General features: G+C 37.6%; 1 protein-coding gene across 1 annotated transcript; it reads left to right on the forward strand.

The window, feature by feature from the left end:
• The first annotated feature begins 27,292 nt into the window (after positions 1–27,292).
• Positions 27,293–27,805, forward strand: LOC128290566 (secreted RxLR effector protein 161-like). Its single transcript, XM_053026269.1, has one exon. It carries the CDS (start codon positions 27,293–27,295, stop codon positions 27,803–27,805), a length of 513 nt encoding a protein of 170 aa, XP_052882229.1.
• The last annotated feature ends 44,284 nt before the right edge of the window (positions 27,806–72,089 follow it).

A 72,089-nucleotide genomic window follows, 5' to 3' on the forward strand; every position in this document is an offset into this window, starting at 1 on the left:
TCTTTATCCCAACATCGTGAGTTGTATATTTTGATCTGATCAAACAAACATCATGAATTGGTTGTTCTATAAAGGCGATGTTGGATATACCACAATCTATGTTGAGGATATAGTTGATCAAGATAGGATAAGTCCCTCCTACATAATGGGAGTAATATCTCAGGCCACTTGATTTAGTGAGGCTAGAAATGCATGGCCATGCTCAAATAAGTTGATATGAGATGTCATACTTATTTGTGTATCATAGTCTACTTAAGGTATCAAGAAACATGGGATGGACTATGCAAGTGTGACTATTCCATGACTTGTGTCCATTCCAAAGATATAGGACTTAAGGATTAATGCATGAAAGGTTAATCACAAAAGGTTATGTCGAATCATGACTTCTTGTAACTTAGGTAGCATTGATGCATTTCTAGATGCCACTCATTGTTTGCAATATTAGAATCGTTCTAATATTACTGCTAACGTTACAAGAACCTACAGGGTCACACCCTATGGTTGAAATGAACGAGGTAAAACATAATTGGTATATTGCTTGGTTGTCACATGAATTAAATTAATTATAGAATTAATTTAATTGGGCAATCAAATTGTTGAACATACTATATGTACAAGGATGTTGTACACATAATCGTAACATAATTTTATTGATATATGAATTTAGTTCAGATATAAGTTTAAATAAATATAATTTATCAAATCTTTATTATAATTAATGTAATTATAATTTTTCGCTAAACATTATTATATTTATTTGAATGATAATTATTATGTTCGGATTAATTTTAATGAATTAAAATTGTTATAAATATATACCAATTAAGAGGAGTTATATATAGCAAGGGTAAAAACCCTAAAAGGATATATAAAAACTAGCAGAAAATATGCAATGTGGTCTAGCAGCCGTTTAGCAAAATACTCTCTGAAAATAGTTTTCTGGGATTTCTACTATTCATTATCAATCGGGTGGACTACGTAGAGGCCGATATCAGAAAAGGTTGCGCTTGGTTCGATAGTGGTTCAGCATTCCTGTTGCCTAGGCGTCGTTGTCTACTCAGATTGAAGTTTCAGAGCCACTTGTGTAATACGGACTCGGGCTTAAATACTTGGATGATGCAATTGTATGAGATGCATGTTTCAATTTTATTATGTTATTCCTGTTTAAATCGTTTAAATAAAATCTGATAATTATTCCTTTCGATAAGTGATTAAATGTTAATCATGATGTTATGGCCTATTTGGTTTTATGTTTTTACTGTTAACTTTAAGAAATCTGTGATGAAGCAGGGGTGGCATTTACAATTTCCAGTAACAGATTACTGGCCAGTGGAACAAAGGTTGTTCCGATATGACACCTCAAGGATTAAAATCCTAAAAACACGATTCTTTTGATAAAAGTTATCAAATCGTGAGGTTTCATTTGACTGGGGTTCACGGTTCGTACCGCGGGGCTCCGCCCCGCACCTCTGGTCCATACCGTGGGGGCTTCACCTTCAAAAGGTTGAAAGGTTTTGTAATAAATAAACTTAATGGGCCATAAAAGGTTGAAAGGATATTTTATAATTCACTTAGTAAAACTTTGTATAAAGTATGCTATTTTTTGAAATGCACGGTGTTTGAAATGTATAGTTATAGCCCGATGACCCATTTGATAAAAGGTTGTAATTTTATAAATATGGCTTGTGTGTCGTGCCTTACTACTATTCTTTTGTATTTCTCTTCTCATCTTACTCCCTCGTATGTAAAACGAGTTTCTGAATTTTGTAATTTGTAAAAGTTGCTGTGGACTAGACGAGAAGGAAGATGGGCCGACCAGTGTGGATCGACATCTTGTGAAACGGCTTACACCTTTAGGTTCCCTTTTGGTTCTCCCATTGGCTTGGGTTGAACCACCATAGTTTATGGGCTATAACTATTGCATTTGTTTATTGCTTTACTTATTCATGTATGAGATGCTATGGATGTCTAAAGCATGCAAATTTGATAATAATAAACCCCATTAATTGATGAGATCAATTAAAAGATTCAATGGACTAAAGTAGACCATAATTGGTGAGATGTAACACTCTAATAAAATCCCTCTATTAAAATACTAATTCAACATGGTCTTCCAATTTATGCCCTCGTTAAGGCCTCGATCAATACTATGTAGGTTTTGCCAAAATGAAGTACTAGTATTTATCTTTGTTGAACGCGAAGAATAAACAAGTGATATTCGCCGGTTAAAAATTGGTTAATGACTTAACTAGGTTACTCTAATAGGATTAGAAACCTAGAGGCAAGTAATTTGGATAAATTATAAGATGATTAGAATAAGAGTTGTTCACCAAATTGTAGGAGTTACATATGATGTAATTAGCAAGTGTTGCTTACCTAAATAACCATAATCTTGAGAGTAAAGCCAAAGCTGACTTAAGATGAGGTGAAATATGGATCCTTAACCCACTAGAAATACTTTCAAGACAGTCTTTCCGAAATTAATATATGAGGGTTATTAATTTCGAAATAAAATAGTGGGAACATCATTTAATAAAGTTCTTTTAATGATTAATATAAACTTGGTAAATTTATTCACACGCATATTTTATTGTTGTAGATATATTATGGCTGCAAACACTAATACACTCTCATTACGATCGGTCCTTGATAAGGACAAATTGAATGGTTTGAATTTTCTTGACTGGTTCCGTAACTTGAGGATTGTCCTCAAACAAGAATAGAAATTATATGTCATTGAAAAACCACTTCCTGAGGAACCACCGGCTAATGCCTCGAGGGTTGATAAAGATGCTTACAAGAAGCATCTAGATGAAATGGTAGACGTTGGATGTCTTATGCTTGCCACTATGAATCTTGAGCTTCAAAAGCAACATGAGGATATGGTTGCTTATGATATGATCGAGCACCTGAAAGAACTATATCAAGGGCAAGCAAGGCAAGAGAGGTTCGATATCTCTAAGGCCCTATTCCAATGTAAGCTGGCTGAAGGAAGCCTAGTAGGACCTCATGTTCTTAAGATGATTGGTTATATTGAAAGCCTATCTAAGCTTGGGTTTCCATTGAGCCAAGAGTTGGCCACTGATGTTATTCTGCAATCGTTGTCGGATAGTTACAGCCAGTTTGTCCTCAATTTCAATATGAATAAAATTGACAAGACTCTACCATAGTTGCTCAGTATGTTACGAACTACTGAAGGCAACATGAAAAAGGTTGGACCCAAGCCCATACTGATGGTCCGTAACAACAAGGGCAAGGGAAAGGCTAAAGTCCCGACAAAGCCCAAAGGCAAAGGTAAGCCCAATCTTGGAAAGGGAAAGGCTACACTGAAACCTAAAGGTGGGGTGTCTAAGGAAGGAAACTGTTTTCATTGTGGTGTGACTGGACATTAGAAGCGGAACTGCTGTGACAGCCTTAAAACGACCCTAGTCGGAATGTGGTTTCGGGACCACAAAACCGAGGCATAAAAATAATTTGATATTTATTTTGATGCCTATAATATGTGTTAACTCATGTGTGACATTCTTGATGCTTTAATTTAGAGTTATAAATGTGAATTTCACTAGAAAGGACCTAGTAGTAAACTTTGAAAGTAAGATAGGGAAATGTGTGATGACTAATTAAAGCATGCATGCAAAACAATGGCCTTGCATGTCAAATATCCCTCTTTTTACAAGTGATGGCCGGCCATGACAAAGAACTATGGGCAAAACATGTCATAGACATGTTTTGTTGGTGCATCATGGGTGAAAAAAATAAATTAATGAGCATGGGTAATAAAGAAATAGAAAAAAAGAAAAAAAAATGGTCTCATGCATGCCCATTGCCGTGAGTTGTGGAGAAAGAAAGAAGAATTTTTGTTCATCATTTTTCATTTCCTTTGGGCTGAAAATTCTAAGGAAGAAGGAAGGAATTTTGCTTCATGCTTGGTTTGGAAGAGGATTAGGAAGAGGTTTGGCTATACTTGCATCAAGATTAAGGTATGTTTGAGGTTGTGCCATGAGATTCATGCATGTTTTTAGTTGATAGCTAGATGCTCTTGTTAGCCCATGGTTCAAACCTTTGTTATATCATGGGGATGGTATTTGGCCAAGGTGGATTTTGTGTTAATGCCATTGCATGTTAAATATGAAGCTTGCTAATGATATATGTGATGGTGGATTGATGGCTCTTGGACTTTCTTTTTAGTATTTTTGAGTAAGACATTAAGTTCTTTGTTTAATCATGACCAAAATTATGGTGTTGTGATGTATTCGGCCATGGTACATCCAAAAGTGTGATTTATGCTCATTGCATGGAAAGTAAGATTTGTGTTTTGAAATTATGTTCATGTTTAGTTACAATCAACTTGAGATTCGGCTCTAGCATATATATATGTATATATGTTTGTACATCATGTATTGGTATGACATATATACTATTTCAAGGTGTATATTTGCTTGTGATGATGTTTCGGTTATGAAGTAAATGAGAGATGTGTATTGAGCTACGATATGTAATGCGTTAGTTAGTAAAATGTATGCTGTTTTTGTGTGGTATTAAGTGTATAATTGGCCTCAACATGGACATGCATATTCGGCAACATGAGGGGAAATTGGTGTGCATGCATTCGGTTAGAGGCAAGCATATTGATGCCTATTCTTGGCTTAGAAAATTCGGCTAAGAGGAATTTTAACTAATGTGTTGAGTTCGATTCATGATTTCGTACACATGCGACTTTGATGCATAATGAGATTTTAATAAGTTAAATTTGTGTGAATTAGCTCAAGAGCTTAGAGGACCACAGTTGGATAAGGGAAAGGAAAAAGTGGTCGAATAGCCATTGAAATCGTTCGACGACATCCTAGGTAAGTTTTTGAGTAATAGAGCTTAAATTCTGAATTGATTAGATCATGTTTAAAGCAAATTAAAATCATGCTCTTTGTGTGTGGCTATTGAGCCGAAATTGCAAGTGTGAAAAGTGCCTTGTGGTTGAGTTTTGCTAATGAAAATGAAATACGAATTTGTCATAATTTATTGATAATTGTGCTCGGTTATTCGAATGATGTCCGGGCTAAGTCCCGAAGGCTTTGTGCTAAGTGACTATATCCGGACTAGGATCCGAAGGCATTGGTGCGAGTTAATAAGTCCGGGCTAAGACCCGAAGGCATTCGTGCGAGTTGTTATATCCGGGCTAAGACCCGAAGGCAATTGTGCAAGTTACCAAATCCGGGTTAAGACCTGAAGGTAATTGTGCTTGTGGTTATATCCGGTTAAATCCCGAAGGTATGTGACTCGGAAATGAGCAATCTTGCTGTCAAAATTTCAGTTTATACACTTGTGAAAATTCCAGCAATGAGGTATGTTCGTATGTGCTTGAATTAGTTGAGTCCTTACAAATAAGTATTCGCTCAGTTGATAAACGAGCTACCGGCCTTTGGCTAAGTTGTTCTTTTGTGTATGAACATAAGGGTCGGTAATGTGAAGTAAGTATGATTATGAGAATGTGTATTAATAAAGTGATTCATTTAGTTATGTAAATGTAATACTTTAGTCAAAGCTGATTTCATTACTTGAGACTTACTAAGCATTAAAATGCTTACCCCGTTGCTTTGGCTCTCTGTTTTATAGATTTTGCTCGTTAGCTATCGGATTCGGGATCATTGAAGTCGAAGTCATCCACACTATCAAAGCCCCCATTTTGGTACAATTTTGGTTGAACTTTGAAATGGCATGTATAGGACTACCCTTTTGTTGTAGGTCATGTACCTTTCGGTTTTGTGTAAACTTGGATAGCCATGCGAAAATGGCTTATATCGTTTTAGCATAGTACTATAATCGTTTGTATGTTGATCATTATGAGGTATGGAATTGTTTTGAAACGATTAGCCATTGGAATGGTTAATCATAATCACACTTTGTGCTATGTATGCAAAAAGGGCCAACTGAATCATGGAAATCATGAAATAGGTAAGGCCTACCTTAAAGGCAGACGCTGACAGCAGCAGTGATGTGGATGTGAAAAATCACTAAAAATAGTAGGAATGGTATTAAACAGTGAATAAATTATGTAAATGAACTTTGATGAATCTGCTTTCATATGGAAGAAACAAAACGGTCATATGAGTTATATGTTAAGAGATATTAAAGTTCTCGTGAAACAGGGCCAGAACGGTTTCTGGATCCCTTGTTCCGAATTTGGAAATTCATTTTAAATTAACCAGAGATAATTAGGAGTCATGCCATATATGTATAGATTCTTCTATGAGTCTAGTTTCTATAGAAACAAACGGCATCAGTATTAAAGCCCTGTACAAGGAGATATTCAATTCGTAACGCACGAAGGTCAGTGTAGTCAAACCCTGGAATAGGGGAGAATTTAACTAATAAACTGTACTAATTGGCTCGACCAAAAATTCTAGAAAAAAATCTGTAGATGGACATATGAGTCTAGTTTCAGGGAAAAATTACAAAACAAATTTTCGAGCTAGTGACACAGTGACCAGCTAGTCTGGAAATTTCTAAATGGACTGTGAAAATAGTTAAGTCTGTGTGCACCTTGTGTCCGATTCCGTAATGAGACTTCAGTGCACGGGTGTTACTATTTTATTGGTATCGAGCTACGGTTTAGTCGATTCTAGGACTACCGTAATACGTTTGGGTCTAGCTATACATGCCATTATGTGATTAATTGATAGTGTGGTGATTTACGCGTTTGAATTTGTGTTTAATTATAGTAATGGATCCCGATCCCAACCGAAGCGATAGCGATGATGTGGAGAGTGTGGCGCTGCTCCCAAGACAAGGGGCAATGGCGGACTCTCAACCTATTGCTAGCAATCCAAATGATGAGGCTAGGCAAGCTTTCTATAGCGTGATGAATGATTGGTTCAACCAATACATTCGAACTAACACGGCTGTTCCACAACCTCCATTCCCGACTCATACGACCCCCGCACCTACAATGCCTCCGGTAACTGACTAAATAAGGTCGAATAAGCCCCCAGTTAACAGAATCCGAAAACATGGGGCTACTGCTACGGATAGCGACGATGCCGAGCAAGCTAAATTTTGGTTGGACAACACTATCCGGGTACTCGATAAGCTATCTTGTACACCCGATGAATGCCTAAAGTGTACTATCTCCTTGCTACGTGATTCTGCCTACTATTGGTGGTGTACTCTGACTTTTGTTGTGCCCGAGAGCAAGTAACTTGGGAGTTTTTCCAAACTGAGTTTCGGAAAAAGTATATCAGTCAGAGATTTATGGATCAAAAACGGAAGGAATTTCTCGAACTTAAACAAGGTTCCATGTCGCCATCGACTATGAACGAAAATTTGTGAGGCTCGGTAGACGTGCGGGAATGCATTTCTTCAGAAGCTGTGATGTGTAAACGCTTCGAAGATGGACTGAATGATGATATAAAGCTGTATGTTGGCATTTTGTGACTCTTGTCGAGCGAGCGTGCAAAGCCGAGGAGCTCGAGATGGAGAAAAGAAAAGTGAAGTGGGAGCAAGGGAGTTTCAGAAGAGGTCTTGGGAAGCCCTTCCCACATCATCAAAGAAATTTAGAGATGGCTTAGGCGGTCTAGAGACACTTCGGGCTTTTCTAGACGAGATCGCGATCGACCCCTGTGACCACACGAGTCACTTCGATCGCCAGTGGTGGAAATGATCGTCGAGAGAGAACGGAGTGCCAGTATTGTGGCAAATGGCATTCTGGAAGTTGTAGATTCCGTGACCACTCTGTTACAAGTGCGGATCAGTTGACCACTTCATTAAAGATTGCCCGAGGTTGTCCGAGCAGAATGTAGATCGAGTGGGAAACCGGTGCTACCACTGCTCGAGGTAAACCGTCTAGAAATACGGGCAATGCTAGTGGTGGTCAGAGAGGATCTAGAGATGTTACGACCAGATCCAAGGCTCGCGCTCCTGCTAGGGCTTATGCTATACGCGCACGCGAGGATGCTTCCTCTCCAGATGTTATTACCGGTACTTTCACTCTCTTTGATACTAATGTGATTGCTTTGATTGACCTGGTTCTACTCATTCTTATATATGCGAAACCTTAGCATCAAAGAAGACTTTACCTATTGAGTCTCTTGAGTTCGTAATTCGGTGTCAAATCCCTTGGGTCGTTATTCGTCTTGATCGACAAAGTGTGTAAGAAATGTCCCTAGTAATTCGAGGTTCCTGTTTTTCGGCGGACTTGATGCTTTTGCCGTTCGATGAATTTGATGTTATTCTTGGGTTAGATTGGTTGACCGTGCATGATGCGGTTGTGAATTGCAAAAGCAAGACTATTGATTTGAGGTGCGCAAATAACGAGATGATCCGAGTTGAGTCTACAGACTTAAAGGGGTTGCCAGCTGTAATATCATCAATGTTGGCCCAAAAATATGTAAGAAAGGGGTGCGAAGCATACCTTGCGTATGTACTTGACGATAAGGAGTTAGAAATAAAACCAGAATCTGTGCCGGTGGTTGGTGATTACCCAGATGTTTTTCCCGAAGAATTCTGGGTTTGCCACTGTTCGGGAGATAGAGTTTGGTATTGAGCTTGTACCAGGACCACACCGACTCGATAGCTCCGTATCGTATGGCACCAACGGAATTAAAGGAGTTGAAAGCTCGGTTGCAAGAGTTGGTGGATAGAGGTTTTGCTCGCCCGAGTTTTTCACCTTGGGTGCACCGGTGTTGTTTGTGAAAAGAAGGACGGAACCATGAGGTTGTGCATCGACTATCGTCGACAATAAAGTGACAATAAAGAACAAATATCCGTTATCAGCGTATCGATGATTTGTTCGATCAACTGAAGGAGCCTCGGTGTTCTCAAAATAGATTTGAGATCGGGCTATTATCGATTCTTGAATCCGAGATTCGGATATACCCAAAACCGCCTTCGAACAAGGTATGGTCACTACGAGTTCTTAGTGATGCCGTTTGGGCTCACTAATGCCCTGCGGTATTTATGGATTTGATGAATCGGATCTTGGACCGTATTTGGATCGGTTCAGTAGTTGTGTTCATTGACGACATCTTGGTCTATTCAAGAGATGAGACCGAACATGCGAGCACCGAGATTAGTGTTGCAAATTTTATGGGATAAGCGACTATATGCTAAGTTCACAAGTGTGAGTTACGTTACGAGGTTAGCTTCTTGGGCCATGTGGTATCTGCATCGGGTATTTGAGTCGACCCGAGTAAAATTTCAGCCATACTTAACTGGAAGCCTCCGAGAAATATTACTGAGGTTCGGAGCTTTTTGGGACTTGTTGGTTACTACCGACGGTTTGTAAAAGGATTCTTGATGATAGCCACACCCATGATGAAACTGCTTCAGAAAGATGTCAAGTTTGAATGGACGGAAAAGTGTCAGAAAGTTTCGACCAATTGAAAACTCATTTGACGGAAGCTCCAATACTAGTACAGCTCGAATCTGGCAAAGAGTTTGTCATCTATAGTGACGCCTCCCTACTTGGGTTAGGTTGCGTACTGATGCAAGAAGGTCGAGTTGTGGCCTATGCGTCGAGACAATTAAAGCCACATGAGAAAAATTATCCGACCCATGATCTCGAATTGGCTGCCATCGTATTCGCCTTAAAGATATGGCGACATTACTTATTTGGTGAGAAGTGCCATGTGTATTCGGATCACAAAAGTCTCAAATATTTGATGACTCAAAGAGACTTAAATCTGCGACAAAGACGTTGGCTCGAGTTGTTAAAAGATTATGAGCTTGTCATTGATTATCACCCGGGAAAGGCTAATGTGGTTGCGGACGCCTTAAGCCGGAAATCACTGGTTGGTTTACGAGCGATGAATATACACCTGTCTATTCTACCCGACAATTTGTTAGTAGCCAAATTAAAGGCCAAACCATTATTGACTCATCAAATTCGTGAAGCTCAGAAAGTTGACGATGAGTTGGTTGCAAAACGGGCTGAGTGTGTTCCAAACAAGGAATCAGAGTTTCAAATTGATGATGACGATTTTTTGAGGTTCAGAAGTCGTCTGTGTGTTCCAAAGAATTCAAAAATTATTTCGATAATTCTGAACGAAGCCCATTGTAGCCGAATGGCAATCCACCCGGGGAGTACGAAGATGTACAACGATTTGAAATGTCGGTTTTGGTGGCATGGTATGAAACGAGACATCTCCGACTCTGCTTTCAAGATGTTTAATATGTCAACAAGTGAAAGCGGAACATCAAGTGCCTTGAGGATTACTTGACCGATTACGATACCCGAATGGAAATGGGATCGAGTCACAATGGACTTTGTGTCCGATCGCCATTGTCGACAAGTAAGAAGGATGCGATTTGGGTTGTTGTTGATAGACCGACTAAGTCGGCTCACTTTATCCTGTGCATACGGATTTTTCATTGGATAAACTAGCTGAATTGTACGCGTTTCTCAGTTGTGAGATTACACGGGTACCGATTTACATTGTGTCGGATAGAGATCCGAGGTTCACCTCGCGATTTTGGAAGAAATTGCAAGAAGCTTTGGGTACCAAGTTGCATTTCAGACCGCCTTTCACCCCAAACCGATGGTCAATCCGAGCGGATAATTCGGATACTTGAGGATATGTTGAGATGTTGCATCCTCGAATTCGATGGTTCATGGGAACGGTATCTACCTTTGATTGAATTAAACACAACAATAGTTTTCAATCAAGTATTAAGATGGCGCCTTACGAGGCTTTGTGCGGGCGTAAATGCCGTACACCATTGTTTTGGACCGAGCTAGGTGAAAACAAAATTTTTGAGTGGATTTAATTAAAGATGCTGAATGAAGGTAAAGGTAATCCGTGAAAGTCCGAAGGCGCCACAGATCGTCGTAAATCGTGACGCGGATTTGAAACGAAAGGACATTGAGTATCGTGGGAGATAAAGTGTTTCTTAAAGTTTCGCCTTGGAAAAAGATACTCAGATTCGACCGTAAGGGCAAGTTGAGCCCGAGATTCATTGGGCCGTACGAAATCTCTGAACGAGTTGGCCCAGTTGCGTATCGTTTGATTTTGCCCCCTGAACTCGAAAAGATTCACAACGTCTTCCATGTTTCAATGCTTCGACGCTATAGATCTGATCCATCGCACGTAATTAGTCCATGAGAGGTTGAAATTCAAGCCGATATGAGTTATGAAGAAGAACCGATTCGTATCCTAGCTCGTGAAGTGAAAGAGTTGCGAAACAAAAGGGTTTCGCTAGTGAAAGTGTTATGGCTCAAACACGGGATAGAAGAAGCTACTTGGGAACCCGAGAACTCTATGAAAGAGCGATATCCAAATCTATTTACGGTAAGATTTTCGGGACGAAAATTTCTTAAGTGGGGAGAGTTGTGATGACCTTTAAACGACCCTAGTCGGAATGTGGTTTTGGGACCACAAAACTGAGGCATAAAAATAATTTGATATTTATTTTGATGCCTATAATATGTGTTAACTCATGTGTGACATTCTTGATGCTTTAATTTAGAGTTATAAATGTGAATTTCACTAGAAAGGACCTAGTAGTAAACTTTGAAAGTAGGATAGGGAAATGTGTGATGACTAATTAAAGCATGCATGCAAAACAATGGCCTTGCATGTCAAATATCCCTCTTTTTACAAGTGATGGCCAGCCATGACAAAGAAATATGGGCAAAACATGTCATAGACATGTTTTGTTGGTGCATCATGGGTGAAAAAAATAAATTAATGAGCATGGGTAATAAAGAAATGGAAAAAAGAAAAAAATGGTCTCATGCATGCCCATTGCCGTGAGTTATGGAGAAAGAAAGAAGAATTTTTGTTCATCATTTTTCATTTCCTTTGGGCTGAAAATTCTAAGGAAGAAGGAAGGAATTTTGCTTCATGCTTGGTTTGGAAGAGGATTAGGAAGAGGTTTGGCTATACTTGCATCAAGATTAAGGTATGTTTGAGGTAGTGCCATGAGATTCATGCATGTTTTTAGTTGATAGCTTGATGCTCTTGTTAGCCCATGGTTCAAACCTTTGTTATATCATGGGGATGGTATTTGGCCAAGGTGGATTTTGTGTTAATGCCATTGCATGTTAAATATGAAGCTTGCTAATGATATATGTGATGGTGGATTGATGGCTCTTGGACTTTCTTTTTAGTATTTTTGAGTAAGACATTAAGTTCTTTGTTTAATCATGACCAAAATTATGGTGTTGTGATGTATTCGCCATGGTACATCCAAAAGTGTGATTTATGCTCATTGCATGGAAAGTAAGATTTGTGTTTTGAAATTATGTTCGTGTTTAGTTACAATCAACTTGAGATTCGGCTCTAGCATATATATATGTATATATGTTTGTACATGATGTATTGGTATGACATATATACTATTTCAAGGTGTATATTTGCTTGTGATGATGTTTCGGTTATGAAGTAAATGAGAGATGTGTATTGAGCTACGATATGTAATGCGTTAGTTAGTAAAATTTATGCTGTTTTTGTGTGGTATTAAGTGTATAATTGGCCTCAACATGGACATGCATATTCGGCCACATGAGGGGAAATTGGTGTGCATGCATTCGATTAGAGGCAAGCATATTGATGCCTATTCTTGGCTTAGAAAATTCGGCTAAGAGGAATATTAACTAATGTGTTGAGTTCGATTCATGATTTCGTACACATGCGACTTTGATGCATAATGAGATTTTAATAAGTTAAATTTGTGTGAATTAGCTCAAGAGCTTAGAGGACCACAGTTGGATAAGGGAAAGGAAAAAGTGGTCGAATAGCCATTGAAATCGTTCGACGACATCCTAGGTAAGTTCTTGAGTAATAGAGCTTAAATTCTGAATTGATTAGATCATGTTTAAAGCAAATTAAAATCATGCTCTTTATGTGTGGCTATTGAGCCGAAATTGCAAGTGTGAAAAGTGCCTTGTGTTTGAGTTTTGCTAATGAAAATGAAATACGAATGTGTCATAATTTATTGATAATTGTGCTCGGTTATTCGAATGATGTCCGGGCTAAGTCCCGAAGGCTTTGTGCTAAGTGACTATATCCGGACTAGGATCCAAAGGCATTCGTGCGAGTTAATAAGTCCGGGCTAAGACCCGAAGGCATTCGTGCGAGTTGTTATATCCGGGCTAAGACCCGAAGGCAATTGTGCAAGTTACCAAATCTGGGTTAAGACTCGAAGGCAATTGTGCTTGTGGTTATATCCGGTTAAATCCCGAAGGTACGTGACTCGGAAATGAGCAATCTTGCTGTCAAAATTTCAGTTTATACACTTGTGAAAATTCCAAAGAACGAGGTATGTTCGTATGTGCTTGAATTAGTTGAGTCCTTACAAATAAGTATTCGCCGGTTGATAAACGAGCTACCGGCCTTTGGCTAAGTTGTTCTTTTGTGTATGAACATAAGGGTCGGTAATGTGAAGTAAGTATGATTATGAGAATGTGTATTAATAAAGTGATTCATTTAGTTATGTAAATGTAATACTTTAGTCAAAGCTGATTTCATTACTTGAGACTTACTAAGCATTAAAATGCTTACCCGCTGCTTTGGCTCTCTATTTTATAGATTTTGCTCGTTAGCTATCGGATTCGGGATCATTGAAGCAAGTCATCCACACTATCAAAGCCCCCATTTTGGTACAATTTTGGTTGAACTTTGAAATGGCATGTATAGGACTACCCTTTTGTTGTAGGTCATGTACCTTTCGTTTTGTGTAAACTTGGATAGCCATGCGAAAATGGCTTATATATCGTTTTAGCATAGTACTATAATCGTTTGTATGTTGATCATTATGAGGTATGGAATTGTTTTGAAACGATTAGCCATTGGAATGGTTAATCATAATCACACTTTGTGCTATGTATGCAAAAAGGGCCAATTGAATCATGGAAATCATGAAATAGGTAAGGCCTACCTTAAAGGCGACAATGACAAAGCAGATGATGTGGATGTGAAAAATCACTAAAAATAGTAGGAATGGTATTAAATGGTGAATAATGAACTTTGATGAATCTACTTTCATATGGAAGAAACGAAACGGTCATATGAGTTATATGTTAAGAGATATTAAAGTTCTCGTGAAACAGGGCCAGAACAGTTTCTGGATCCCCTGTTCCGACTTTGAAAATTCATTGTAAATTAACAAAATATAATTAGGAGTTATGCCATATATGTATAGATTCCTCTCTGAGTCTAGTTTCTATAGAAACAAACGGCATCAGTATTAAAGCCCTGTACAAGGATATATTCAATTCGTAACGCACGAAGGTCAGTGTAGTCAAACCCTGGAATAGGGGAGACTTTAACTAATAAACTGTACTAATTGGCTTGACCAAAAATTCTAGAAAAACATCTGTAGATGGGCATATGAGTATAGTTTCAGGGAAAAATTATGAAACAAATTTTCGAGCTTTGAAACTCAAGATATGATTTTTAAGGCAACAGTGATGCAGTGACCAGCTAGTCTGGAAATTTCTAAATGGACTGTGAAAATAGTTAAGTCTGTGTGCACCTTGTGTCCGATTCCGGTAACGGACTCAGGTACGGGGTGTTACAACTGCCCTGTCTATCTTGAGGAAATCAAGAAGGCCAAAGCAAGCGGAGCGTCTGCTTCAGGTATTTATGTTATTGATATTAATCTATCAACTACTACTACGGGGTATTAGATCTTGGTTGTGGTTCTCATATTTGTACTTACATGCAGGGGACTACAAAGGAGTAGGACTTTGGCTAGAGGAGATGTGGACCTGCGAGTTGGAAATGGAACAAGAGTTGCTGCATTAGCTGTGGGAACATATACTTTATCTTTGCCTAGTGGACTTGGTTTAATTTTAGAGGATTGTTATTTTGTGCCCAGTTTGACTAAAAACATTATTTCAATTTCTTGTTTAGACAAAATTGGTTTTGAGATAATAATTAAGAATAACTGTTGTTCCTTTTATCTCAATAATGTTTTCTATGGTTCGGCACAATTGATTAATGGCATATATATTTTAGATCAAATGAATCCCATTTACAACATAAATACTAAAAGATCTAAAATAAATGACTCAAATCAAACTTATCTTTGGCATTGTCGTTTGGGCCACATAAGTGAGAAACGCATATCCAAACTCCATAAAGATGGTCTCTTTGATTCATTTGTTTTTGAACAATTTGAAGTATGTGAATCTTGCTTATTAGGAAAAATGACTAAATCTCCTTTTACTGGTAAAAGTGAACGAGCTAGTGATTTATTGGGCTTAATACATTCAGATGTATGTGGACCAATAAATACACAAGCCAGAGGTGGATTTCACTATTTCATTACTTTCACTGATGATTTCAGTAGATATGGGTATGTTTATCTCATGCGCCATAAATCTGAGGCCCTTGAAAAGTTCAAGGAAGTAAAAAATGAAGTACAAAATCAACTAGGCAAAACTATTAAGACACTTCGATCTGATCGAGGTGGAGAGTATTTGAGCCTAGAGTTTGATGATCTTTTGAAGGAATGTGGGATTGTCTCACAACTTACTCCTCCTGGTACTCCTCAATGGAGTGGAGTTTCTGAGAGAAGAAATCGAACTCTATTAGACATGGTTCGATCCATGATGAGTCATGCTGATCTACCGACTTCCTTTTGGGGACATGCACTTGAAACAAATATTTTCACACTAAATCGTGTTCCATCTAAATCGGTTCAAAAGAAGCCATATGAGATGTGGACGGGGAAACATCCCAGTATGTCTTTTTATGAAAATTTGGGGTTACGAAGCTTATGTTAAACGTCAGACGTCTACTAAGCTTGAACCCAATTCTGAAAGGTGTATCTTTGTGGGGTATCCGGAAGAAACCAAAGGATATTATTTCTTTAATCCCACTAAGAACAAAGTGTTTGTTGCTCGGACTGGTGTCTTCCTAGAGAGAGAATTTGTTTCTAGAAAAGGAAGTGGGAGAAAGATTGAACTTAAAGAAATTCGAGAATCACAAGATACCACTGAACCAGAGATAGAACAACAGCAAATTCCACAAGAAATTGAGGAACAAGTAACTGTTGTAGAAACACAACCATCGCTTAGATCTTTAAGAGAACACCATGCACCTGAGAGATATGGATTTCTCATTACAATGCATGGTGACATTCTTCTTATAGATCAAGATGAGCCTAGGACTTATCAAGAAGCAGTGGCGAGCCCAGACTCTGAGAAATGGCTTGAGGCCATGAGATCTGAGATGGATTCCATGTATGAAAACCAAGTTTGGACTTTGGTTGACCCACCCGAAAGGGTTAAACCTATACGGTGCAAGTGGATTTTCAAAAAAAAAACCAACATGGATGGTAATGTACAAACATACAACGGGCGATTAGTCGCTAAAGGTTTTTGCCAAATTCATGGTGTTGACTATGATGAAACCATTTCTCCTGTAGCTATGTTTAAATCCATCAAGATCTTGCTTGCCATAGCTGTATTTCATGATTTTGAAATCTGGCAGATGGATGTCAAAATAGCTTTCCTTAATGGGAAACTTGAAGAGGATGTGTATATGACACAACCTGAAGGTTTTGTCGATCCAAAGGATGCTGGAAAGATATGTAAGTTACAAAGATCCATTTATGGATTAAAGCATGCTTCTCGAAGTTGAAATCTTCGTTTTAACGATGCAATCAAAGAGTTTGGTTTTATCAAAAATGAAGATGAGCCATGTGTTTACAAGAAAGTTAGTGGGAACACAATTACATTCTTGGTACTGTATGTGGATGACATACTTATCATGGGCAATGAGATACCTACCTTACAATCTATCAAGACTTGGTTAGGAAGTTGTTTTTCTATGAAGGACTTGGGCGAAGCCACTTACATCTTAGGAGTCAAGATCTATAGAGATAAATCAAGATGACTACTAGGTCTAAGTCAAGGTACATATATAGATAAAGTATTGAAAAGGTTCATGTAATATCCTGAATTAGGCCTTAATCGGAATAGTGGTTTCGTGACCAAAAATTCGAGATAGAAATAATTATTTTATAATTATTTTGATGATTATGATATGATTGCATGATTGTGTGAAAATTTTGTGATGAAATTCTATGCCTAAAGTGCTTAAATTGAAAGTGGGGACTAAATCGAATAAGTTGCAAAAATTTGCATTCTAGAAGTTTTTAGTATGAAATTGCATTGAAATATTAATTATGAGATCTTAAATAGCAATTTGACCAATTTTAAGTTCATGGACAAAATTAGGACATGGAAGGAATTTTGAAAGTTTAGTAAGGAGGGCATTTTGGTCATTTGGATATTAAATGAAATAAAATGGGAAAAATAACACAAAATTGGTCATCATCCTCCTTAGTTGCTGCGAATTCTCCTCTCTCCATAGCTAGGGTTTCTTCAACTTTCAAGCTCCATAGTAAGTGATTCCAAGCCCCGTTTTTAATGTTCTTTACGTTTTTGGAATCCCGGAAGCTCGATTAAGCTTATGCTAGCAGTAATTCAACCTAGGGTTTATATTAGGAAAAATACCCATAGGTGAAATTTGTGTATTTTGATGTTTTATGATAGAATATGGGATTTTAAATTATGTTAGACAACTTGTGCTACTCGGTTTTGAGTGAAAACGAGTAAAAGGGCTTAATCGGCAAAAATACCTAATAGTCACAAGTATATGTGAGAGTGAGAATTTGATGTTGCCATCGAAGGGAAAAGTGATCAGCAAGTTATAAAACATAAGAATAAGGAATAAAGTTTAATTCCCGAGCCTAGCGACAAAAGTGTAATTATGCAAAAGTATTGGGGCAAAAGTTTAATTTTTTCAAAGTTCGTATTAAATACTGTTTTGATGAATATATGTATTAAATAAGATTAATTTGGTATTATAGATCAAGAGAAACGAGATTCAAGTCGTGATCGAGGAAAAGAAAAGATTGTGGACTAAATTGCACAATCTTTATATTTTGGTACCAAGGTAAGTTCATGTGTAAATAATGTAGCATAATTGTTATTTTTAAGTTATTGATGTTAATTATATGATATGCTGATTTTTAATCGTGAAATATTATGCTTTGTGGTTAATGTTGAGTAATATGCAAATTATGTTTACTACTTGATAAATATGAATTGCTACCGAGTATCGGTTCTAATATTCCATGGAAGACGAAAACTGTGAGATCGAGGGAAAAAGCCCGTTTGAACCTTAGGAATAGATTAGGATACAAGTGACATGTCACTAGGATGGTTGAGCATCCGAACTCGTTGAGTTGAGTCCGAGTTCACTTATGGATGCGAATGTCTGAACTCGTTGAGTTGAGTCCGAGTTCATGAGATGTAACTAGGCATCCGAACTCGTTGAGTTGAGTCCGAGTTCACTTATGGATGTAAATGTCCAAGCTCATTGAGTTGAGTCCGAGTTCACTTAGGGGCGGGTTACATGATTTCTTGATTACATATGAGGCACTTATGTGCAAATTATCCGTGTATCCGAGTTGTATTCCAATGTGTTCAATGGGTGAAATTTCTAGTGAAATGAAAGAACACTTAAGATGCAAGTGACGTTCTGGTAAGTGTAGTGAAATGGACACTTTGGACAGGTATGTTCTTAACCCTCGGGTTGATAAAGATACAACAACGATAAGGTGGTAAGATGATGAATGATGTTTAGAAATATGATATATGTTTTGGTGATACCATGCTAAAGTTGTTTGGTATATTTGTATTGTTATGTTACTTGTTATTTACATATGAACTTACTAAGCATTTATGCTTACTCCTCCTCTTTATTTATGTAGTTTTGAACAAGCCATTTCGAGAATCGGGACGGTCGAAGGTTCAATCACACTATCCAAAGGACTTTCATCCGGGTAAATGGCTTGTAAAACTTAAGTATGGCATGTATAGCATTATACTTACTTTGTGTAAATAATTTTATGATATAGCCATGATTGGTTAAGAAAATGTTTGATATTGATAAGTCATGGTGATGGTTAAATTTAGATCATGTTTGATATCATGGAAGTTTAATAGGTTATCTAGTTCATAACAACTCATGAAAAGATGAAACTTGCCTTAAAATGAATATTGCTGCAAAGAATGACATGAATTTGAAAAATCACTAAAATAGTATAAATGGAACTAAATGATGAGTAATTATGAAATTGAAGCTTAATGAGTCTATTTTCATGTGGATTGAACAAAACAGCATATAAATTATATTTTATGAGATATTTATACTTTTGTGAAACAGGGCGAGTGATTTTGGATCCCCTGTTCGACTTTAAAATTCATAATAAATTTTAAAAAATAATTAGAAGTTTTTCCTTATATGTACAGATTCCTTATTAAGTCTAGTTTTAAGATAAATAAACCTCATAGTCATTGAAATTCTGTATAGAGAGATATCTGATTCGTAATACATAGAGGTCAGAGCAGTCAAACCCTGAAATAAGGGAGACTTTAACTATTAAACTGTACTAATTAACCCAACCAAAAATTCTAGAAAAAAATTAAGAAATAGATATATGAGTTTAGATTTAGGGAAAATTTACGGATCTTGATTTTTAATTTCGTAACTTTAGATATGATTTTTTCTTATAACTGTGACGCGGGTAGCTAGAAAGTTGTGAATGTAGAAACAAATGATTTAAAGTTCTTAATTTGATAAATTATGTTCGGTAACTCCTCAAGCTCGACTCCAGCTATGGTTTCGGGCGTGGGGGGGTTACATTTAGTGGTATCAGAGCAAGTTTAGTCGGTTCTCGGACTACGTGTTGTATGTACGGATTTTGCTATACATGCCATATGTATGAATTGTGATAGTGTGATGACTTCTGACCTTTTTAAATGATATTTATATAGTAAATGGATCCCGATCCAGCTATGGTAGATGAAGTAGAGAGTAATGCGCCACTCAAATTTGAAGGGGCAACGATGAAAACCCACCTCCTACTGTTGGTTAGGGAGGAGGAGAAAGGGATCGGGAAGCCTTTCTCCAAATGATGAGTGCATGGTACACTAAGTTTGTTCGTACGAACCCAAATGTACAACCTCCCTACCTCCCCAATTCCTCAACCTATGCCTCCGATGCCTTAGGGAGTGAATATGATAAAATTTCACAGAACCCCAGATTGATGAATTAAGTAAACAAAGGGTGAAGAATTTAGAGCAAATATTGATGATGATGCAGAGAAAGCGAGTTCGCTTGAAAATTCTATCCGGTATTTGATGAATTATTTTGTACACCGAAGAATGTTTGAAATGTGCTACATCTTTGTTGAGAGATTCAACCTATAATTGGTGGAAGACTTTGATTTGGTGGTACCAAAGAGAGGGTAACACGGGAATTCTTTTAAGAAGAGTTTGGAAGAAATATATTAGTGAAAGATTTATTGATCGAAATGTAAAGAGTTTCTTGAGTTGAAGCAAGGTAATATGACATCTCGAATATGAAAGAGAGTTTGTTCGATTGAGTAAGTATGCCAGGGAATATGTTCCTACAGAAGCCAAGATGTGCCGACGATTTGAAGACGGGCTCAATGAAGACATTAAAGTATTTTACGGGATCCTTGAACTGAAAGAAATGGTAGTACTGGTTGATCGAGCTTGTAAGGCTGAAGAACTACTTAAAGAGAAGAGAAAGGTAGAGGCTGAGACACGAAATTGGAAGAAAAAGCCAATGAGTAAGGCACCTTCACAGCAACCCGGAAAGTCAAGAAATATGAATCCTCGTTCCCAAGTTTCATTTGGGCAATCATATGGAAATTTTAAGAAGCGAATGTGGGTCCTAAATCTCGAATACTACTGCACCGGTGTAGGAACTCTAGATTTTTAAACCCGAAAGTGCGTGTGTGGTAGAAATCATTTTGGTCCGTGCGAGCAAATGAATGTTTTGATGTGGTTCTCCGGATCATTTTATTAGAGACCGCTTGAGAGAGCCGAGAAAGAAAAATTTGAGTGTAAAAGCTAGTGGTGCAAACTCGAGGGAAAGTATCCGAGAAAAGTGGAAGTGAAACAAGCGAGAAGAATGTAGCAGAGATGCAGCAGATTAGATCTGAAGGAAGAGCTCGGCTAGAACTTATGCTATTAAAGCGTGAAGATGCTTCCTCACCCGATGTGATTACCGTACATTTCTCTTTATGATATTAATGTTATTGCTTTGATTGATCCTGGTTCTACTCATTCATATGTATGCATGAAACTGGTGTCTAGTATGAATATACCTGTTGAGAACACAGAATTTATGATTAGAGTGTCGAACCCGCTAGGCAAATGCGTGATAGTTGATAAAGTAAGCAAGAAATGCCCTTTAATGATTCGGGGTCATTACTTTTCGGCCGACTTGATGTTGTTGCCCTTTGATGAATTTGATGTTATTTTGGGTATGGATTGGTTGACATTGCATGATGCTATATTAAATTGCAAAGAAAAAGTTATAGAATTAAAGTGTGAAAATGGTGAAACTCTGCGGGTTGAATCAGATAAATCAGAGGCATTGTCTAGTGTGATTTCTTCGATGTCGGCTCAGAGATATTTGAGAAAGGGTTATGAAGCTTATTTGGCGTATGTAATTAATACAAAAGAAGTTGAAAAGAAAGTTGAATCAGTCTTGGGTTGTGTGTGAATTTGCGATGTATTTCGGAAGAATTGCGGGTTTGCCTCCAATCAGGGAAGTAGAATTTGGTATTAATTTGATACCGGGAACAGCTCCGATCTCAATTGCTCCATATAGAATGGGACCAACAGAGTTGAAAGAATTAAAGTCGCAGTTGCAAGAGTTGACTGATAAAGGCTTTGTGAGACCGAGTTTTTCACCTTGGGGTGCTCCCGTGTTATTTGTGAAAAAGAAGGATGGTTCTATGAGATTATGTGTTGATTATCGGCAGTTAAACAAGGTGACAATCAAAAACAAGTATCCATTTCCGAGAATTGATGATTTGTTTGATCAGCTAAAAGGAGCGACATGGTTTTCAAAGATTGACTTGAGATCTGGGTATTATCAGCTGCGAGTGAAAGAGTCAGATGTGCCTAAAACTGCTTTTAAAACAAGGTACGGTCATTATGAATTTTTAGTTATGCCATTCGGGTTGACAAATGCTCCTGCTGTGTTTATGGACTTAATGAATCGCATATTTCGCCATACCGACAGATTTGTTGTGGTGTTTATAGATGATATTTTAATTTATTCAAAAGATGAGACAGAGCATCTTTGAGCATTTGAGGATAGTTTTGCAAACTTTGAGAGATAAGCATTTGTATGCTAAGTTTAGTAAAAGTGAATTTTGGCTCCGGAAGTTGGATTTTTGGGTCATATTGTTTCGTGATGGTATACTGAGTTGATCCTAGTAAAATTTCAGCCATTGTTGATTGGAAACCACCAAAAATGTAAGCGAAGTTAGGAGTTTCTTGGGGCTAGTGGGTATTATCGGCGGTTTGTAAATGGATTTTCTATAATTGCTACTCCTATGACTAGACTACTCCGAAAGGATGTTAAATTTGAATGGACGGAAGAATGTCAACAGAGTTTCGAAGAATTGAAAAAGTTATTAACTGAAGCACCAGTGTTGATACAACCCAAATCAGGTAAAGAATTTGTGGTGTATAGTGATGCTTCTCTAAATTGTTTGAGTGTGTACTCATGCAAGAAGGAAAAGTGGTGGCTTATGCTTCGAGACAGTTAAAACCTCATGAGAGGAATTATCCTACTCATGATTTGGAATTGGCTGCGGTGGTATTTGCTTTAAAGATTTGGCGACATTATTTGTATGGTGAAAAGTGTCGAGTATATACCGATCACAAAATTCTTAAATACTTGATGTCACAAAAAGACTTGAATTTGAGACAGCGAAGATGGTTAGAGTTATTGAAAATTATGAGCTTGTTATTGATTATCATCTGGGAAAAGCGAATATGGTTGCCGATGCTTTAAGCATAAAGTTGTTGTTTGCTTTGAGAGTTATGATCACTCAGTTGAAAATGTCAAATGACGGTTTGATTCTAGAAGAGTTAAAAGCAAGACCGATGTTTTTACAAGAGATTTTTGAAGCTCAAAAAAATGATCAAGATTTGCTAGCCAAGAGAAAACAGTGTGAAGCTGATACAGGATCAGATTTCAGAATCGGTTCTGATGGTTGTTTGATGTTTAAAAATTGGATTTGTGTACCGAAAAATGATGAGTTGATTCAAAAGATTTTGCATGAAGCACATAATGGTTGTTTAGCGGTTCATCCGGGCAGTACGAAGATATATAATGACTTGAAGAAAATGTACTGGTGGAGTGGAATGAAAAGAGATATTTCCGAGTTTGTATCAAAGTGCTTAGTTTGTCAACAAGTGAAAGTGAACACCAAGTACCTTGAGGATTACTTGATCTATTATGGTTCTGAATGGAAATGGGATCGGATTACTATGGATTTTATATCAGGGTTGCCGTTAACTCCAGGGAAGAAAAATGCCATCTGGGCAATAGTTGACAGACTGACTAAACTGGCTCATTTTATTCCGGTACGTACAGATTATTTCTTAATAAGTTGGCTGAATTGTATATCTGAGAGATTGTTAGACTTCATGGGATACCTTTTTCAATCATTTCGGATAGAGATCCAAGGTTTACCTCACAGTTTTGGCAAAAGTTGCAAGAGACACTAGGTACAAAGTTAAATTTCAGCACTGCCTTTCATCCACAAACTGATGGACAATCAGAGAGAGTAATTCAGATTCTTGAAGACATGCTCAGATGTTGTGTATTGGAATTTCGAGGTAGTTGGGAAAAGTATTTACCGTTGGTAGAATTTGCTTATAATAGTAGTTATCAGACAAGTTTGAAGATGGCACCTTATGAAGCATTATATGGTCGTAAATGTCGGACGCCATTGTATTGGACTGAACTCAAGGAAAATCAGATTTATGGAGTTGATTTAATAAAAGAAACTGAAGAAAAGGTGAAAGTGATTCGAGATTGTTTGAAAGCTGCTTCAGATAGACAGAAATCTTATGCGGATTTGAAACGAAAAGAAATGGAGTTTCAAGTTAGTGATAAGGTATTTTTGAAAGTGTCTCCATGGAAGAAAGTCCTTAGATTTGGACGAAAGGGCAAGTTAAGTCCGCGTTTTATTGGACCGTATGAAATAATTGAAAAAGTTGGACCGGTAGCATATCGGCTAGCGCTACCACCTGAATTAGAGAAGATTCATGATGTGTTCAACGTATCTATGTTACGTCGGTATCATTCGGATCCTTCACATATAATTTCACCGACAGAAGTTGAACTACGACCGGATATGACTTATGAAGAAGAACCGATTAAGATTTTAGCTCGAGAAGTCAAACAACTAAGAAATAAAAGTGTTGCACTTGTGAAAGTGTTGTGGCAAAAGCATGGGGTAGAAGAGACTACATGGGAACTTGAAGAAACTATGAGAAACCAATATCCACACCTGCTTACCGGTAAGATTTTCGAGGACGAAAATCCTTAAAAGGGGGGGGGAGTTGTAATATCCTGAATTAGGCCTTAATCGGAATAGTAGTTTCGTGACTACAAATCCGAGATAGAAATAATTATTTTATAATTATTTTGATGATTATGAAATGATTGCATGATTGTGTGAAAATTTCGTGATGAAATTCTATGCCTACAGTGCTTAAACTGAAAGTAGGGACTAAATCGAATCAGTTGCAAAAATTTGCATTCTAGAAGTTTTTAGTATGAAATTGCATTGATATATTAATTAGGAGATCTTAAATAGCAATTTGACCAATTTTAAGTTCATGGACAAAATTAGGACATGGAAGGAATTTTGAAAGTTTAGTAAGGAGGGGGATTTTGGTCATTTGGATATTAAATGAAATAAAATGGGAAAAATAACATAAAATTGGTCATCATCCTCCTTAGTTGCTGCCGAATTCTCCCTCTCTCCATAGCTAGGGTTTCTTCAACTTTCAAGCTCCATAGTAAGTGATTCCAAGCCTCGTTTTTAATGTTCTTTACGTTTTTAGAATCCCGGAAGCTCGATTAAGCTTATGCTAGCAATAATTCAACCTAGGGTTTATATTTGGAAAAATACCCATAGGTGAAATTTGTGTATTTTGATGTTTTATGATAGAATATGGGATTTTAAATTATGTTAGACAACTTGTGCTACTCGGTTTTGAGTGAAAACGAGTAAAAGGGCTTAATCGGCAAAAATACCTAATAGTCACAAGTATATGTTAGAGTGAGAATTTGATGTTGCCATAGAAGGGAAAAGTGATCAGCATGTTATAAAATATAAGAATAAGGAATAAAGTTTAATTCCCGAGCCTAGGGGCAAAAGTGTAATTATGCAAAAGTTTAGGGGCAAGAGTGTAATTTTTTCAAAGTTTGTATTAAATGCTGTTTTGATGAATGTATGTATTAAATAAGATTAATTTGGTATTATAAATCAAGAGAAACGAGATTCAAGTCACGATCGAGGAAAAGAAAAGATTGTGGACTAAATTGCAAAATCTTTATATTTTGGTACCAAGGTAAGTTCATGTGTAAATAATGTAGCATAATTGTTATTTTTAAGTTATTGATGTTAATTATATGATACGCTGATTTTTAATCGTGAAATATTATGCTTTGTGGTTAATGTTGAGTAATATGCAAATTATGTTTACTACTTGATAAATATGAATTGCTACCGAGTATCGGTTTCGATATTCCATGGAAGACGAGAAATGGGAGATCGAGGGAAAAAGCCCGTTTGAACCTTAGGAATAGATTAGGATACAAGTGACATGTCACTAGGATGGTTGAGCATCCGAACTCGTTGAGTTGAGTCCGAGTTCACTTATGGATGCGAATGTCCGAACTCGTTGAGTTGAGTCTGAGTTCGTGAGATGTAACTAGGCATCCGAACTCGTTGAGTTGAGTCCAAGTTCACTTATAGATGCGAACGCCCGAGCTCGTTGAGTTGAGTCTGAGTTCACTTAGGGGCGGGTTACATGATTTCTTGATTACATATGAGGCACTTATGTGCAAATTATCCGTGTATCCGAGTTGTATTCCGATGTGTTCAATGGGTGAAATTTCTAGTGAAATGAAAGAACACTTAAGATGCAAGTGACGTTCTGGTAAGTGTTGTGAAATGGACACTTTGGACAGGTATGTTCTTAACCCTCGGGTTTATAATAGATACAACAACGATAAGGTGGTAAGATGATGAATGATGTTTAGAAATATGATATATGTTTTGGTGATACCATGCTAAAGTTGTTTGGTATATTTGTATTGTTATGTTACTTGTTATTTACATATGAACTTACTAAGCATTTATGTTCACTCCCTCCTCTTTATTTACTGTAGTTTTGAACAAGCCAGCTCGGGAATCGGGACGGGTCGAAGGTTCGATCACACTATCGAAAGGACTTTCATCTGGGTAAATGGCTTGTAAAACTTAAGTATGGCGTGTATAGCAATATACTTACTTTGTGTAAATAATTTTATGATATAGCCATGATTGGTTAAGAAAATGTTTGATATTGATAAGTCATGGTGATGGTTAAATTTAGATCATGTTTGATATCATGGAAGTTTAATAGGTTATCTAGTTCATAACAACTCATGAAAAGATGAAACTTGCCTTAAAACAGAATATTGCTGCAGCAATGACATGAATTTAGAAAATCACTAAAAATAGTATAAATGGAAATAAATGATGAGTAAGTTATGAAATTGAATCTTAATGAGTCTATTTTCATGTGGATTGAAAAAAATAGGCATATAAATTATATTTTATGAGATATTTAAACTTTTGTGAAATAGGACTGGAGTGATTTCTGAATCCCCTGTTCTGACTTTAAAATTCATAATAAATTTTAAAAAATAATTAGAAGTTTTTCCTTATATGTACAGATTCCTTATTAAGTCTAGTTTTAATAGAAACAAACCTCATAGTCATTGAAATTCTGTATAGAGATATATCTGATTCTTAATACACAGAGGTCAGAGCAGTCGAACCCTGAAATAGGGGAGCCTTTAACTAATAACCTGTACTAATTAGCCCAACCAAAAATTCTAGAAAAGAATTAGTAAATAGATATATGAGTCTAGATTTAGTTAAAATTTACGGATCTTGATTTCGAGTTTGTAACTCGAGATATGATTTTTCTTGTAACTGTGACGCGGGTAGCTAGAAAGCTGTGAATGTAGAAACAAATGATTTGAAGTTCTTAATTTGATAAATTATGTTTGGTAACTCCTCAAGCTCGACTCCGGCGACGGTTTTGGGTGTGGGGGCGTTACAGTTCAATATGGAAGAATCTAAGAGAGGATTCCTACCTATGAGACATGGTATTTCACACTCGAAGGAAATGTGTCCTTCAACTCCACAAGAGAGAGAACGCATGAGTAAAATTCCATATGCTTCTGCTATTGGATCTATCATGTATGTCATGTTATGTACCCATCTAGATGTCTCATATGCCTTAAGCATGACGAGCAGGTACCAAGTAGATCCCGATGAAGGTCACTGGACCACAGTCAAGAATATCCTTAAGTACTTAAGAAGAACTAAGGATACGTTCCTAATATATGGAGGTGAGGAAGAGTTAAGTGTAAAAGGTTACACTGATGCCAGCTTCCAAACCGACAAGGATGATTCTCGATCGCAATCAGGTTTTGTGTTTTGCCTTAATAGTGGTGCTGTGAGCTGGAAGAGTTCAAAGCAAAGTATAGTAGCCGATTCTACAACAGAGGCTGAATATAATGCAGCTAGTGAGGCAGCAAAAGAAGCGGTTTGGATCAAGAAGTTCATTACTGAACTAGGGGTTGTGCCTAGCATATTAGATGCTATAGAACTTCGATGTGATAACATTGGAGCCATTGCACAAGCAAAAGAACCCAGATCTCACCAATGATCCAAACATATACTTAGGCACTACTATCTTATTCGAGAGATTATCGATCGAGGGGATGTAGAGATATGCAGAGTACCTACAGATGATAACATTACTCATCCCCTGACCGAGCCTTTGACACAGCAGAAGCATCATTGTCACACTAAGTCACTTGGTATTAGATATATAAGTGATTGGTCTTAGTGCTAGTGGGAGATTGTAAGAGTATGCCCAAAGATCAATCTCGAGATGGTTGTAATAACATACTTGGTTTATCATGTTTATTAATATAAGGCGTTGCCATTATTATTTCAGTTTCTTTTCTGTGTGCATAAATAAACTGTTTTATAATAATGTCCTAAGAATAATATGATTATTCTTAAAAGATCCTTAGTCAAGTATTATTGTTGGCTAGGACAATAATAATGCATTAAGACTAACATGTAGTTGATTGATGATAAAGAGTTGTCATTGATATGGAGTGTCAAAATCAATGCATGAATATGTGTGTTAGAGAACAACATATTGGACTGACCCGCTATGAGTATGTTTCTTGGATTATTATGTAATTGTCACAACATTACTCATAGTGATTAATATGTGTATGATCCTCATACTTGAGATCATCTTTATCCCAACATCGTGAGTTGTATATTTTGATACAGTCAAACAAACACCGTAACTGGTTGTTCTATAAAGACTGATGTTGGATATACCACAATCTATGTTAAGGGATATAGTTGATCAATATAGGATAAATCCCTCCTACATAATGGGAGTAATATCTCAGGCCACTTGATTGAGTGAGGCTAGAAATGCATGGCCATACTCAAATAAGTTGATATGAGATGTCATACTTATTTGTGTATCATAGTCTACTCAAGGTATCAAGAAACATGGGATGGACTATGCAAGTGTGACTATTCCATGACTTGTGTCCATTCCAAAGATATAGGACTTAAGGATTAATGCATGAAAGGTTAATCACAAAAGGTTATGTCGAATCATGACTTCTTGTAACTTAGGTAGCATTGATGCATTTCTAAATGCCCTCATTGTTTGTAACATTAGAATCGTTCTAATATTACTGGTAACGTTACAAGAACCTATAGGGACACACCCTATGGTTGAAATGAACGAGGTAAAACATAGTTGGTATATTGCTTGGTTGTCACATGAATTAAATTAATTAATTTAATTGGGCAATCAAATTGTTGAACTTACTATATGTACAAGGATGTTGTACACATAATCAGAACATAATTTTATTGATATATGAATTTTGTTCGTATATAAGTTTAAATAAATAGAGTTTACCGAAATCTTTATTATAATTAATGTAATTATAATTTTTGGTTAAACATTATTATATTTATTTGAATGATAATTATTATGTTCAGATTAATTTTAACGAATTAAAATTGTTATAAATATATACCAATTAAGAGGAGTTATATATAGCAAGGGTAAAAACCTAAAAGGATATATAAAAACTAGCTCGAAAATATGCAATGTGGTCTAGCAGCCGTTTAGCTAAATACTTTCTGAAAATAATTTTCTGGGATTTCTACCGTTCATTGTCAATCGGGTCGACTACGTAGAATGTGACAGCCCAAAATTGACCCTAGTCGGGATGTGATTTCGGGACCACAAAACCGAGGCATAAAAATAATTTAAAATTTATTTTGATGCCTATGATATGTGTTAATTTGTGTGTGACATTTTTGATGTTTCGATTTAGTGTTATAAATGCGAATTTCACTAGAAAGGACCTAGTGGTGAACTTTGAAAGTATGATGGGGAAATGTGTGATGACTAGTTGCTCATGCATGCAAAAATAAAGGATTTGCATGTCAAATTTCCCCCAACATGAAGTGCCGGCCATGGCAAGAGAGGATGGGCAAAACATGTCATGAAACATGTTTTGTTGGTGCATTAGGGAGAAATAATAAACAAAGGTGTATGGGTAAGAAAAGAATGAAAAAAAAATGTGTGTGAGTGTGGTATCCCCCCCCATTGCCGTGAGTTGTAGAGAAAGAAAGAAAAATTTTGTTCATCCTTTCTTTGAGCCAAAACTAAGGAAGAAGGAGGATTTTTGCTTCATGCTTGGTTTGGAAGAGATCTAGAAGGAGATTTGGCTAAGTTTGCATCAAGATTAAGGTATGTATGAGGTTGTGTTAGGAGTTTCATGCATGTTTTGGTTGCTAACTTGATGTGCATGTTAGCCATGGCTCAAATATTTGTTATGCCCTGGAAATGGTATTTGGCCAAAGTTGTTATGGTGATAAAGCCATTGCATGCTAAGTGTGAAGCTTGATGATGATGCATGCAATGATGGATTGTCTACTTTTGAGTAAGATTTTGAGTTTTCTTTTGTTTAATCATGATTGAAGTTAAAAGGGCATGATTGTCATATTCGGCCATGATGCATTCATGAGCATGGTTCATGCTTCTTGCATGTTAGTTAAAATTTGTGTTTTGGATGGCTATGGACACCTTGAAATTCGCCATGCTCATATATGTATATATATGTTTGCACATGATGTTTTGGTTATGAACTAAGTGATGAATATGGTTGTTTAAAGAAGAAGATGTTGAAGAATGATTGTGAAATTGCAAGCACATTCAGCCTAGCACACATATGAGTGCTTGATGCTATATTATAAGTTTTGAGCTACAATATGCAAAGCATTAACTAGTAAAATGCATGATGTTTTTGTGAGGTATTAAGTGCATAATTGGCCTCAACATGTACATGAATATTCGGCCTTGGGTAGCCTATTGAAGGCCTTAGCTTTTCCTTGATGCTCGAATAAATTGTATTGAATTGCTTGATGTAGTATAAAATGTGCATGACCATTGTGTATTCAAGCTAAAGAGTGGCCATATGACCATTTAAACTCCTTGTCATATTCGCCATAAGCTAGCACAATGAGGTTTTAATAAATTGAATTTGTTTGAATTAGCTCAAGAGCTAAGAGGGCCACAATTGGACAAGGGGAAGGAAAAAGTGATCGAATAGCCGTAAAAGCCGTTCGACAACATCCGAGGTAAGTCCTCAAGAAGTGACCTTAATTGAATTATGGGGAATGAAATATGGATGTATTGATTATTGATTTATGTGTGTATGAGCATTGAATGATACCGGGCTAAGTCCCGAAGGCGATCATGCTAATGATTATAATTGTGTTTGAGCCTTAATGCTTGAAAATGAAATATGTATGTCCAATGATTATTGATGTATGTGTGCATGAGAAATTGAATGATATCCGGGCTAAGCCCCGAAGACAATTATGCTGAAAATTATATCCGGGTTAAGACCCGAAGGCAATTGTGCTAGTAGCTATATCCGGGCTAAGACCCGAAGGCATTCGTGCGGTTGTTAAATCCGGGCTAAGACCCAAGGCATTTGTGCAAATCGTGATATCCGGGTTAAGTCCGTGAGGCCTTGGTGCGGGTTACCATAACGGGCTATGTCCCGGCGATTGAGCAGTAGCGACATCCGGTTAAACTCGAAGGTATGTGATTTGAAAATTATAAGCTTGCTGGAAAATTTCAGCAAATGCACTTGTGAAATTTCCCAATGACAAGGTAAGTACGGTGTGTGCTTCGCGCGCTAGGAGTAAGAGCGTATGAATATCCGCTCCTATGATGGAACGAGTTATCGGCCTTAATGAAGCCATTATTTGGGTATGAACATAAGAGTTGGGATGGTGAAGTAAGTATGATTATGTGAATGTGCATTAATGAAATGATGCATTTGGTTATGTGAATGTATTGCTTTAATTAAAGCTGATTATATTCCTTGAGACTTACTAAGCATAAAAATGCTTACCCCGTTGCTTTGGCTCTCTGTGTTATAGATTTCGCTCGATAGCAATCGGATTCGGGATCAATAAAGTCGAAGTCATACACACTATCAACGCCTCTATTTTGGTATAAATTTTGGTTGAACTTTGAAATGGCATGTATAGGACTACCCCTTGTTGGTTTAAAAATGTGGTGATGTATATGTATACGGCCATGCGAAAATGGCTCGTAAAAGGAAGCATGAACTTAGACTATTTGTGGTTTGTATGTATATATATGTTGTCATGATGTGATTATGGATTGGAAATGGGAGTGTTGGTCACATGATCAGCCATTGGTATGGTTAAAATGATCATATATGAACCTATGTATGGCAAGACTAGTTGGTTGATGGAGACTACAAAAATAGGTAAGACCTACCTTAAAAACAGATGCTGCCAGCTGCAGTGACGTGAATGTGAAAAATCACCAAAATTTGTAGGAATGGTATTAAATAGTGAATAAGCTATGTAAATGAACCTTGATGAGTCTATTTTCATATGGAAGAAACGAAATGGTCATAGGAGTTACATGTTAAGAGATATCAAAGCTATTGTGAGACAGGGCCAGAACGGTTTCTGGGTCCCCTGTCGCAACTTTAAAAATTTACTATAAATTATCCAGAAAGAATTAGGAGTCATACGTTATATGTACAGATTTCATTTTGAGTCTAGTTTCATTAGAAACAAACGGCACCAGTATTAAATCCCTGTACAGAGAGATATTCAAGTTATACCGCGCGAAGGTCAGAGCAGTCGATCCCTGTAACATGGGTGACTTTAACTAATAAACTGTACCAATTGGCCCGACAAAAAATTCTAGAAATAAATCCATGGATGGATATATGAGTCTAAATTCAGGGAAAATTTACGAAACCAGTTTCCGAGTTTTGAAACTTGAGATATGATTTTTAAGGCGACGGTGACGCAGTCTTCCAGCCTGACTGGAAATGTCAAATTGGTGGGCAAAACATGTGAACTTGGCTTGTTAACCCCTCGTGTCCGACACCGGCGATGGTCTCAGGTTCGGGGTGTTACATAGAAGCCGACATCAGAAAAGGTTGCGGCTTGGTTCGATAGTGGTTTAGCATTCCTGTTGCCTAGGCGTCGCTGTCTACTTAGATTGAAGTTTCGGGAATTTTAAAACCTTTTTATCACCCCGATTCGTTCCTTACACATGGATCCTTGGTTTGGATCGGCAGAATTTTTTTTTAATTTTTCGCTGCGCCTTGGAGGCACCGGTGTTCCAACAATAGTAATACTCTCATCTGTTTTGAGCAGGTAAATTTCGATGCTAAAATTTTCTTTTAAGGGGGTAGAGTTGTAATGCCCTAAAAATTTAAGTATTTTTGTATGTTGTGCTGCATAAATACATGTCTGTTTCAGTGGTTGAGTGTCCTGAGAAGTGTTGGAGAAGTCTTGAGTTCGAGCCTTGGCTTGTACAAAATTTTATTTTTACTTGAGTTAACGCTGTCACTGGACAGTAGGCTTCTTAAATAAACATGGTTGATGCATGACAAAAAAAAAACCTACTAGTCTAGGGGATAGTGGCATGCTACTGTTGCTAGGAGACTGGGGTTCTAGTCTTACTGCGTGCAAGTGTGTTTTATTTTGCAAGCTACTGTGTAGGTAGTTGTATGGCAGTGGGACTCTATTGCTTGGACGGTTGGGGTGTTTGAGTGGAGTAGGGGATCATGTAGCTGAAATTTGGAAGGAAAAAGGGGGATCTAGATAGTGATAGGTTGGAGGACTTGGTGGAGAAAATTGGGGAGAAGATCATGGGGAGTTGAGGGGAAAGGTTATGCTGTGTCGAATAGAGGTTCTAGGCACTTTTGGGGAATTTCGCTTGCGATGTTTTTGGGATTGGTTTTTGCACTTTTCTCTTCACCTCGTTTCTGTCACATTCTTTTTGCCTTTTTCTTCCTCAAGGTTGTATTGTCCTTGGGAGTGTTGGTGATATTTTCCGTTTTGGCTTATTTCGTATCACTCAGGTTTTTTTCATTTGTCAATTTTTGCTTTCACTACAACTTTGTCTAATCGATTTCCTTCTTTCCTTTACTTCTCAAAACCTTAGCCGTACCCCTTTCTCTTCTCATCTCTATTCCTTTGGTATTTGTCAAGTGTTCCCTTTCGCATTGCTAAACTAAATACTTCTACTCCTCCCCCTCATTTCTGTCTTTCAGTTCTTTTCTCCTTCCATATTTTTGTGATTAGACGAATACTTCATTCCCTTTACTCATTTATTTGTGTTTTGTTTTCAGTTTTATGCGAGTTCTTTGACGATCGGTAAGTGCTCATGATTCCCTTTCTGTTGTTAGGATCTTTCCTTCTAAACACCTCTTTCTTTCTGTCGTTTGCTCTATAGGGGAACGATCACACTTCGCCTCTATCATTCTCTGTACTTTCAGCATTGTGCTGGTGTGGCCGATTGTTCTTTCCCTCTTATCTGGATTCTGCATTTTTGATAAGTGGCTTTTCGTATAGTACAAATTGTTCAATTGTTGATGGTTGATAAGTTTTGTTTGGAGTGCAGATAACCCCTAAGGCCTATTGATTGGAAACTCTTAAATGGATTTACCAAGTAAGCCATAATCGGCTGATCTATTCAAGTGAGGGGTATGTTTTTAGGCAAGTTTTTTTTTTGGGTGGGGGTTTTGGATATGTCGATTGGTTTGCGATTAACTGAATCTTGTGAATGAATGTAGGTTGAAGTACTCGTGGACTTTTCGCACGTTTTCGTGATCAAGTGTGTAACCACACCGCTTTAAACGTAGATCAAAAAAAGCTGAAAAGTATGACCATTGATGCTACACGAGTGTACGCTCGCTCGTTTGGTAGTCCAAACCCGTAAAAAGTAGGCGTTTGATCGTAGAGGCCACCATGAGTGATTTCATGGGCTTAAGCCATTTTGGGCCATGTTGGGCCAAAATGGGTCATGTAGACCCCACACGGGTAAACAACACAGACGTGTGGAGACTATTGGGTCAGGTTGTGTAGTTCACACGGCCAGGGTCATTTTTGGGCTTATTGGGCCACACGGGCATGTGTGCCTACATGGGCTGCATAATGGGCTTTAGGCCCATTATCACTATTTGACTGTTAAGGTTGCACAGGTCTCTCGAGACGACTGTGAACCTACTGGTGGGTCGGTATGTATACCTAAACCCAATTTGATGAAATGACCGTTATACTCCCGTAAGGTAAATGACCGATATGCCCTTATGGTATGTATGACTGTATTCAAGCATGACATTCTGCATACACATATGATATTATAACATGACATGTTGCATGGCGGTGGGTTTGATATATTTGGATGAAGTGTACTGTGACAGCCTAAATTGACCTTAGTCAGAAAGTGGTTTCGGGACCACCAAACCGAGTCATAAAAATAATTAGCCGTCATAGTGGATGCTCATTATATGTACATATGCATGTGTGAAAATTTCATGTTTGAATTTTGTTAATTGTAAGTGAATTTTATCAAATAGGACTTATGTGAGAAAATTTAGAAATGTGCTAGGCAAATGTAAAGTGGCCTATTAATGCATGTTGTGAAAATGATGGGCTTGCATGTCAAATTTCCCTAAATTAAAGCCTAGTGGCCGGCCATGGCAAAGGGTGATGGGCAAAACATGTCATAAAACATGTTGTGTAAATGGGTTATGTTGGAATAAATAAAATAAGGAGTATGGGTAATAAAGAAATGGAAAAAGGAAAGAAGGTGTGTGACCCCCCCTATTGCCGTGAGTTGAGGGAAAGGAAACAAAAAAAAAAGTGTGTTCATCCTTTTCATTTCTTTTGGCCGAAAATTCTAAGGAAGAAAGAAGGAGTTCTTGCTCCATGTTTGGTTTAGAAGAGGATTAGGAGGAGGTTCGGCCATACTTGTATCAAGATTAAGGTATGTTTGATGTTGTGCCATGAGATTCATGCATGTTTTTTTTTAGTTGCTAGCTTGATGTTCTTATTAGCCCATGGTTCAAATCTTTGCTATGTCATGGGGATGGTATTCGGCCAAGGTGGATTTTGTGTTGATATCATTGCATGCTAAATGTGAAGCTTGTTAATGATGCATGTGATGGTGGATTGATAACTCTTGAATCTTCTTTTTAGCATCCTTGAGTGAGACATTAAGTTCCATGTTCAACCATGACCAAAATTGAAATGGCAAGGTGTTGTGATGCATTCGGCCATCGTAGGATATAGAAGAGAAATAAGGTTGTTGTTAGATGAATTAGAGTCTAACAAATGAGCTCGTATGTGCATTAGTTGCTAGATGGAGAAGAATCGGCTAGCAAGTTGTGTGCTAAGGCCGAATGTAATTTGGTATATTATGGGTAATGCATGTGTTGAATTAGTGTAAAGGGAGAGGATGCTTTAATAGTGTATATATGTGTATTAGCCAAGTTTTGAACTTGAAACAAATGGTGTTTAGTCAACACAAGTGACCATTCTTGTAGAATTTATTAAGGGTTGCAATCGGCCTTAGCATAGATGTGTATGTTCGGCCATTGGTAGCCTATTGATGGCTTTAGCTTGACTTAGAAAATTCGGCTAAGGGGAAATATTAGCTAGTATGTTGAATTCGATTCGTGATTTCGTACATATGTGACTCTAATTTCTAATGTATATATGGGCTAAGTACCTTGAGCTTGTCTTTTGATGTTCAAATGAATTGTATTAAATTGTTGATGTGATTAAAAATGCGTATGATCATTGTGTATTTGAGCTAAAAGGTGGCCATATGACCTATCAAACTCCTTGTCATATTCGGCCATAAGCTAGCAAAATGGGACTTTGATAAGTTAAATTTGTTTGAATTAGCTCAAGAGCTTAGGGGACCACAGTTGGATAAGGGAAAGGAAAAAGTGATCGAATAGCCGTTGAAGCCGTTCGACAACATCCGAGGTAAGTTTTCGAGCAATGGAACCTAGATTATGATTTGATTAGATTATGTCACAAACAAATCAAAATCATGCTCTTTGAATGTGGCTATTGCGAAACTTGTAAGTGTGATAAGTGTCTTCTTTGAGCTTTGGTAATGAAAATGAAACATGGATGTGTCATGATTTATTGATGTATGTGCATGGTTATTGAATGATATCCGGGCTAAGTCCGAAGGCTTTTGTGTTAAGTGACTATATCCGGACTAAGATCCGAAGGCATTTATGCGAGTTACTATATCCGGCCAAAACCGAAGGCATTTGTGCTAGCGACTATATCCGGCTAAGTCCGAAGGCGTTTATGCTAGTGATCATATCCGGCTAAGACCGAAGGCCTTGTGCGAGTGGTTATATCCGGTTAAATCCGAAGGTACGTGATTCGGGAATGAGCGATCTTGCTGTAAAATTTCAGTTAATACGCTTGTAAATTCCCAACAATGAGGTATGTTTCAGTATGTGCATTGGAATAGTCGATCCCTTGAATAATATTCGCTCGATCGAGTAATGAGCCTCCGGTATTTGGCTAAGATGATCCCTTATGTATGAATATAGGGCCTGGAATGTGAAGTAGGAATGATTTGAGAATATGTATATATGGAATTATCCGTTTAGTTATATGAATGTTATACTTCCGATGTGCTTAAACTCTTTGCTCAAACTTACTAAGCATTAAATGCTTACTCCGTTTCTTTAATGCTCTGTTTTATAGATTTTGGTTCGTCAGCTATCGGACTCGGGAATTTTGAAGTCGAAGTCCCCCACACTATCAAAGCTCCTTTTGGTATATTTTTGGTTGAACTTTGAAATGGCATGTATAGGACTACCTTTTTGTTGTAGGTCATGTACCTTTCGGTTTTGTGTAAATTTGGATAGCCATGCGAAAATGGCTTAAGTATACTTTAGGCATGGTATTATAATCATTGTATGTTGTTCATTAAGAGGTATAGGAATGTTTGGAAACGATTAGCCATTGGGATGGTTAATCATGATCATATTTTGTGCTATTTATGTTTAAGGGCTAGTTGAATCATGGAAACTATGAAATAGGTAAAGTCTACCTTAAAGACAGATGCTGACAGCTGCAGTGATGTGGATGTGAAAAATCACTAAAAATAGTAGGAATGGAATTAAATAGTTAATAAATTATGTAAACGAACCTTGACGAGTCTATTTTCATAGGAGAGTAACAAAACGATCATATGAACAGTATGTTAAGAGATATATAAGTTTTCGTGAGACAGGTCCAGAACGGTTTCTGGAGTCCCTGTTCCGAGTTTGGAAATTCATTATAAATTTACCAGAGATAATTAGAAGTCATGCCATATATGTACAGATTTCTTTTCGAGTCTAGTATCTGTAGAAACAAACGGCATCAGTATTGAAGCCCTTTACAGGGAGATATCCAGGTCGTAATGCATGAAGGTCAGTGTAGTCGCACCCTGTAACAGGGGAGAATTTAACTAATAAACTGTACTAATTGGCCCGACCAAAAACTCTTGAAAAAATTCTGTAGATGGACATATGAGTCTAGTTTCAGGGAAAAATTACGAAACTGATTTTCGAGTTTTGTAACTCAAGATATGATTTTTAAAGTGACAGTGACGCAGTTAGCCAACTGCCTGGAAATTTTTAAAATGGACTGTGAAAATGAGTGGTTTAAGCCGTTAACCCCTCGTGTCCGACTCCGGCAGCGGTCTCGGGTACGGGGTGTTATTTGGGCTCACTAATGTGTTTATTGACAACATCTTGGTCTATTCAAGAGATGAGACCGAACATGCTGAGCACCTGAGGTTAGTGTTGCAAATTTTACGGGATGAGCAGCTATATGCTAAGTTCAGTAAGTGTGAGTTCTGGTTAAGAGAGGTTAGCTTCTTGGGTCATGTGGTATCTGCATCAGGTATTCGAGTTGACCCGAGCAAAATTTCGGCCATACTTAACTGGAAGCCTCTGAGAAATATTACTGAGGTTCGGAGCTTTTTGGGACTTGCCGGTTATTACCGACGGTTTGTAAAAGGATTCTCGATGATAGCCACACCCATGACGAAGCTACTTCAAAAAGATGTTAAGTTCGAATGGACGGAAAAATGTCAGAAAAGTTTTGATCAACTGAAAAACTTATTTGACGGAAGCTCCAATTTTAGTGCAGCCCGAATCAGGCAAAGAGTTTGTCATCTATAGTGACGCCTCCCTACTTGGGTTAGGTTGCGTGTTGATGCAAGAAGGTCGAGTTGTGGCCTATGCGTCGAGACAATTAAAGCCACATGAGAAAAATTATCCGACCCATGATCTCGAATTAGCTGCCATCGTATTCGCCTTGAAAATATGGCGACATTACTTATTTGGTGAGAAGTGCCATGTATTTTCGGATCACAAAAGTCTCAAATATTTGATGACTCAAAGAGACTTGAATCTACGACAAAGGCGTTGGCTTGAGTTGTTGAAAGATTATGAGCTGGTCATTAATTATCACCCGGGAAAGGCTAATGTGGTTGCGGACGCCTTAAGCCGGAAGTCACTGTTTGCTTTCTGACGATGAATGAACACTTATGCATTCTACGACAATGTGTTAATAGTGAATTAAAGGCCAAACCATTATTGATTCATCAAATTCGTGAAGCTCAGGAAGTCGACGATGAGTTGGTTGCAAAACGGGCTGAATGTGTTCCGAATGTGGAATCGGAGTTTCAAATTGATGATGACGATTGTTTGAGGTACAGAAATCGGTTGTGTGTTCCAAGAAATCCAGAACCCATTTCGATGATTCTGAACGAAGCTCATTGTAGCCGAATGTCAATTCACCCGAGGAGTACGAAAATGTACAACGATCTGAGACGTCAGTTTTGGTGGCATGGTATGAAACGAGACATTTCCGATTTTGTCTCGAAGTGCTTAGTATGTCAGCAAGTGAAGGCGGAACATCAAGTGCCTACGGGTTTACTTCAACCGATCATGATACCTGAATGGAAATGGGATCGAGTCACGATGGATTTTGTATCCGGGTTGCGGTGTTGGCAAGTAAGAAGGATACGATTTGGGTTGTTGTCGATAGGTGACTAAGTCGGCTCATTTTATCCCGTGCGTCGGATTTTTCATTAGATAAACTAGCTGAATTATATGTTTCTCAGATTGTGAGATTACACGGGGTACCGATTTCTATTGTGTCGGATAGAGATCCGAGATTTACCTCACGATTTTGGAAGAAATTGCAAGAAGCTTTGGGTACCAAGTTGCATTTTAGCAATGCTTTTCACCCCAAACCGATGGTCAATCCGGCGGATAATTCAAATACTCGAGGATATGTTGAGATCTGCATCCTTGAGTTTAGTGGTTCATGGGAACGGTATTTACCTTTGATTGAATTCGCCTACAATAATAGTTTTCAATCAAAGCATTAAGATGGCACCTTACGAGGCCTTGTACGGGCGTAAATGCCGTACACCATTGTTTTGGACCGAACTCGGTGAAGGTAAAATTTTCGGAGTTGATTTGATTAAAGATGCTGAACTGAAAGTAAAAGTAATCCGTGAAAGTCTAAAGGCAGCCGCAGATCGTCAGAAATCGTACGCGGATTTGAAACAAAAAGACATTGAATATCAGGTGGGAGATAAAGTGTTGCTTAAAGTTTCACCTTGGAGAAAGATACTCCGATTTGGCCGTAAGGGCAAACTGAGTCTGAGATTTATCGGGCCATATGAGATATCCGAACGAGTCGGTCTAGTTGCGTATCGTTTGATTTTGCCCCCTGAACTTGAAAAGATTCACGACGTCTTTCATGTTTCAATGCTTCGACGTTATAGATCTGATCCGTCGCACGTAATTAGTCCATCAGAGGTTGAAATTCAAGCTAATATGAGTTATGAAGAAGAACCGATTCGTATCCTAGCACGTGAAGTGAAAGAGTTGCGAAACAAAAGGGTTCCGCTAGTGAAAGTGTTATGGCTCAAACACGGGATAGAAGAAGCTACTTGGGAACCCGAGAACTCTATGAAAGAGCATTACCCAAACCTATTTACCGGTAAGATTTTCGGGGACAAAAATTTCTTAAGTGGGGAAGAGTTGTGACAGCCTAAATTGACCTTAGTCAGAAAGTGGTTTCGGGACCACTAAACCGAGTCATAAAAATAATTAGCCGTCATAGTGGATGCTCATTATATGTACATATGCATGTGTGAAAATTTCATGTTTGAATTTTGTTAATTGTAAGTGAATTTTATCAAATAGGACTTATGTGAGAAAATTTAGAAATGTGCTAGGCAAATGTAAAGTGGCCTATTAATGCATGTTGTGAAAATGATGGGCTTGCATGTCAAATTTCCCTAAATTAAAGCCTAGTGGCCGGCCATGGCAAAGGGTGATGGGCAAAACATGTCATAAAACATGTTGTGTAAATGGGTTATGTTGGAATAAATAAAATAAGGAGTATGGGTAATAAAGAAATGGAAAAAGGAAAGAAGGTGTGTGACCCCCCCCATTGCCGTGAGTTGAGGGAAAGGAAACAAAAAAAAAGTGTGTTCATCCTTTTCATTTCTTTTGGCCGAAAATTCTAAGGAAGAAAGAAGGAGTTCTTGCTCCATGTTTGGTTTAGAAGAGGATTAGGAGGAGGTTCGGCCATACTTGTATCAAGATTAAGGTATGTTGATGTTGTGCCACGAGATTCATGCATGTTTTTTTTTAGTTGCTAGCTTGATGTTCTTATTAGCCCATGGTTCAAATCTTTGCTATGTCATGGGGATGGTATTCGGCCAAGGTGGATTTTGTATTGATATCATTGCATGCTAAATGTGAAGCTTGTTAATGATGCATGTGATGGTGGATTGATAACTCTTGAATCTTCTTTTTAGCATCCTTGAGTGACACATTAAGTGACCATACTTGTAGAATGTATTAGCCAAGTTTTGAACTTGAAACAAATGGTGTTTAGTCAACACAAGTGACCATACTTGTAGAATGTATTAAGGGTTGCAATCGGCCTTAGCATAGATGTGTATGTTCGGCCATTGGTAGCCTATTGATGGCTTTAGCTTGACTTAGAAAATTCGGCTAAGGGGAAATATTAGCTAGTATGTTGAATTCGATTCGTGATTTCGTACATATGTGACTCTAATGTCTAATGTATATATGGGCTAAGTACCTTGAGCTTCTCTTTTGATGTTCGAATGAATTGTATTAAATTGTTGATGTGATTAAAAATGCGTATGATCATTGTGTATTTGAGCTAAAAGCTGGCCATATGACCTATCAAACTCCTTGTTATATTCGGCCATAAGCTAGCAAAATGGGACTTTGATAAGTTAAATATGTTTGAATTAGTTCAAGAGCTTAGGGGACCACAGTTGGATAAGGGAAAGGAAAAAGTGATCGAATAGCCGTTGAAGCCGTTCGACAACATCCGAGGTAAGTTTTCGAGCAATGGAACCTAGATTCTGATTCGATTAGATTATGTCACAAACAAATCAAAATCATGCTCTTTGAATGTGGCTATTAAGCCGAAACTTGTAAGTGTGATAAGTGTCTTCTGTTTGAGCTTTGGTAATGAAAATGAAACATGGATGTGTCATGATTTATTGATGTATGTGCATGGTTATTCGAATGATATCCGGGCTAAGTCCTGATGGCTTTTGTGTTAAGTGACTATATCCGGACTAAGATCCGAAGGCATTTATGCGAGTTACTATATCCGGGCCAAAACCCGAAGGCATTTGTGCTAGCGACTATATCTGGGCTAAGTCCCGAAGGCGTTTATGCTAGTGATCATATCCGGGCTAAGACCCGAAGGCCTTGTGTGAGTGGTTATATCCGGTTAAATCCCGAAGGTACGTGATTCGGGAATGAGCGATCTTGCTGTAAAAATTTCAGTTAATACGCTTGTAAATTCCCAACAATGAGGTATGTTTCGTATGTGCATTGGAATAGTCGATCCCCTTCGAATAATATTCGCTCAGTCGAGTAATGAGCCTCCGGTATTTGGCTAAGATGATCCCTTATGTATGAATATAGGGGCTGGAATGTGAAGTAGGAATGATTTGAGAATATGTATATATGGAATTATCCGTTTAGTTATATGAATGCTATACTTCCAATGTGCTTAAACTCTTTGCTCAAACTTACTAAGCATTAAATGCTTACTCCGTTTCTTTAATTCTCTATTTTATAGATTTTGGTTCGTCAGCTATTGGACTCGGGAATTTTGAAGTTGAAGTCGCCCACACTATCAAAGCTCCTTTTGGTATATTTTTGGTTGAACTTTGAAATGGCATGTATAGGACTACCCTTTTGTTGTAGGTCATGTACCTTTCAGTTTTGTGTAAATTTGGATAGCCATGCGAAAATGGCTTAAGTATACTTTAGGCATGGTATTATAATCATTGTATGTTGTTCATTAAGAGGTATGGGAATGTTTGGAAACGATTAGCCATTGGGACGGTTAATCATGATCATATTTTGTGCTATTTATGTTTAAGAGCTAGTTGAATCATGGAAACTATGAAATAGGTAAAGTCTACCTTAAAGACAGATGCTGATAGCTGCAGTGACGTGGATGTGAAAAATCACTAAAAATAGTAGGAATGGAATTAAATAGTGAATAAATTATGTAAATGAACCTTGACGAGTCTATTTTCATAGGAGAGTAATAAAACGATCATATGAACAGTATGTTAAGAGATATTTAAGTTTTTGTGAGACAGGGCCAGAACAGTTTCTGGAGTCCCTGTTCCGACTTTGGAAATTCATTATAAATTGACCAGAGATAATTAGAAGTCATGCCATATATGTACAGATTTCTTTTTGAGTCTAGTCTCTGTAGAAACAAACGGCATCAGTATTGAAGCCCTTTACAGGGAGATATCCAGGTCGTAATGCATGAAGGTCAGTGTAGTCGCACCCTGTAACAGGGGAGACTTTAACTAATAAACTGTACTAATTGGCCTGACCAAAAATTCTAGAAAAAATTCTATAGATGGACATATGAGTCTAGTTTCAGGGAAAATTACGAAACTGATTTTTAAGTTTTGTAACTCAAGATATGATTTTTAAAGTGATAGTGACGCAGTTAGCCAACTGCCTGGAAATTTTTAAAATGGACTGTGAAAATGAGTGGTTTAAGCCGTTAACCCCTCGTGTCCGACTCTGGCAGCGGTCTCGGGTATGGGGTGTTACATGTACTGTACTGGCAGCTCCACTGCAAATATTGTTTAGTGCCGCAACTGGTGCTATATTTTGGAGTGTAGGGATGGGTGCGTCGATTTTATCCCTACATGGAGTGTAGAGCTGGATGGAGTGGAGTGCAAAGGATGGATGGGTAGGACTTCTGATTGCAATTCTGTTACTGATACTGTAAAGGGCTATGGCCCTAACTGATACTAGACTGTCACTTACACGAGCTTAGGCCCAAACTGTATTTGCCTACTATTTCACTGACTATTGTAAAGGAATTACACACTGAGTTTTCATAAACTCACCTTTCTGCTTTCCTGTGCAAGAAATCCTTAGGCGGATCGGTGCTGCAAGGGACTCGATGAAGGCCACACAATTACTCTTGCTTCTGTTTTGAACTTTTAATCTTTGAGCCATTTAATTTTGGGTAATTGTTATGTAATAAAGCCTTTTAAAAGTTTTATTTTTGATTTGGGTTTTATTATCTTGGATCATGTCTGTTAGAAGTAGGTCTCGATTTTTCATAAGATTAAATGCTTTCAAAACACCAAGTCGTTGCAACATACTTTAAAAGCTTCTGCAAGCTAACATTGTTTTAAAAATGCAATAACAATCTAAAATGATTAAACTTTTTGCTAAACCCACTTGAGTTTTTAAAAGATCACTACGAGGGTTTTTATATAGTATAGATTTTTCAACAGAATGATGCTTTTCAAATCACAGCTCGATGTGGCATCACAGATTTGGCCATAACGTCTAGGCCGGGTTTGGGGTGTTACAACCCTGGTGTTGAAATTGAATTGAAGTCAGTATGCTTTACATGGTCTCACACACAGGCGTGTGACTGGCCTTGTGGTACAAGTCAATATACCCCCTAATTGGCACACGGGTGTGTGACTTGGCCGTGTTGCATAAGTCAATATAACCTATAGGTTTGCCATGGGCTAATCACATGAGCGTGTGGTTGGCCGTGTGACTCAAGTTAGTATGTATGCCGTGTTTCCATAGGTGCGTGTCTGGAGCTGTGTGAGGCACACGGCCTGTTCACAGGAGCGTGTGACCCTTGTATGGTTGAAATTTTTCTAAGTTTCCAAAAATTTTTGTATGTTATCGGTTTAGTCTTGAACAACTTCTAAAGCATGTTTAAGGCCTCGTAGGCCCTTATAAGGACAATGTGATTATCTTCAATGATTTATGAGAATGAATGCTTTATGTTTGATAAATGTATGCTTTATGTTGTGAATTGTTAGGTAATACCATGTAACCGTACTCTTGCGACGGATACAGGTTAGGTGTGTTATATTTTATTAGTATCAGAGCTACAATTTAGTCAATTCTAGGACTGACGTAGCATATGTGAGTCTAGCTATATATGCCATATATATAAACCGAGATAGTGTGATGACTCCTGACATTTTAAAATGTGTTTTCATATAGTAATAGATCTCAATCGAGCTATAGCTGATGAGGTTGAGAGTATTGCACCAGCTCCCGTGTAAGGGACAGCACCATCTGATTCTAGACTTGTAACAGGCAGTCAGGGAAGAGAGGCTAAAGAAGCCTTCTTCCAAATGATGAACGAATGGTTCACTCAATACATTCATACGAACCTGGCTACTCAGCAACCTCTAACCCCATCTATTCCTCAGCAAATCCCTGTTGTTCCTCAAGTTATAGATTTGATAACGTTGAACAAGCCGCCAGTAGATAAGATTCATAAACATGGGGTTGAAGAGTTCTGGGATACTGCTGATAATGATGCTGAGAGAGTTGAGTTTTGGCTCAAAAATACGATTCGAGTATTCGATGAATTGTCTTGTACTCCTGATTAATATATTAAATGTGTCGTATCTTTGCTGAGAGACACCAGAATGGTGGAACATGTTGATATCTATGGTTTCGAAAGAATAGGTTACTTGGGAGTTCTTTCAATCCAAATTCCAAAAGAAATACATTAGTCAAAGATTTCTCGATCAAAAGCACAAAGAGCTTCTAGAATTAAAATAAGGCTGAATGACCGTGACAGAATATGAAAGAGAATTTGTATGGTTGAGTTATTATGCTAGGGAATATGTTTCTACCAAAGAGATTATGTGTAAGTGGTTTGTTGACGGGTTAAACGAAGATATAAAATTACTGGTCAGAATTCTAGAGTTGAAAGAATTTGTAGTTTTGGTTGAAAGCGCTTGTAAAGCCGAGGATCTTAGCAAAGAAAAGAGAAAAGTAGATTCAAAAGCTAGAGACTCAAGAAAAAGATCGATGAGTAAACCGTATCAATCTTATCAAAGAAATCTAGAAATTTATACTCATCCAAATGCTTCAAATGGATATTCAAATAAAGATCGTAGAAAACAATACTTAGGTTTTAAAGCTCAAGCTACATCTGTATCGAGTGTTGATAGTGTAAGAGACAACAAACCCGAGTGTCAGTAGTGTGGGTGACGACATTTTGGAGAATGCTGGAATAAAAGTAATAAAGCTTGTTACAAATGTAGTTAGCTAGATCACTTAATCTGAGATTGCCTTGAGCTGGATGAGAAAGATAAAGTTCAGAATGTGAGACCAAGTAACACGTCGAATAGAGGTAGACCACCTAGAATTGCCGAAAATGTAAGTGGTAGTAGAGGGGTGACAAAGGATTCAGTTGTGAGATCTGAGGCCAGAGCACCTGCTAGAGCCTACGCTATTCGTGCTCGCAAAGAAGCGTCATCTCCAAATGTTATCACCAGTACTTTCACTCTCTATGATACTAATCTGATTGCATTGATAGGTCTAGGATCAACTCATTCTTATATACGTATGAATTTAGTATCTAGTAAGACTTTGCCTGTAGAGTCTACTGAATTTGTGATTAGAGTATCGAACCCCTTAGGCAAATGTGTTTTGGTTGACAAAGTCTACAAGAATTGTCCATTAATGAATCAAGATTTCTATTTTTCGGCTAATCTGGTGTTGTTTCCATTCGATGAATTTGATGTGATTTTGGGTATGGATTGGCTAACGATGCATGATGTTATAGTGAATTATAGATGAAAGACAATTGAATTGAAATGTCATAATAATGAGACTATTAGAATTGAGTCTGAGGATCTGAATAGTTTGCTAGTTATGATCTTGTCTATGTTAGCTTAGAGATTTGTGAGAAAAGGGGTGTGAAGCTTACCTTACTTATGTACTTGATACGAAAGTGGCAGAAACAAAGATTGAATTAGTACCAATTATGAGTGAGTATCCAGATGTATTTCCCGAAGAGTTACCGGGTTTATCACCTATTAGAGAGGTTGAGTTTGGTATTTAATTAGTACCAGAACAATGCCGATATCGATAGCTCTGTACAGAATGGCTCTGACAGAGTTAAAAGAATTGAAAGTTTAGTTGCAAGAGTTGACAGATAGAGGTTTCTCTAGACCGAGTTTCTCTCCCTAGGGTGCACTGGTGTTATTTGTGAAAAAGAAAGATGGCACGATGAGAATGTGTATAGACTATCAATAGCTCAACAAATGTGTATAGACTATCAACAGCTCAACAAAGTGACTATTAAGAACAAATACACTTTGCCACAAATAGATGATTTGTTTGAACAGTTAAAAGGGGCAACAGTGTTTTTAAAAATTGAATTGAGATCGGGTTATTACTAGTTGCGAGTTAAAGACTCAGATGTGAAAAAGGCTGCATTTAGAACAAGGTATGAACACTACGAATTTCTTGTTATGCCTTTCGGACTAACAAATGCACTTGCTGTTTTTATGGACTTGATGAATTAGATTTTCAGGCCGTACTTAGATCGATTCATAGTTGTGTTTATTGATGACATTTTGATTTACTCTCGTGATGAATCAAAGCGTACCGAGCATTTGAGAATCTTGTTACAAACTTTGAGAGATAAACTGTAACAACACGTTTTTGAGTCAAATCGGAACAGTGGTTTGGGACCAAAAATTAGAATTTGAAATATTTATTTTAATTTTTATTAAAGTTTACAACATGATAGAATTACTATGTGAAAGTTTCATTAAGAAATTTGACTATTTAAATGTTTAATTCGGTAAAAAGGACTAAATCTAGTAACGCGTAAAATTTGAATTCTAATTGTTAAAGGTGTTTAATTACTATGATTTAATAAATCAAGGGTCCATATAATGTTATTATACCATGATTAAGGTTAGTGGACAATTATGTCCATGATTTAAGTGATTTATGAGTTATATTTATAAGGTTAATATTGTAAATTATTAAATAACCTAACTAAAATAATGAAAAACAAATGGTTGTCTTCTTAATTATAGTCATCCGTCGAAAATCAGATAAAGAAACACCATACTTGAAGCATGAAGGTTTGGCTAGGGTTCATCCTTACATGTAAGTTCATTTTTTATCCGTTTTTAATTATTTCTACGTTTTTTAGATCATTGTAGCTTAGTCTAGCCAGCTTGTACCTTAGATTTTGAATTTGTTAAAGATTTGTCATGTTTCCATTGTTGAATATTGAGTAATTGAATGGTTGATGATAGATTATGGAAGCTTGATGATAGTTAAACTATTTTGTAAAGTGATTTTTGACAAAAATGCAAAATAGGGATTAAATTGTGAAATTGTAAAATGTAGTGGTTAAAAGTGTGAAATAATGAAAGATATGGGCTGATAGGAGTCCCTATAAAATTTGGCTGCTATAGGTTATAGTCTAATTGTGCAATTTTGCATTTTTATGTGTTAAAGTAAATTGTAAAATAGTCAAAAGTCTAGGGGTAAAATTGTAAATTAGCCAAAATGAATGTTTTAGGCTAAATTGAATTGAATGAAAGTTTGAATGAGTTAATTTGATATTATATAGATCAAGACAAGAAAATACCAGAACTAGATCGGGGAAAACGAAAAGTGGACGAATAGCCGATAGTTCTATCCGAGGATATAAGGTAAGTTCATATAATTAGAATCAAAATTCTATATATTTGAAAATATTTGAAATGAATATTTGTGATTGAATAATTGATGTATTCAAAATACAAATGCTTTATTGATATATTATATTTGTTACCGAGCCCCATTTGAATAGTATGAATTCATAGGATACGAGTGACAAGTCACTAGGGTTACCATTTTGGTCGAGCTCTTGCATTTGTTGCGGACTCACCACAGCTCGTTTGAGCTTACCGATATATCAGCTTGTAAGAGCTTACTGTTTTCAGCTCATTGGAGCTTACTGTTTTAGCTCGTATGAGCTTACTGTTTCAGCTCAATAAAGCTTACTATTCATCAGCTCGAAAGGAGCTTACCAATCATGGCTCGAAAGAGCATAAATGATAATGAATTGACGGATTACTAATGTTTATTACCCGAGTATCCTTTGAATTTCTAATAGGTTCAACGAGCATAAATTCTGTTTATACAAATGAGTATTGTTATTGATTGGATTATTGGTTATATCATTAAGAATGAAATGATGAATACTAGTTACATTGAGTATTGGATTGTGATAGTGGATGATTTCATGTATTAATATGTCTAAGCTATGGATGAATAATTGTGATAGGCATTTGGAAATTGTATGGAGTTTACCTTAGTTACTTGTATTGATTTGGTTTAAATGGTAAGTTTAATTCTAAATTATACGGGCTTACTAAGCTATAAAGCTTACTCTATTTCTTTTTCTATGTTATATAGAGGTTTGATAGCTCGCTCGTTTAGGAGTTGCACATCACACTATCCAATTTTCGATCGGTACTTTTGAACTTGTGAATATATAGGCTAGTTTAAAAGATGTTAGTTACATTACTTGATATCATGAATTTGGTATGTTTTTGTGTATAAGTTAAGCCATGCGATTTGGCTTATTTTGGTACTATGGTTTAGTTGAATGAAGTGTTCAATTATGGTACTATGTTTTGGAAAGGTAATAATGGAATGAAATTATGCAACTGAAGTCTTGATATGTAGTTGTTAAATTAATGGATTATGCATGATGTTAAATAGGTATATGAGTTTGTAATTGTTAGGTTTTGATATAGAAAATAATGTGTATTGAAATGGTTAACATGGTTGCCAATTGAGTTATGAAAAGCGGTCATTTATATTTGTGAATGCTTGTGTGTTTAGGGTGGAAAATATGGCTTTATAAATAGCCTATTTTTGTCCACAAGGGTAGGGACACGGGCGTGTATCTCAGCCGTGTGTGACACATGGTCATGTTACACAGCCATGTGTCCCCTGATGTTAAAATGATATGGAAGTCAGTATGCTCCACACGGCCTAGCACACGGGCGTCTGACTGGCCATATGGTACAAGTCAGTATACTCCTTTAGATGGCACACGGCCTAGCACATGGGTGTGTGACTTGGCCATGTTGATAAGTCAGTATATCCTGCAATTGTCACACTGCCTGGCACACGGGTGTGTCCTCGACCATGTGACACAAGTCAATATGTATGCCCTGTTTCACGGTCTAAGACACGGGCATGTCTATTAGCCATGTGAGGCACACGGCCTGTTCACACGGGCATGTGATACTTGAAATGTTGAAATTTTTCTAAGTTTTCAAAACTCTAATATGTTACTGATTTAGTCCCGAATGCATGTTTTAAGCTTTATATGCTTGATTGAAGTATATATTGAATGTAAACGAATGATATTTTCTGGAATGAAATGACATTTGATAATTGATTGTTCTGAATTGAGTTACAAGTCTAGTAATGACTCTTAACCTATTCCGGCGATGGTTACGGGTTAGGGGTGTTACATAAATAGTTGTTTGCAAAGTTTAGCAGATGTGAGTTTTGGCTATGAGAGGTTGGTTTTCTAGGACATTTAGTTTTAGCCGCGAGTATTCGAGTTGACCCGAGCAAAATTTTTGCAATTATAGATTGGAAGCCTCTGAGAAATGTATCCGAAGTCTGTAGTTTTTTGGGACTAGCCGGCTATTATATTCGATTTCTGAAAGGCTTCTCAATGTTCGTGACTTTGATGACACGATTGCTTCAAAAAGATGTTAAATTTGAGTGGTCAGAAAAGTGTCAGCAGAGCTTCGAACTTGAAAGCATTATTGATAGAGGCACCAGTGTTAGTTCAGCCTGAGTCGGGTAAAGAATTTGTAGTTTTTAGTGATACATCATTAAATGGCATGGGGATACAGGAAGGCAAAGTTGTAGCTTATTCCTCGAGACAGTTGAAGCCGCACGAAAAGAATTATCTAACGCACGATCTAGAGTTAGCCATAATAGTGTTCGTATTGGAAATTTGGCGTCATTACTTGTTTGGTGAGAAATGTCATATTTATACCGAGCACAAAAGCTTGAAATATCTGATGACTTAGAAAGATTTGAATTTGCGACGGCGGAGATGGTTAGAATTGCTAAAAGACTATGAATTAGTGATTGACTATCATCCGGGGAAAGCGAATGTAGTTGCTGATGCTTTGAGTCGAAAGTCCTTATTTTCTTTATGTGCTTTGAACACACAATTAGCTTTGTTTCATGACGATTCAATAGTAGCCGAGTTGAAAGCGAGACCATTATCTCTACAATAGATTTGTGAGGCTCAAAAATTTGATAATGAATTGCATGCAAAACGAGCTCAGTGTGAGCTGACTTCTGATTCAGAGTTTCGAATAGGCCTGATGACTGTTTGATGTTTCATGATAGAATATGTGTACCAAGAAATTTTGAGCTCATTCAAAAGCTTCTAAATGAAGCGCACAATTGTTGTTTATTAGTACATCTGAGAAGCACGAAAATGTATAACAATTTGGAACAACTTTATTGGTGGCATGGCATGAAATGAGATATCTCAGAATTTGTTTTGAAATGTTTGATTTGTCAGCAAGTCAAAGCTGAGCATCAAGTGCCGTTAGGTTTATTACAACCTATTATGATTCCTGAGTGGAAGTGGGATAGAGTAACAATGGATTTCGTATTGAGTTTGCCCTTATCTCCGAAAAAGAAAGAAGTGATATGGATTGTTATTGACAGATTGACGAAGTCAGCTCATTTTATTCCAGTATGTACAGATTTCTCACTTGATAAATTAGCTGAGTTGTATATTTCCAAAATTGTGAGATTACATGGTATTCCCCTATCTATTGTTTTGGATAGAGATCCAAGATTTACTTCTTGATTTTGGGAGAAATTTTAAGAAGCTTTGGCTTCAAAACTGCATTTTAGCACTGCATTTCACAAGTAAATAGATGGTCAATCCGAATGAGTTATTCAGATACTTAAGGATATGTTGCGTTGTTGCATTCTTGAGTTTGAAGGTAGTTGGGAGAAATATCTACCGCTGATTGAATTTGCTTACAATAATAGCTTCCAATCTAGTATAAAGATGGCACCGTACGAAGCTCTATATGGTCGTAAATGTCAAAAATCGTTATACTAGACTGAGCTCAACCAAAATATGATTCATGGGGTTGATCTGATCAAAGAGACTGAAGAAAAAGTGAAAGTAATTCGTGATAATTTAAAAGCAACTTCGAATTGATAGAAATCGTACACAGACTTGAAATGGAAAGATATTGAGTTCCAGATCGGGGATAAAGTGTTTTTGAAAGTGTCGTCGTGGAAAAAAATATTGCGGTTTGGTCGGAAAGGGAAATTGAGTCCGCGATTCATCGGACCGTATGAGATTACTGAGCAAGTTGAGCCAGTTGCAGATCAACTGTCCTTACCGTCTGAGTTAGAAAAGATACATAATGTGTTTCACGTATCAATGCTACAAAGATATCGATCAGACCCTTCAAATATTATTTTTCCAACTGAAGTTGAGATACAGTCAAATTTAACATACAGTGAAGAACCGATTCAAATTTTAGCTCGTGAAATCAAAGAGCTGAGAAATAAGAGAATCGCATTAGTGAAAGTATTGTGGCATCGACATGGGGTTGAAGAAGCTACATGTAACACCCCACACCCGTGCCCCACGCCGGGTCGGAATATGATGCATTACCTAACTTAAACATATGCATATAGACATTTTCATAACACCAAACATGGTCAAATTAAAACTTTTTCAATTTTATTTATGAACTCCTTAATAAGATCCTACTAAGCCTAAAACATACATTAGAACCAATTCGAAAACAATCCGAGTCCTTTAAAGAACTCTGAAAATAACATTTAACACAGGGGCACATGCCCGGGTGGGAGGGGCAACACGCCCATGTGACATTTCAACATGGTCGTGTCGTTGGACCGTGCGGCTCACACGGCCTAAGCAATATAGGGACACACCCGTGTCCTAAACCCATGTGAAATTAATTCTAAATGCACACCTATAAGGGTTTTCACATGACCTGGAACACGCCCGTATCTCTGGTCCGTGCCCTTCACACAGCCATGACAAGCCCGTGTCCTCGCTCGTGTGCAAAAACTTGGACATTCTATTTCTGATTTCAGCAATCCTTAAAGGCCACACGGCCAAGGCAAATGCCCATGTGCTAGGCCATGCCCTTCACACGACCAAGACACACGGTTGTGTCTCTACCCGTATGTTTACTACCTGTATGTTTACCACCATGCATACTAACTTACAATTCTTACGTGCAGGGGACACACGGCCATATCACATGCTCATGTGGTGAACCATATGTCACACACGGCCTAGACACATGGCTGTGTGCCTACCTGTCTGGAAAAAATAAGTCAATTTACCAAGCATTTTTGTCATCCTTACTTATGTAACCTGCACAAAAATCACTCTATACTAACCTAAGGGCACATTTCATAGCCAAAATAACCACAATGGACAACATTTCATTATGCAATTTACTCATCCATGAAAATATCATCTTCAATTTATAAATCAAAATGAGTATTGACCATTATCCATGGCCTTATACAAAATGAGTATCATATTCATCATATGAGCCAACACATTATGGCTAACTAACAGAACACTAAACAAAGACTCGAGTCCCTATACATGCCAGAAAACAAAACAATGAAACTATCTATACCAAGGTCTTGAGTGATAGTGTGATCAAAGCTTTTGATGCCACTGGATCCCTGATGCTAGCTTGGCGGCACTATAAGGAAAGAAAAGAAATGAGGGTAAGCGTAGGAGCTTAGTAAGTACATATATGAAAATAAAGTGTTATTATAAGAAAATCATATCCATCCAACTGTAGCTTGTCATGCTTAAAAGATATAAATCACTTAATGTCTCTATCTTACTCTTCTTTTCATTCATGTATACTTAATACACCTAGTCCTTTACTCAGGTCCTAACCATGAGTTTGGTACACATACCTCATCAAAGTATTCACCAACTGAATCTTCGGGTTACCCATGGAACTCTCGAAATACATAAGGATACGCGAGGAATTTGTGTCTAAATTCCATATAAGAAATCGGGGCTACCTCGTGCTATGAAACGCTCACATTTGAGCTACTCACGGGCCTTTTTATCAAGTCAGGACCTGGATCCAATAGCTATCATGTAACGTATGCTCATTGAGCCACTCACGGTCTGTACACAAAGTCAGTACCCAGACCCACGTTACCTATAGCATTTATCTCATGAACTCAGACTCAACTCATGAGTTCAAACCATATAATTTTCATAACATGCCCCTTTGTATCTATGCTATGTCTAAGGTTCAACGGGGCTTCATATCTAATCGAATAGCATTGCATTTGCTCACATTGTAATTTACTAGCATAATATGTCATTTAAACATTCATGGCAACAGTTAGAATTTAGATACGTAACAACAATAAGCTAATTACACATGTATATTTTTAAAATATACCAAAGTAAGCTTCAATAACACATTATTTACATATGTACTTACCTCGATACAAAATGATGAAGACGAGCTTAATCCTCGTAAACTTTGTTCTTACCCCGATCAAGACCCGAATCACATTTCTATTGATCTAAATTAATAAAATTTATTTATTTCATCAGCGTATCAATTTAGATGCCCAAATTTCATAATTAGGCAAAATGACTATTTTGCCCCTAGACTTTCACAAAATGACCATTTTACCCCTATGCTCAAAAAGTCAATATTTATCGAATTTCTTCGTATTATAAGCCTAGCTGATTACTTTTTATACTAGAAGCAATTCAGAATTTCCATTATTTCTTACATTTATCAACAAATTTCCAACTTCTGCAAAACAGTCCCTATTAAGATTTTCATGGAAAATCCCTTCATAAAAGTTGTTTATTACACATCTAATACTCAAATTCTTCCATAAAATTTCAGAAAACTACACATATCCTTTCATGGCATGTAACATCCCACACCCGTACCCAACACTGGGATGGAATATGAAGTTTTACCTACTCGATCACATATTAACACACGTTTCTTAGTCATCAAAATTTATTCAAATTTAAAAAATTTTCGATTCTTTATCGAGAACTTCATAAAAAAGGTCTACGAGGTTCCATCCGTCATTTAAAACCATTTGAGAATGATTCAGACCTTCCCACAATTTCCAAAAAATATTACTAGATACAGGGGCACACGCCTGTGTGGGAGGGGCAACACTCCCGTGTGACCAATTCGACATGGTCGTGTTGTTGGCCCGTGTTGCTCACATGGCATAGGCAATGAAAGGACACGCCCGTGTCCTCCACCCATGTGGAAAATAATGTTAAATGCACACCTACAGATGTTTTCACACGGCCATGACACACCTAAGTCCCAGCCCATGTGCAAAAACATGGACATTCTGTTTCAGATGTCAGCAACCCCAAAATTGTCATACGGCCGAGGAACACGCCTGTGTACTAGGCCATGTCCTTCACACGGCTAAAACACACGTCCGTGTCTTCACCCGTGTGTTTACTACCATGCATACTGACTTGAAAATTTTACGTGCAGTGGACACACAACCGGACCACACGCCCATAGGGCAGACCGTGTGTCACACACGACTTTGACATACACCCGTGTGTCTACCTATGTGGACAATATAAGGCTATTTACCAAGCCTCTTTGCCACCCTTACTTACACAACCTACACATTAGCAATCAAAACCAATACAAGGCTATCTCATGCGACCAAATCAGCCACAATAAACAACATTCTATGTGTGCATTTTACTCATCTATGAAGATAACATCCTTCTATATAAATCAAAATGGATATTAGCTATAATTCGAGGCTTAATACAAAATGAGAGATTTATCCCAAGCCAACACATTTGGACAAATTGATAATGACACAAAACACAAGTCTAGTTCCCTATACATGCCATATTCAAAAATATAAATCAAACTATACGGAAAGCTTCGATTGATATTGTGATCGATATCTCTGACTTCTATTGGTCCTTGAGCTAGATAGGCAGCACTATAAGAAAATGGAAAAGGAGAGGGAGTAAGCATAAAGCTTAGTAAGTTGCACATAAACGAATATACAACACGATTATACTTTCCTCGTTAACTTGAAATCATAACTTTCATCGTTGAACCATTTGGAACACTATCAGATATTCATTAAGCCTCAAACATGGGGTAAGGTGTCGATGTCATGTCCCAGACATGGTCTTACACAAGCTCTAGCATGTTTGTGCCGATGTCGTGTCCTAGACATGATCTTACACTGAAACATCTCGTAGCCAATGCATGTCCCAGACATGTTTTACACTGACTTACGTCTCGAGATCGATGCATGTCCCAGATATGTCTTACACTAGCACTCGTCTCAATGCTGATGCAATGTCCCAGACATGATCTTACACTGGTTCTCATAATGTGGCCGATGCATGTCCCAGACATGTCTTACACTAGCTCACAATAACCCATATGTTATGGCATGAATAACCGATTCATTTCCTAGGTTCAAACATCTCTGTTACCATCATGCTTTCTCAAATCCACAATCAAGCAATTCATGCTAAATTAAATTCAAGTACAATTAAATAGATACATTAACATTGTAGTTGTATTATTTACATACAACTTACCTCGGATTACAAAATGAGGCGACTAGTCAATTTAATCGATTTGCTTGGCTTTCTCCCTATTTAAGTTCGGATTTGGTGATTCTTGATCTATAATCGCAAAATGCACTTATTTAGTCAATAAATAAAATTTAGAAATCTAAAATTCATATATTTTGGTAAAATGACCATTTTGCCCCTAGACTTTAACAAAATGACTATTTTACCCCTAGGCCCAAAAATTGATTTTTATTGAATTTCTTCATATATTAAGCCTAGTTGAACCCTTTTTACTCTTATAGCAACTCCAAATTCCTACTATTTCACATACATAACATCTATTTTACAACTTATGCAATAGTCATTTTAGGTGTTTTCATGCTATAGGTGTTTTCATGCTAAAACCTTTCACAAAAGTTGTTGATAACACACCCAAGACTTATTTTCTTCCATAAAAACTCAGCAAACAATACAAAACCTTTCATGGAAAAACCCAACACTCTTGATCATTTTGCAAAATAGTACCCTTATTTGAAAGCCCATGTTTCAAGTGTCTCAAAAGTAAAAAAATATTCAAGAAAAACCATTAAAATCACTTACTTGAGAAGGCTTAAAGTTGCTGAAATTTCAAGCTCTTAAAACCCCATTTCTTTGCTAAAAGTTTCAGTCAAAAGAAAGGATGGAGAAAAGAAAATGATAGTTAGGCTTTTTGGCATCATTATAGTACACCTTATGTCATCAACATTACCTAATGTTGACTTTACCACACTTTCATCTCTCATGGCCGGCCAAGCTATCACAATAGGGTCTAATTGCCCTTTAAAGACCCTCAATCTTTATTCTCTAGCTATTTGACACTTTTAGTTATCAATTTAGGACTTTTGCATTTTATGCGATTTAGTCTTTTTTCTCAATTAAGCTCACAAACGCTAAAATTAACTCACCAAAATTTTCATACACCCTCATAATCATGCTATAATCCCAAAATAATTAATAAAATAATTTTCTTGACATCGGATTTGTGGTCTCAAAACCACTGTTCCTACTAGGCTCAAAAGCTGGTTGTTACAATTCTGCCCCCTTAGGGATTTTCGTCCCTGAAAATCTTACCGGTGAGTAAGTTTGGGTATTGATCTCTCATGGTCTCCTCGGGTTCCCACGTGGCTTCCTCAATTCCATGTCTATGTCATAAAACTTTCACTAGTGCTATACTCTTATTCCTTAACTGCTTGACTTCTTAAGCCAAAATCTTGACCGGCTCTTCGCCAAAAGTCATGTTCGAATGAATCTCAACCTTTGTTGGCACAATCACATGCGAAGGGTTTGATCTATATCAGCGTAGCATGGGCACATGAATCACATCGTGAATCTTTTCCAATTCTAGTGGCAAAGCTAATCGATAGGCAACAGACCCTACTCTTTCGGTAATCTCATAAGGTCCTAAAAAACAAGGACTCAACTTGCCTCAACTACCAAATCTAAGAACTTTCCTCCACGGGGATACTTTCAAAAACACTCGATCACCCACTTGAAATTTGATCTCTTTACGTTTTAAATTCGTATAGGATTTCTATCTATCTGAGGTGGCCTTCAAACAATCGCGAATCACTTTAACCTTCTCTTCAGTCTCCTTGACTAAATCGACCCCGTGAATCTGACTCTCTTTATATAAGGGCGTTCGACACTTTCTCCCATATAAAGCCTCAAAAGGCGCCATCTTCAAACTTGACTGATAACTATTGTTGTAAGTGAATTCAACCAATGGTAAGTACCTTTCCTAGCTACCTTGAAACTCAAGGACACAGCACCGTATCATGTCTTCTAAAATCTGAATCATTCTTTCCGACTGACCATCAGTTTGCGGGTGAAATGTCGTGCTAAATCTCAACTTTGTACCCAAAGCCTCTTGTAACTTTTTCCAAAACCTCGAGGTAAATCTCAGGACCCTATCCAAATAATCGATAAGGGTACCCCGTGCAATCTCACAATCTAAAAAACGTACAAGTCAGCCAATCTCTCAAGGGAGTAGTCGGTACGTACTGGTATAAAATGTGCCGACTTTGTTAGCCTATCCACAATAATCCAAACAACATCCTTTTTCTTTGGGGTTAATGGTTAACCCGTCAAGAAATCCATAGTAATCTGATCCCACTTCCACTCAAGGACCATGATAGGCTGAAGTAGACCCGAAGGTACTAGGTGTTCAGCCTTAACTTACTGACACACAATACACTTGGAAATGAACTCGGAAATGTCTCTTTTCATTCCCGACCACCAGTATATTTTCTTCAGGTCGTTGTACATTTTTACACTACCCAGGTGGATGAAAAAACAACCACTATGTGCCTCTCGTAGAATCTTCTATATAAGCTCATTATCCTTGGGTACACAAACTCTATTTTTGAACATTATACATCCATCGGTATCAATACAAAATTCGGATTCATTTTCTGTCTCACACTAAGCCGCTTAGCTTGCAACTCCTTATCACCTTTCTGAGCTTCACGGATCTCTAGTAGAAATGTTGGCCTAGGCCTCAACTTTGCTAGAACTAAACCATCATTAGACAAAGTCAACCGAGTAATCATGTCCATCAAGGCAAACAATGGCTTTCTACACAAAGCGTCAGCGACTACATTCGGCTTTCCTGGGTGATAGTCAATTATCAGTTCATAATCCTTTATTAGCTCTAGCCATCTTCGTTTTCATAGATTCAACTCCTTCTGAGTCATCAAATACTTGAGACTTTTATGATCGATAAATACTAGGCATTTCTCGCCATACAGATGGTGTCTCTAAATTTTCAACGCGAACACGATAGCGGCCAACTCTAAATCGTGTGTCAGGTAGTTTATCACATGAGGCTTCAGCTGTCTCGAAGCGTAAGCTATGACCTTACCTTCTTGTATAAGCACACACCCAAACCATTCAAGAAGGCATCACTATATATGACAAATTCCTTGCCCGAATTCGGTTGCACTAACATTAGTGCGTTGGTTAACAAAGCCTTTAATTTCTTGAAACTCTGTTGGCACTTTTCTGTCAATTTGAACATAACATCTTTTTGTAGCAGCCTTGTCATCGGAGTAGCTATCATGGAGAATCCATTTACAAACTATCTATATTATCTGGCCAAACATAAAAAGCTTCGAATCTCTGACACATTCCTCGGTGGTTTCCACTCAACAATAGCCGAGATCTTACTTGGGTCAACTCTGATCCCGTCACATGACACAATATGTCCTAAAAATCTAACCTCTTTAAGCTAAAATTCACTTTTGCTGAACTTGGCATATAACTACTTATCTCTTAAAGTTTGTAAAACTATCCTTAGATGCTTCACGTGTTCACCCTCATCACATGAGTAAATCAATATATCATCGATAAAGGCCACTACGAACTTATCCAAATACAGTCGAAAAATGCGGTTCATCAAATCCATAAACACCGCTGGGGCATTAGTTAAGCCAAAGGGCATAACGAGGAACTCATAATGCTCGTATATTGTTTGAAATGTAGTCTTCGATACATCTTGTTCTTTTACCCTTAACTGGTAGTATCCTGACCTCAGGTCAATGTTGGAAAATTCAGTGGCTCCTTTTAACTGATCAAACAGGTCATTGATCCTTGGCAAAGGATACTTGTTCTTCAATGTTACCTTGTTGAGCTGTCTATAGTCGATACATAACCTCATCAACCCATCTTTCTTTTTCACAAAGAGCACCGGAGCACCCCACGGGGAAAAACTCGTTCTTGCAAAGCCCTTGTCAGTTAACTCTTGTAGTTTAACTTTCAACTCCTTTAACTCCGTAGAAGCCATCCTATACGAAGTAATCAAGATAGGTGTCATACCGGGGACCAACTCGATTCCAAACTCAATTTCCCTCAGTGGAGGTAATCCAAGTAATTCCTCCGGAAATACATCTATAAACTCACAAACCATTGGTACCGATTCAATCTTCAAATCAGACACTTGAGTATTCAGCACAAAAACTAGGTAAGCCTCATATCCGTCTTCACATTTCAACTCAATAACTTTTCTCCTATAGTACACTACAACACGATGAAAAGTCAACCAATCCATCCCAAGGATTACATCAAATTCATTAAATGGCAATAACATCAAGTTAGCTGGAAAACAATGATCTCTAATTGTCAAAGGACAATTTCTACAAACTTGGTCCGCTAGTACATGTCTGCCTAAAGGGTTAGACACCTTTATCACCAACTCAGTGGACTCTACTATTATGTTCATACGAGGTATCAATTCTATACAAAATAAGAGTGGGTAGACCCCGGATCAATTAAAGTAACAATAAATATTTCATGAATAGAAAAGGTACTCGTGATCATGTCAAGAGACTCTGCCTCTTCATGGGCACGAATAGCGTAAGTCCTTGCAGGCGCTTGTCCTCGGACCTCACTACAGTATCTCTTAGTGCACCTCTACTAATAGCCCCACTTCCGGGGTTCTTTTGTGATCTACCCCTCAAAGGAGCATTACTTGCTTTCGCTTCTTGCTTTTTCTCTCTCTCTCTCTTCCATTTCAGGACAGTCTCGGATGAAATGTTCTAATGATCCACACTTAAAACAGCCCCTTTCATTCCCTCGGCACTTGCCGAAGTGGCGCCTACCATATTGTGAACATTCTGGCCTATTTGGCCGAACACTACCGATGCTCGCGACAGAAGTGGTCTGGGCTCTAGAAGTTGTGTTTTGTCGGTTCTTGTTTCTATTCGAAAACTCCACTAAAGCATTCGATTGAATAGTGAATTCCTTCGATCTCTTAGATGATGATTGATGTGACTTCCCCATCTATCTCTTCTTTGAATCTCGTGACTCAAAAGCCATTTTCCTTTTCTCTTTTACTAGCTCCTCTGCAACGAGCACTACAAATTCTCTTAGTTTTAAGATGCCAACAAATAATCAGATATCTTCGTTAAGACCATCTTCGAACCTCTTACACATAGTGGCTTCTGTAGACATGCACTCCCATGGATACTTACTGAGCGTCACAAATTCATGTTCATATTCCATCACTGACATTCGGCCTTGCTTTAGCTCTAGAAATTCCTTTCTCTTTTGTTGTATGGACCTTTGGCTAATATATTTTTTCCTGAATTCTTCCTAAAAGAATTCCCAAGTGATCTCTCTCTCAATACAACGGACACGAGAGTATTTCACCACTGATAAGCCGAGTCCCGTAGGAGTGACACTGCACACTTCACGCAATCTTCAAGTGTGCACGATAGTTCATCAAATACCCTAATGGTATTCTCCAACCAAAACTTTGCCCTTTCTGGGTCATCATCTATACTAGCCCGAAATTCCTCGGCCCCTTGTTTCCAAATCTTATCCACTAGAGGTTTCTCCCTCTTAGTCATGTCCGCGCTTTACGGTTGCGGAACTACCGGGGCATACTGAGGGACCGGAGGAGGTGGGGGAGGTGGAGTGTTCAGATTCTCACGAACGAACTCCATGTACCAAGCGTCCGTCATTCGGAGATAGGCTTCTCTAGCCCCTCTGCCTTGGCCCATAGTCAAGGGCTCACTCTCAACTGGCGCGGTCCCTTCGGCGGGAGCCAGTGCATTACTCTCCACATCATCTGCCGTGGTTCTATAAGGATCCATTTACTATATAAAAATACAATTTATAATCGTCAGAAGTCGTCACACTATCAATATACAGTTATGGCATGTATAGCTAGACCCGTACTCTCGCTAGGTTAGTCTTAGAACCAACTAAATCATAGCTCTGATACCATTAAATGTAACACCCCACACCTGTACCCTACGTCGGGACGGAATATGAAGTGTTACCTAACTCGGTCACATACTAACACACATTTTTTAGTCATCAAAATTTAGTCAAATTTAAAACTTTTCCGATTCTTTATCGAGAACTTCATAACAAAGGCCTACGAGGTTCCATCAGTCATTTAAAACCATTTGAGAAATGATTTGGATCTTCCTACAATTTCTAAAAAATATTACTAGATATAGAGGCACATGCCCGTATGGGAGGGGCATCGCGCCCGTGTGACCAATTCGACATGGTCGTGCTGTTGGCCCTTGTTGCTCACACGGCATAGGCAATGAAGGGACACGCCTGTATCCTCCACTAATGTGGAAAATAATTTTAAATGCACACATACAGGGGTTTTTACACGGCCTGACACACGCCCGTTCCTAGCCTGTGTCCTTCACACGACTATGACACGCCCGTGTCTAGAGGTGCTCATAGGCCGGGCCGGGCCCTGTTTGAGTTGGGCTTAACTAAAAATTTATGCCCATTCATTGGGCTCGGGCTAGTCGACCCCAAAAAAGGGCCTAAAATTTTGCCCAAGCTCGACCCAAATAAAAATGCTAAATCTCAGGCCCAGCCTGGCCCGCCCGTATTAGTTTTTATATTATTTTATATAATTTTTAAATATATATATATAATACTAAAAAAATCAAAATAAATATTTTCCAACAAATTGAAAATAAATTTTAAAAAATATGTAGACTTAAATAGCACTAAGATAGATGCAACTTAACAAGCAAATACCTCTAAAATAGTAACAAAATTAACAAATGCCTTTAAAATAATAACAAAATTAATAATAAAATAAGTTTTATACAATATCCAATCGATAACAACAAAATAGTAGCAACATAATAGTAATATGGTAGCAAAATAGGAAGAAAACAACAAGAAAATAACATTTAAAAACAAAAAAAATAGTAGATTTTTTTGTCATTTAGTGAATTTGGGCCGGGCCTGGCCAAAATATCTTACCCAAGGCCCGACCCATTTTTTAAACGGGCTATTTTTTTTCAAGCCCATTTTTCAGGCCTATATTTTTGCCCAAACCCTCTCACATTTCAGGCAAGCCTTTGGGCCGAGCCGGGTGGCCTGACCCATGAGCAGGTCTACCCGTGTCCCAGCCCATGTGCAAAAACATGGACTTTCTATTTTTGATGTCAACAGCCGCAAAATGTCACATGGCCAAGGCACAAGCCCATGTACTAGGCCGTGTCCTTCACACGGCTAAGACGCACGGTCGTGTCTCTGCTCGTCTGTTTACTCTCATACATACTGGCTTGAAAATTTTACGTGTAGGGGACACACGGCCGGACCACACGCCTATAGGATAGACCGTGTGTCACACACAGCCTAGACATACTTCTGTGTGTCTACCCATCTGGACAATATAAGGCTATTTACCAAGCCTCTTTGCCACCCTTACTTACACAACCTACACATTAGCAACCAAAACCAATACAAGGCTATCTCAAGTAACCAAATCAGCCACAATAAACAACATTCCATGTGTGCATTTTACTCATCTATGAAGATAACATCCTTGTATATAAATCAAAATGGATATTAGCCATAATTCGAGGCTTAATACAAAATGAGAGATTTATCCCAAGCCAACACATTTGGACAAATTGATAATGACACAAAACACAAGTCTAGTTCCCTATACATGCCATATTCAAAAATATAAATCAAACTATACGGAAAGCTTCGATTGATATTGTGATCGATATCTCTGACTTCTATTGGTCCTTGAGCTAGATAGGTGACACTATAAGAAAATGGAAAGGGAGAGGGAATAAGCATAAAGCTTAGTAAGTCGCACATAAATGAATATACAACATAACTTTACCATTCACCAGCAAGCTCATAACAAACAATTGGGCATAAGCAAAAACTTACTAATCAATATTCAGTACACATCGTATATTATAAAATGGGCTCATATTGTATCTGTACCAAGCAGGCACCTGTACCACTCACAACACGGTTATACTTCCATCCTTAACTTGAAATCATAACTTTCATCATTGAACCATTTGGAACACTATCAGATATTCATTAAGCCTCAAACATGGGGTAAGGTTTCGATGCCATGTCCCAAACATGGTCTTACACAAGCTCTAGCTTGTCTGTGCCGATGTTGTGTCCTAGACATGGTCTTATACTAACACATCTCCTAGCCGATGCATGTCCCAAGCATGTCTTACACTAGCACTCGTCTCAATGCTGATGCCATGTCCCAGACATGTCTTACACTAGCTCACAGTAACCCATATGTTATGGCATGAATATTCGATTTATTTCCTAGGTTCAAACGGGAGCTCTACTATCTCTATTACCATCATGCATTCTCAATTCCACAATTAAGCAATTCATGCTATATGAAATTAAAGTACAATTCAACAAATACATTAACATTGTAGTTGTATTATTTACATACAACTTACCTCGGATTACAAAATGTGGTGACTAGTCGATTTAATCGATTTGCTTGGCTTTCTCTTGGTTTAAGTTCTAATTTGGTGATTCTTGATCTATAATCACAAAATGCACTTATTTAGTCACTAAATAAAGTTTAGGAATCGAAAATTCATATCTTTTGGTAAAATAACCATTCTGCCCATAGACTTTGACAAAATGACCATTTTACCCATAGGCCCGAAAATCGATTTTTATCAAATTTCTTCATATCTTAAGCCTAGACGAGCCCTTTCTACTCTTATAGCAAATCCAAATTCCCACTATTTCACATACTTAACATCTATTTTACAACTTATGCAATATAGTCCTTTTAGGTGTTTTCATGCTAGCACCTTTCACAAAAGTTACTCATAACACACCCAAGACTTATTTTCTTCCATAAAAACTCAGCAAACATTACAAACCCTTTCATGGAAAACCCTACACTCTTGATCATTTTACAAAATAGTACCCTCATTTGAAAGCCCATGTTTCAAGGGTCTCAAAAGTACAAAAATATTCAAGAAAAACCATTAAAATCACTTACTTGAGAAGGCTTAAAGTTGCTGAAATTTCAAGCTTTTAAAACCCCAATTCTTTGCTGAAAATTTCAGTCAAAAGAAAGGATGGAGAAAAGAAAAATGATAGCTAGGATTTTTGGCATCATTATTATACACCTTATGTCATCAACATTACCTAATGTTGACTTTACCACACTTTCATCTCTCATGGCCGGCCAAGCTATCACAATACGGTCTTATTGCCCTTTAAAGATCCCAATCTTTATTTTCTAGCTATTTGACACTTTTAGTTATTAATTTAGGACTTTTGCATTTTATGCGATTTAGTCCTTTTTCTTAATTAAGCTCACAAACGCTAAAATTAACTCACAATTTTTTTCATACACCCTCATAATCATGCTATAATCCCAAAACAATTAATAAAATAATTTTCTTGACTTCAAAATTGTGGTCTCAAAACCACTATTCTGACTACGCACAAAATCAGGTTGTTACATGGTAAAACCCTAATCTCTCAACCATTTTGCAAAATAACCCCCTTCATATAAAGATTATGTTACAAGGAGTCCAAAATAAAAAAATCATCAAGAATAACCTTATAAATGACTTACTTGTAAGAGATGTTAATGGTTGATATTTTGTGCTCTCAAAACCCCCCTTTTGAAGATGAAAATTGGTTGAAGAAGAAGAAAATAAAAAGATGAAGCCCAAAATCGGGTTGTTACATTGTAAAACACTAATCTCTCAACCATTTTGCAAAATAATCCCCTTCATAGAAAGCTTATGTTACAAGGAGTCCAAAATACAAAAATCATCAAGAATAACCTTATAGATGACTTACTTGTAAGAGATGTTAATGGCTGATATTTTGTGCTCTCAAAACCCCCCTTTTGAAAATGAAAATCGGTTGAAAAAGAAGAAAATAAAAAGATGAAGCATTTTTTTGTTTTATTTTATTTAAAACTAGTCAAAATTGGTGACAAAAACACCACCTACTTTTTACTTTCCCATCAATTTGTCCCCCTTATGGTGGGCCACCCTATTCTCTAAGGGTCTAATTACTCTTTAAATCCCCCAATTTAGGTTCTTTAGCCAATTGACACTCTTATCTAACAAAATAGGACTTTTTCACTTTATACGATTTAGTCCTTTTTCACAATTAGGTAAGAAATCACTAAAATTAATTCACCAAAATTTTCATGTACTTATCAAATCATGCTATAATACATAAAATGATATTTAAAATAATTTTCTCAACTTCGATTTAGTGGTTTTGAAATCACTATTCTGACTAGCCACTAAATCAGGCTGTAACAATTCCCCCTTTAGGGATTTTCGTCCTTGAAAATCTTACCGGTAAAAAGGTTTGGATATTGGCTTTTCATGATCTCTTCGGGCTCCCATGTGGTCTCTTCAACCCCTTGTCACTGCCATAATACTTTCACAAGGGGAACGCTCTTATTTCTCAGTTGCTTAACCTCTCGAGCTAGGATCTTAACAGGTTCATCACCATGGGACATATCCGGATGAATCTCAACCTCTATTGGCAGAATCACATGCGAAGAGTCTGATCTATATCGATGTAGCATGGACACATGAAACACATCATGAATCCTTTCCAATTCTGCTGGTAAGGCCAATCGATAGGCAACCGGCCCTCCTTTCTCAGTAACTTCATAGGGTCCTATGAAACGAGGACCCAACTTGCCTCTTCTACCAAATCTGAGAACTTTTCTCCATGGAGATACTTTCAAAAACACTCGATCGCGAACTTGAAATTTGATCTCTTTCTATTTCAAATCTGCATAGGATTTTTACCTATCAGAGGTGTCCTTCAAAGAGTCGCAAATCACTTTAACTTTCTCTTCAGTTTCCTTGACTAGATCGACCCCGTGAATCTGACTCTCTTTGAGCTCAATCCAATATAAGGTCGTTTGACACTTTCGTCCATATAAAGCCTCATAAGGCTCTATCTTCAAACTCAATTGATAGCAATTATTGTAGGAAAATTCAACCAATGATAAGTACCTTTCCCAACTACCTTGAAATTTGAGAACAGAACACCGCAACATGTCTTCTAAAATTTGAATCACTCTTTCCGATTGACCGTCAGTTTGTAGGTGAAATGTCGTGCTGAAGCTCAATTTTGTTCCTAATGCCTCTTGTAACTTTTTCCAAAACCTCAAGGTAAATCTCGGGTCCCTATCCGAAATAATCGACAAGGTCACCCCGTGTAGTCTCACAATTTTAGAAACGTAGAAGTCAGCCAATCTCTCAAGGAAGTAGTCGGAACGCACTGGTATAAAATGTGCTGACTTTGTTAGCCTATCCACTATAACCAAACAACATCCTTTTTCTTCGGGGTTACCAGCAAACCCGTCACAAAATCCATAGTAATCTGATCCCACTTCCACTCGGGGACGGTGATAGGCTGAAGTAGACCCCAAGGTACTTGGTATTTAGCCTTCACTTGCTGACACACAAGAAACTTGGAAAGGAACACTAAAATGTCTCTTTTCATTCCCGGCCACCAATACATTTTCTTCAAATAGTTATACATTTTCGTACTCCTAGGGTGTACTGATAAAAAACCACTATGTGCCTCATCTAATATCTTCCGAATCAATTTGTTGTCCTTAGGAACACAAATCCTATCTCGGAATCTCAAGCAACCGTCAGAACTGATCTGAAAATCTGATTCAACATCCAATTCACACAGGGTTTTCTTGGATAGTAATTCGCTATCACTCTTCTGAGCCTCAAAAATTTCTTGAAGAGACATCGGTCTTGCTTTTAGTTCTTCTAGAATAGAACCATCCTCTGACAAGGTCAATTGGGCATTTATTGCTCTCAAAGCAAACAATGATTTTCTACTTAATGCATCGGCGACCACATTTGCTTTTTCCATATGGTAATCTATAATCAACTCATAATTTTTTAATAGTTCCAGCCATCTACATTGCCTTAGATTTAAATCCTTTTGGGTCATCAAGTACTTAAGACTTTTATGATCGAAGTATACATGGCATATCTCTCCAAACAAATAATGTCGCCAGATCTTCACAGCAAATACGATGGCGGCCAACTCTAAGTCGTGTGTCAGATAGTTCTTCTCGTGAGGTTTCAATTGTCTCGAGGCATAAGCCACAACTTTGCACTCTTACGTAAGAACACATCCCAACCCATTCAAAGAAGCATCGCTATAAATCATGAACTCTCTTCCTGATTTGAGTTGTACTAGTACGGGAGCCTCAGTCAACAACATCTTCAACTTCTTGAAACTCTGCTGACACTTATCTGACCATTCAAACCTAACTCCTTTTTGTAGCAACCTTGTCACGGGAGTCGAAATCATAGAGAAGTCAATTACAAATCGCCTGTAATAACAAGCCAACCCTAAAAAGCTCCTAACTTCAGTCACATTCTTTGAGGGTTTCCATTCAACAATAGCAGAAACTTTGCTGGGATCAATCCTAATACCATCACTCGAAACAATATGGCCCAAAAAATCGACTTCTCTAATCCAAAACTCACTTTTACTAAATTTGGTATACAACTGATTGTCCCTCAGAGTCTGCAAAACGGTTCTTAAGTGTTCGGTATGTTCTACCCTGTCTCTAGAGTATATCAGGATGTCATCCAATAATACAACTACAAACTTATCTAGATATGGCCGAAATACTCTATTCATTAAATCCATAAACACGGTGGGAGCATTTGTTAAGCTGAAAGGCATGACAAGAAACTCATAGTGGCCATATAGCATCCTAAAAATGGTTTTAGGCACATATGCTTCTTTAACTCTTAGTTGATAGTAGCCAGATCTCAAGTCTATCTTAGGAAACCATGTTGCTCCCTTCAGTTGGTCAAACAAGTCATCAATTCACAGTAACGGGTATTTGTTCTTGATTGTCCTCTTATTTAATTGCCGGTAATCTATGCACAACCTCATAGATCCATCTTTCTTTTTCACTAATAACACCAAAGCACCCCACGGTGAAAAGCTTGGTCTCACGAAACCCTTGTCGGTCAATTCTTGCAATTGTGACTCTAATTCTTCCAGTTCAATAGAGGCCATCCGATACAGAGCAATCGAAATAGGCGTGGTCCCTGGCATTAGCTCTATACCAAATTCAACCTCTCTATTAGGGGGTAACCCAGGCAATTCTTCTGGGAATACATCCATATATTCACTTACAACCGGTACTGACTCAACCTTCAACTCCGATTCGTTAGTATTCATTACAAAAGCCAAATAAGCTTCACATCCTTTCCTCAAACACTTTTGGGAAGACATGGAGAATATCACCATAGTTCCTTGGGTCACCTGATTCAACCCAAAGGGTTTCACCATTTTCACATTTTAATTTAATAGCCTTTTGTCTATAATTTACTACAACATCATAGAATGTCAACCAGTCCATACCCAATATGACATCAAACTCATCGAATGGTAACAACATCAAATTGACCAGAAAACAATGACCTTTAACTACTAAAGGACATTTCTTACATACTTTGTAACACCACTGCACCGAGTCCGTTACTGGACTCGGACACAAGGTGTACACAGACTTAACTATTTTCATGTGACCCATTTAGAAATTTCCGGACAAGTCGGTTCTTGTGTCACTGTCGCCTTAAAAATCATATCTTGAGTTTCAAAGCTCGAAAATTAGTTTTGTAATTTTTCCTGAAACTAGACTCACATGTCCATCTACAGATTTTTTCTAGAATTTTGGTCGAGCCAATTAGTACAGTTTATTAGTTAAAGTCTCCCTGTTGCAGTGGATCGACTACTTGACCTTCGTGCGTTACAAATTGGATATCTCCCTGTACAGGGCTTCAATACTGATGCCGTTTGTTTCTATAGAAACTAGACTCAGAGAGGAATCTATACATATATGGCATGACTCCTAATTATCTCTGGTTAATTTACAAACGATTATAGTACTATGCTAAAAACGTATATGAGCCATTTTCGCATGGCTATCCAAGTTTACACAAACCAAAAGGTACATGACCTACAACAAAAAGGTAGTCCTATACATGCCATTCAAAGTTCAACCAAAATTGTACCAAAATGGGGGCGTTGATAGTGTGGGTGACTTCGACTTCAATGATCCCGAATCCGATAGCTAACGAGCAAAATCTATAAAACAGAGAAACAGAGAAAACAGAGTAAGCAATTTATGCTTAGTAAGTTTGAGCAAGAGATTCCAGCACAACAAAAGCATAGCATTCATAAAGCTAACGGATAATTTCATATGCACAAATTCTCAATATCATACTCATTTCACATTCCAACCCCTATGTTCATACATAAGGGATCATCTTAGCCAAATACTGGAAACTCATTACTCGATCGGCGAATATTATTCAAGGAATCAACTAATTCAAGCACATACGAACATACCTCATTGCTGGAATTTTCAAGCGTATTAACTGAAATTTTACAGCAAGATTGCTTATTCTCGAATCACGTACCTTCGGAATTTAACCGGATATAACGACTCGCTCAAATGCCTTCGGGACGAAGCCCGGTTATAGTGACTCGCATGAATGCCTTCGGGACTTAACCCGGGTTTAGTAACTTGCACAAATGCCCTCGGGCTTAGCCCGGATTTATTATCTCGCACGAATGCCTTCGGATCCTAGTCCGGATATAGTCACTTAGCACAAAGCCTTCGGGACTTAGCCCGGACATCATTCAATAACCGAGCACAATTATCAATAAATCATGACACATTCAGATTTCACTTTCATTAGCAAAACTCAAACACAAGGCACTTTTCACACTTGCAATTTCGGCTCAATAGCCACACACAAAGAGCATGATTTTGATTTACTTTAAACATCATCTAATTAATTTAGAATTTAAGCTCTATTACTCAAGAACTTACCTTGGATGTTGTCGGCGATTTAAATGGCTACTCGACTACTTTTTCCTTCCCTTTATCGGATTTAGCTCCCCTTTGCTCTTGAGCTTAATTTGACAAATAAATTGATTTAATCATTTGAGCATCGAAAGAGGAATTCAAGGTACTTAGCCAATATATATACTCATTAGGCATCAAAGTCGCATATGTATGAAATCATGAATCGAACTCAACACATTAGTTAATATTCCTCTTAGCCGAATTTTCCAAGCCAAGAATAGGCATCAATATGCTTGCCTCTAACCGAATGCATGCACACCAATTTCCCCTCATGTGGCCGAATATGCATGTCCATGTTGAGGCCAATTATACACTTATTACCACACAAAAATAGCATACATTTTACTAACTAATGCATTCCATATTGTAACTCAATACACATCTATCATTTCTTTCATGACCGAAACATCATCATAAGTAAGTATATACCTTGAGATAGTATATATATGTCATACCAATACATCATGCTCAAACATATATACATATATATATGCTAGAGCTGAATCTCAAGTTGATTGTAACTAAACATGAACATGATTTCAAACGCATAAATCTTACTTTCCATGCAATGAGCATAAATCACACTTATGGATGTACCATGGCCGAACACATCACGACACCATAATTTTGGTCATGATTACACAAAGAACTTAGTATCTCATTCAAAAATGCTTAAAGAAAATCTAAGAGTCCTAAATCCACCATCACATGTATCATCATCAAGCTTCATATTTAACATGCA

Source organism: Gossypium arboreum, chromosome 3 (genome assembly GCF_025698485.1).
Source record: "Gossypium arboreum isolate Shixiya-1 chromosome 3, ASM2569848v2, whole genome shotgun sequence".
Lineage (NCBI taxonomy): Eukaryota > Viridiplantae > Streptophyta > Magnoliopsida > Malvales > Malvaceae > Gossypium > Gossypium arboreum.

What these genes read in the sequence shown, in the direction of transcription:
- LOC128290566 (XM_053026269.1), top strand. Translation starts at nt 27,293, where the DNA reads ATGAGTAAAATTCCATATGCTTCTGCTATTGGATCTATCATGTATGTC.